The 60,992-nt window shown below is 41.7% G+C and overlaps 1 pseudogene; it reads right to left on the bottom strand.

Annotated features, from left to right (window-relative positions):
• Positions 1-5,370: 5,370 nt before the first annotated feature.
• Positions 5,371-53,215, bottom strand: LOC129200402 (NEDD8-conjugating enzyme UBE2F-like; annotated as a pseudogene).
• Between the last annotated feature and the right edge of the window lie 7,777 nt (positions 53,216-60,992).

The following is a 60,992-nucleotide window of genomic DNA, read 5'->3' as shown; positions in this document are numbered from 1 at the left end:
TCATTTCTGTGACAAGATGGGGTTTATGCAAATTCTGCGGCCCTTGAACAGCACTGTAAGTGTTCAAAACAAGAACGAATCTGAGGGCAGTCATTAACTCCTGAACGTAATTTTTAAAAAACACCACCAACACAATTCCTTCTCAGAGCAATATGAATTGCTATTTCCTGCAAACCAGCAGAAGGAATTTCATATTGTGTGGAAGATCCCAAGTCACCTGTTAGCAAAATATCCCCTAATAGATTTGTAACCAACAGTAAAAACAATGTATGAAAAAGCTGGCATTTCAGACCATCTGTATGAGTTTTGCAGTTACACAAACAAAAGCACAAACTGATTTCAGACTTGTACAACACCCACTGAAGCCAAAGGAAATAATGACCTTCAGTTTAAGAGGCAACATTAGGTGATGCTGAAATCAAATCAGGCAAGAAAAAAGGAAAGTGGATATGCAAAATATTCATTTACTTACAGTAAATAAAGAGTTTAACCCCCACACGACATCCTGCAAAGGAAAAGCACAGTCAGTTAGGCATGCATTTCAGGCGTTCTGAACATGTTCACGTATTTTATTTTTCTATTAATCCATGAAATTACTGGAAATCAAATCTAGATTAAGGGTAATGTTTACTAATTTAAGTCAAAATATTGAAAAAGCTCTCCCATTTCATGGATGGTTGATATTTAGAAGTCATAAAAAACCAAATACTGCATATTCTAATCCAAGTTCAGATCCTTCTATGCCTATAGAATCCTTATACCTGCTGCTTCGCTGCTCACGAGGAGGAATAATACCTTAGCATATGCCACCAACTGGCTGCACTGCTTACTTCAAAGGATGGGTATAAAGCTTAATTCAGCAATCCATTCTTAAAAAAATAAAACGGTGTCAGACAAATATTTCAAACTGTGTCAAAGTATCAGAGAAAAGAGATTTACGTGTAGTATGAGTACAGAGAAATACCATTCTTATACGAGCATATGTCTCAAATCATTTTACTGCTGTTAAGTATCTATTTAACCACAGCTGAATAGAGAGGGTTTGCAATTCCTGCCACAGGAAGCTTCAGGGGAATCTGCCTCCAAATGGTGTCATCAAACACAGCTTATTTTGGGGCAGGCATCTCCAAAAGGGTTCCACTAGCACTGACCTCAGAGTCCACATCCTCCATTTACAACCTTCAAAGACCAAGAAAATGCACGAGACCCAAACATTACAGAGACAGACCTAAAAGGATCACCTACCGCCAACTCAGTGGCTAAGTTTTTCTATCTAGAGGAAAGATTATTTTCTTTAGTGGCAACATAACTAAGCTACCCTACTGCAAAATCCCACTGAAGTCTGGGCACTGGAGCTCACACCTACCAGACACTTAAGCCTGCTAGCACTTGACTGCCTACCCATGAAAACCACACTGCCTGAGTTCCAGTAGTGGGACAAACACTGCCCATTAATTGTTTCATGGCTAAAATGTACCTTTCACACTAACAATAAAGCCTCAGAGTAAAAACTTCTATCCACAGCAAAGAACTTCAACAAGCGAGCGTATTTCAGTTTGTTTCCTGTTGCAGGTCCTCTGCTGAGGGTAGTGCACCACAGAAATCCATATCCCTTAAGAACATTATCCAGTTATGCCCTAATGAAAAAGACATGATGTCAGCATTATCCGGACAACAGCCTCTCACGATCCAATTTTCCTTTGATCTTGCACGAACAACCTACGCAGTTTATCTGCTTTTAATAACATGTATCTGTCCAGCAAAGCAGATACTGTCAGAGTTTTCAGTTTCAGCATCTTCTCCTAATGGAGCTTCTGAAATCATCAGGTGTGACAAAGACAGCAGTTCTTTCAAGTGTACTCATCACCTCCAGTGGCAGCACAGACACATGAACTGCAAAAAAGGACACACCTGAGACACCTAAGAATTACAGTTATGCAGACATTTTAAGACTACAGTGCTGAGCAGTCATCCCCACTCCCAAATGACCATGCTGTCAGCTCCTTGGCAAGTATGAGAAAATGGACTCTTTCAAACAGCAGATGAAAGTCAACGTTTTACCCTTAAGTTCTGTGCTTGTTCAGCTACTGACACAGAAACTGGGAACAGCAGAGGTTAGCAAAACATGGTATTAGGGAAACCTGTATTAAGCAACCCCAGGGATAAACTATTTGTACAGTGCAGTGGTGCTAGAGAAAAAATAAGCTAAAGTCACTGACTAAAGGAGGATTTCAGTGGTGTGAAGAGCCTGGAGAGCAGGAACAGGCATGAAGGTCTCAGCTTCCACTTCACTCTCTTGCATTCCAGCATGAGGTGGTGTGCAGCACAGGCTGTCACAGCGTCACCGCTCCCAGGCTCTGTTCTGCACCAGTGCCCCTACATACGCTGCCCCGGCACGGGTGCAGGGTGTGTAACCAGGGACGGCTGAGCGTGCCTCTGTCTCCAGCCAGCCACCCTGCCCCAGCAGATGCTCTGAGCCCTGAAGGTCAGAAGCCCCTTCCACTGCTGCCCTCAAAGGCTGCATTGTCCTTCAGGGAGGCAGAGTGAATGTCTTCGGGGTGTTAAGGATTTCTTGCGTCTGATTTTAACCCACTGTGTGTTTCCCACAACCTTGGATAATGGGACCTTACTAAAGCACGGTAATTTGCTTTCTTCCACTTGAAGAAGCAGGAATAAATTAACTTCGTAAGGGTCGTCTTCCATCAACGCCATGTGACAGCAGACTGCAGCTGGAGAACATGATGCAGAATTTACAATACTGAGTATTAAAAAACATCCTAAAGAAGCATGAGGAGTTCATGCTGTCCATTTCTAAATCCTGCCCAAACACCAAAATGGTGTTCACAGGGTTGCAAACTGTTCACAACTGTTCAACCATTTACCAGCATGGCTAAAAAGAAACAAATGCAAGAGCAACTCAGTCACGCCAATTCTGAAATCCCAAAGAGCTCACCTTCTCTTTATGTTTAACAGTGCTGAGGCCCCCAGCTTCCCAGAGCCTCCCCACCAGGACACTTGCAAATTGTCTCTCCAGACAAAGCAGCTTCTGCTCCAATACACGCAGCGAGGAGCCATACCTTACACAAATAAATGTTGCATCTCAAAACAGAAGTGTAAATTGTATCAAATTATTTTCCCATTCCATAAACACATGCTTTTGAAGTTTACCTAAATTGCTCCCAAATTCTCATTTGCTGAACCCTGGGTTTAAGTCTCTGGGACACTTGACTCATTCAGGCTGGCTTTGCACAGAGTTCAATGAAAAAAAAAAAAATCCCCAAAAAACCCCAGCAAAAACCTCTGTAAGGCTGTGAGTTTTCAGAGTGCTGTATATTTTCACAGTCATTCTAGCCACCAAAAAGCATAAAAGGATTATTATTATTACTGAATACCTTATGTGTGAAATTCTTAATATCGTTTCTGATGTTTCCACCTATTCAAGTTTTATGATTTGCTGGATTCATTTTATACCCTTGCATGGCTCCATAAAAAATAATGCTAAATTACTACTAGAGGGCAACACTTTTTGTAATGAGTTTGAGGCTAGCCTGGATTTAAATCTAGGATATTGAGAAAGGGAAGTGGGATGGAACAGATGATCAAGAGTGAAGCAAGTATTTCATATTTGAAAAACTCTGACACTGTTGCATTGCAAAAATAATCACTTTGCATTATTGACTTCAGCACAGTTGCTTGCTGCATGCAGATAAGCACTCGCCTGAATGCTTGCTTCACATTTTCCTGATGAACTAAAAGAATTTGCAAGCCACTGAAGAACCTGTCAGATTTAACAGTTCAAAAAGTTCTGTTTTCTTTTAATGAAATAAAGCATCATCCTTTGCTTCAAACATTTACTTAACTTCTGGGCTTAAATACTCTGAAAACAGAAAGTTAATCCTGTGTACAAGAATTTTTAAAGGTTATCTTCAGATGCAGGAGCAGGACAGATGTCACCTTAAAAGGTTAATAATGCACACCTTTATGCTGCTCCACTTCAACGAGAGAATCTACTTGCAAAAGGAGAATCAGACATAAGGATCTGCCTGTTGACATGGCGAATACCTGATACGGCTGTTTCCTTTACAATGCTTCTTTTCAGCTACTTTCTTCTACGTGCTTGACATCGAAGTTACAGAGCACAAGTACACCCACTACTGAGGGGTAACCTCAAAACCCAACACCTTTTGTGCTTTTTGTACCGAAGCGGTACAGTCTGCTCAGGATGGGCCCTGCAGAACAGGCTGCAGAATTCCCCAAACCGCTTTATCTGATTTCTGCCCCAGCTGTGCCCACACAGGCCCTCTCCCCATCCTCCTGGTCTCCCAGAGGCTTTGCATCAGCAGAGACATCACCCACAAGGTTAGACGCCTTTGTGAGCCAACCGCAGGTGTCTCAGGTAAGCAAGTGGATTTAGTTCCCCTCTACTATGTTAGTTCAGAAGATTCAAGTATCATACTTGAACTAAGGAGCAGTACCTGGTTAAATCCATAGTGGAAGCAGGGATAATGAAGGAAACACTCTCTGCTCCTTGGCACTGTCACTATTTTGAGCTCAAGCACAGGGAAGTCAAGACAAGCAAGTCAGAAGATCAACAGACTGTTATAAATAACCCTTTATCATCACCCCTTCTCATTCTTGAGTATTTTTGTGTTGCATTTGAGTGAAAAGTAACATTAAACCCCTGCCCACAGATTTATTTACGGCATGCCAATGAGGGGAAAAAAAAAATCTGCCACTACACCAATGTTTAAAGTTCAACAGCAATGAATCAAAATATTAAATACAGCTTTTGAAATAGCCTCTCCTGAGGCCAGAGAGTCTCAAAGCATTGCATTTGTAGGAGGTCCAAATTCAGTTAGTCACCAAACCTTCCCAAGTGGCAGTTCTCACAACCACTTCACAAAAGCAATGCCATTGAAACCATGTAGCAGACAAGTGTTTAGCTATGCCCGCCGATGTTTGGAAATACAACCACACAGCACTTCTTTTGAATAGAGAGTAAACACATAAATTGTAAATTAAGATTTTCCTTTAACAGGCAAAGTATATCTAATACATTAATTTAAGCAGAGAACAAGCCAGACAAAAGCAACTAATGAACTTCCAATCAAAGAAATTTCTTTAGAGATCCAAGGAGCCTTTCTGATCTAATAGACTGATTAAATTAAAGCTCGTTGCTAAACCATTTTTTATATACAAACAATTTAACCCATTCAGATCAGTGAAAGGAACAGCAGTCATTCATACAAGCAGATGTCTGAAGAGATTTTTCCTTTTTTTTTTAATTTTTTTTTTTTTTTTAAACAGAAGCACTAACTCCAGAAACGAGTGCCAAGCTTTGTACATTACCGTTTGGAAAAAGGCTTGAAATTACACCCAAAACCTCAGCATGCTGCACATCAGGCCTCTGCAGGGCTGTGTCCTGAGGCAGCTCTCTGCTGTCCTGTCTGCCTGCGCGCCAGCTCAGGGTGGGTTTCCACTTCCATCCACCTTCCTCCATCGCCTCTTACAAAGAAGCCCGGCTTCTTTCTCTCTTCACTGCAGCCTGGAAAACGAAGGGTCCTTCATCCCGACCAGCCCCATCTTCCCCAGGCCCTGCTGGACTTCTGTTTCTGCCTCCTCAAACACCTCTGATTTCTCCCTATGGACTAACAACTTATTTGCAGTCGCTACAATGGAACTGACTGCACAAAACTTATCGCTGGTCCAAGGGATTAAAAAAAAAAAAAAGTATGTTTTCATGCCAGAGATGGGAGACATTTCTTAGCTTACTAAAAAAAACCCACTTCCCTCCTAAACAGTCTTCTCCCAAATAAAATGTTCTTTTTACATTTCCTCTCCCTGTCCTGCACCCCTCTCATCTTGCATATAACACTGCTGCAAGTTCACGCAAAATTCCTCTAGCAGGTAAAACACAGTTTCCACCTGGAATAAGGCAATGAAGAGAACATCAGCTTTCTTTAATCAACCACAAAGGCCATCTCAATTCTCATATGCCTGCAATCCCAGCTCATGCTTCCCACCCAAACACAACAACAGTGGCTTACTTAGAGGGCTTTGGGTAATTTAAATGGCATGAACTGCTCCAGTTAGCAAACACAAAAAAAAGGAGGAAGGCTGGAAAACGATTTCTTCTGTGCTCAAACATACTAGAAGGAAGAAAACAGGAATAATTATAGTCTGTTCCTCTCCCAGACCAAGACAGTTGTGAATGCCAAGCAAGCAGGAGCACTCATCTAAAATCCCTTACTTTTGTTACTGACTCCTTGACGTTTGTCCCCAAGGTTACTTCAGAGCAAACAGATAATCTTTTATAAATTGTTCCCAGGGGAATTCCATCATAGCTTCTTAATGAACTACACTACAGTGATTACGAACACTAAAGCAATCGCCCTCCGGAGACCAGTCTTACTCAACTGATTAAAGTTGACACAAATTGCATATTCAGAAATCAACAATTTGGGGAAAACAAGCATGGTTTAATTAGACTTACTAATGCATTGCACTGTTTTACTGAATCACTCTTTAAAAGCATGCTAGTAATAACAGCTACTGTATTTAAAACTAAGATGTAGCTTTGCCAGAAGCCATTAAAGAAAGAAAAAGAAAATTTTTGCAAATCTCATGAAGCAAAGGTTTGTACAAGACATTGACTTGTGAAAGCATTTTCACCAGTCTAGGCACGTATGTGGGGGGAATAAAAATCCCTCCTTAGAAGATTGGTAAAGCCGATTTATAAAATCAAAATACAACACAATGTAGCACTGCAGAAAAAGTTCCTGAAGCTCATTTTAAGAAAAATAGAATAACGTCAGATCTACCCAGAAGACTGTATTCAGCGGCTTGTAACTTCTCTTTACCAAATACTGGGATGAAGCTTTTTTGTCTGCTGCTTATTCAATTTTTAGAGGTGGAGAAGAAAGAAATGAAAGCAGTAACAATGGACATTTTAAGAACTTTGGAGAGCAAAGTATTGAAGAAACACACATCTTTTGCACTGCACTTTTCTTTAGATGACTTCCTTCACAGAGGGAGACTTGAACCATTGAAAGGTACCTTGTGTTAAAGCCGTGCCTTTTGCAACAGCACTAAACATCTATCTAAATTGTCATCAACGAGGACAATCCAAACCCCCTTTGACTGCAACAACTAAACCTCCCTCACTTGGTTTTTGCGGAACACCCAAAGGCTCCCGCCAGTCCCCATGGGAGCCGCAAAGGATGGCCCAGCCCTCACGAGAGCCTCCCCAGCTCAGCGACCAGAATGCCAACGAGCAGGTTGGTTGTCGGGTCAGAGCAGCAGTGCCACCTCAAAGCGGAACCTCCATCTGTCCCCACCATCTGTGGGGTCAGAGCAGTTCTGGTGTGTGCAAAATAACCTTCTGGATAAAGTCCAGCCAGACATCCTGCTGCAGATGCACACCTTGTGGGCTCCAGCGCCAGGCAGGGACTTAAAGATCAAGATCAAAGTGGACACCACCCTCTAAACCACACCAAAAGGGTGGCTCTGAACTACTGGGAGCTCCTACAACACCCTGAAGTACTTCTTACATTATGGAAAGAGACAAGCGGTGCACGTCCTTTCAGATTTGCTGACAACCAACAGCCCTCAAATGGTTGCATCCCTTTTGTCCTTCCTCATCTACCCCTTTACTACTTCAAAACCTCTCTTTTCTGTACCTGCCTCTACCTTCTGCTGCCAATCCCTAAATTGATGTTTCTTCTGTATTTCTCCCCTTGTATTTCACTGCTTCCCTAGAGCTGTCTTCTGCAATGCTGATATCCCCTTCGGTATCCCAGGAAATACAAGGAGGTGCACAGTTTAGGCCCCGAGGAAGGGACACTGTAAACACACATTGCAAGAATGTCCAAAGCTTCTCAGGCACCAGGATCCAGTGGCAGAATCAGGCAGTGACTGATCAGCTAATTGCCAAGAAGAATCAGGAGAACCACAGGACATCACCACAGTAGATGAAAGAGGAAGCCTCTGCTCTCACACCTCAGGACACCTGCAGGTTGGAGAGGGTTTAGACACGAACCCACCTCATTACAGAGGATCTGAAACAGATGTTTAGGTGGGAGCACACGATAAAGCTCTTAGCTCATTAGTTATCCACACCCTAGGATCATTACACAGGAGAATTTGAAGAGGATACTTTAAGCATACTCCTATCCTGCACAAAATCACTTCAAGGCCACATCCAGGGACACCTTGTCAGCCTGCTCCTCATCCCAGCTAGCATCAGCAGCCCCCTTGCACTTTGTAAGTGCCAGGGAGTAAGGCTTGCAGTAGAATTGTTAGAAAGATTGTATATACATGTGTGTGTGTGTATATATATATGAGAGTGAACAGCCTTGCTCTCTTCAGCAGCACTGTGGGTTCTGCTCCTGCTGTGCTGACAAGAACAGAACATAGCTTTGAAGGGGTCCACATTATCTGCAACAGAGCAGTTTGCAGCAGATCAGTGCCCGTACCTTCAGGGACGTGCAATGGCCAACATGCTTACTTTTCTTTCCTTCACAGATTTCTCTGATCAAGACACACAGTGCTCACCTCACATCCTTTCAGCAAATAAAGAATAAGTCTACAGGGAGTAAAGGATAAGACAAAACACTGTTTCTGTTAAGCTACAGGTATAGCTCCCTGCTGCTGCAGTGGCCTTTCCCTAAACCTATTTGCTTGCAAGTATGCATTTTATTTTATTACTCACTTTGTTATACAGGGGAAAGAGTAAAGGTAGTGGCAGCAAGAGCCATCACGCTATGTGGTCCTAGGAGCCTCCCTGAGACCAAGACACAGAGCTGGACCTCCAAGTGCCCTCTGCATGCAAGGGGGGGAAGGCAGCTCTGCAAAGAGGGTGAGCTGGGTGTGAAACCAGAGGAAATACTGAGGTGAGCAGGCACAGTCCTTCTCTGAACAGCTTTTCAGGCAGAAGGTTACCCATAAAACCTACAGCCAGCCAAGCACAGCACAGCTGAGGAGGTAAGGACTCCCAGAAAGTTATTCCACATGTCTTGCTCCTCAGAGAAAAGAAAGCCCATGTGCCTGGGTGTCAGCTCCTTCAGGGTGTCCTTCTGGAACAGCTGCTGCAGGTACAAAATTAAGTCCACCTCTCCTCTCCTTCCCTCCCAATGTGCCAAACACTGCTCTGGGTAGGGAGCAGACTTGGGTGACAGGCACCTCCATGTCATCACTTGGAAACCACATAAGGAGAAATAAGGTCACATAAAAAGTCTGAAGTGGGCAACAATGCAGGAGGCAGAGACACGTTGCCTGGAACAACATCCAGTTCCTGTAGGAGACCAGAGAAGACATGTGTCCACCTTTTCAGGTGCTCAGTTTTGTAACCTCGGTGATAGTCACCAAGAAGATCCCAGGAGATGGATGTAAAATTCATAGTAGATCAAAAGTCTTCTTGCTAAGCTATGCTTGATTTCCCAGTAACTTCTCCTCCTGCACAGTAAGAGACAGCATTTGTGCTCTTTGCCACTGCTATGAAGCATTCCAGTTTCTTTTGATGACTTTTTCCTCCTTATTTTACCAATATGGACAATCAACATATGCCATCCAAGGAAGGCAGCTTTTACAAGCATATGCTTTGACACTTCTACATACAGTAAAAAGACCCATTCCAAAATGAGATTTGGATAAATCAATAGCAGAACAATGTTACTATAATGCTGGCTGAGAAAAAAATAGTATTAGCAGCAAGAATTAATGAGAATGAGACAGAACACATAGGTTTACTTTTCTCCCCCGTTCATCCTGAGGACAGTGACAGTCATTGTCTGTTTAAAACACTCCTCTACACTAATTATATGTAATTTTGACAGCAGACCACCTATTTTCATTAAGATGATGAATGAAAGTTTTGTGCTTATACTGAAGCTTTTAAAACTACTCAGTTTTATGCTTAAATGTTGAGGCAAAGGTAACTAGAAAAATTATGTCAAGACCCTCCGATTTATTTCTCTAAGAGATTATCTGGAATCATGCAAATGTCAAACTGTAAAGTAATTTTACTGCCTGAAGACAACAGCAGAACCAACACAACAAATAGGGCATGTTTTCCCATTCAGTATTAAACACTAATTAAATAAGCAAGCCTCTTAAGGATAAACTCCAAATAGCAATAGTTTTATTGTAAATGATTCTTAATTCCTTTTAGATTAAATTATCTAATAACAGAGATATTTCTTAACCTTGTATCTGAAGTTACAGAAAGTAATTCCTGAAAAAATATTGTTTTTTCTATAGGTGGGTATAAAAAGCTATCTGCATATCTACAGTTTAAGACTATCTTGACATTTTCTATTCCTATTCCTGCCTCTCGCAACTGCAGTAACACAAAAATGACAAAAAGCAGCTCTTCAAAATATCTCAATGAAGAACTGAAATGCATATACACCTTACCAGTAAACATGAAGATCCTACAGAAAATAGTTCTGTAATCATCTGAAACCCACTGTAGGTCCATCAGAGCAGGGTTACAAAAAAAGGACAAAATACTCCTTGTGAACATTCATCATACCTTTTAAAATACTGTTTTTAACATTACCACGCTCAGCCTTCCAAAGTTGCACAAGTGTGTTTTGATTATTTTTATGGTCCATAAATCAGTCACAAATTTCCAGTTGTAGTTTGTTAGAGATAATTGCAGAAGGAACAGCTTGACTTTTAGAACCAATTAGGCAATCACAATACACAGATCCACTTCTTCCTTTATTTTTTAAAATCAATCACCCGAGATAATTTCATAGCAAAGTGAAAACAAGCATTTCGGAAAACACTGATGAATGCTAGGGAGGCCTATCTTAACTAGGCAGATGATACTCATGGTGAATAAAGTACAAGGAAGTGCATGTTGAGGACTAACAGGAGCTACTGAAGTACTTTTGAGTTCTAAATTGGAATTATGGAGGGAGAAGCAGGGTATCAGAGCAACAGCAATAGCAAAAGTTCACACTACGTATTTAAAAGTTGCTATCTTCAGTGACATAAAAATCTGAGAACAGAGTGGAATTAAAACCAGATATTTGCTATCAGCCTGGAAAACTTCAATTTTGATCATCAGACCTAAAAGCAGGAGAAAAACAGAGGCTCGAAATAACTTCAGTCGTCCTTCACTTTACGAATACTCTGTTTTAGAGAGGAAAGTATGCAATAAAATGTGCAAAACATAATAGAATGGAGACAGAAAGGTAAATAAGCTCCTGTTGATAACTCATAGGTAGCTATAAAGAAGTGAAAGACTACACAAAAATCAGTTAGAAAGCATTGCATCAGGTTTTACACAATTCATAAGCAAACCGTTACCAGAAATTTAATTAAGAATTTAGGAATCAGGAATGTTTCTATGGATAAAGAAAACATTTACAATTGCAACAACAGTGATTAAAAATAGATATATAGTTTTAAAAGTAGAAAAAAGATAATGCAGAGAATTCAATCATGGATGAGATGACACTGAGTGCAAGAAAATGCTAGAAAATACAATTGAGCCAGCTTTTTTCCCCTTAAGAATTCTCTACACTGTTAAAACACATTTTATCAGGTAACTTTTAAAGAGTATTTAGGATATTTTATTTTTTATTTCAGAAAGTTAAAAGGCATAGTTTAAATGTCTCTTCAAGTTTCTACCCATTTGATACTACAGAAAGTGTTAAAAAGGTCACAGCAGTTTGTTTTGAAGGATTTTTCACGTAAGAGCTCTGCTGCCACCACAAGGATACAGAAGATGAGACAAACTCCTAAAACTTAAGCCTTCTAAAAGGTTAAGCACATAACATGAATGCATGCAGTAGCATACAGAACTCGTTTGTGCATGTGGCTTTCAAGGTTTTGTGTTATCTCTTTGAGTGGTTTTACTAATGCACTCAGAATGGCTGCCAATTTTTGTCACAGAAAAACAGTACATCCCCATTCCCAAATTAAATATTTTAGCAGTGTGGTTTAGAGTGCTTTATTGGAGAAATTTCGGTACTACTCCTCCAGAAGACCAGGCTGCCTTCATATTATTGATGAGCTGAATATGAAATACTGACTTTTGAGTCCATCATTGGCCAAGACAAGACACTATCTGTAGCACTAATGTGCAAATTCACACAATATTCCGCTTGTGGAGATGAGCAGGTTCTCTAAATCATGGTGTCCAAGTGTTGGAAACAAAGGATTCAGGAAGGCTGGATTAGTGGGTGCAAGTGGCATGTTAAGACATAAAAGTAACCTAGGTCACATCTCATGGCTCTGGCTTGCTACCACTCAGTTTCACATAATTCTGTGGTCTACAGCTAACACATACCAACCACAAGTTATTTGTCTGTGTGCATTAATATTTGCCTGTGTGGCCATACTGTTGATAAGCCAGCACAATTCTGTATCCTCCATCTCAGAAGCATGTGCAGCCTGCAATCTAAGCACTTGGACACTAATCAGGCTTCCAAACACACAGGAAGGCATGCATGAAGTTTCACAGGTGACAGCCAAAAATCTGAAAGAACACCTGATGGAGCAGCCATCAGGAACCCCAGCTGTGACCAAGACCCACCTTTCCCATGTTTATTAGTCCTTTCAAAGAATGCACTTGGAATGGATGAAGAATATCTTCGACAAAGAGACTCATTCCAGATGCTAGTTACCATCTAATTACAATCTGTATCCCAAGCAAAAACACTGTCCGGGAACAGTGCATGCAGCTTACCAACATCCCCAATGGCTATTTCTGCTCAGGTTTTTTTAAGCTCCTTTTGTACTCGAGGCACAGTGTAACACCATATTTTTAGAGAGGCACAACTTGGAAAGTTAGGGCCAACATGTGGTATTTATTTTTTGTGATGACACTTCAAATCACATGAAGTGACAACATGACAAGCAAGAGAACACTTACTGAATCTGCACATTTATTTAAAATGGAGACTAAAGACAAAAAGGAATGAAAACTTCACAATTTGGGGTGGGGGTTTTTTCAAGCTATAAAATGTGAGCTTGCAATAGCAGTGCTTCAATGTCCATGGGAGAAAAGAACAAAATCAAAGAGGGATGCTGGATTCTATTTTATTTTTTTCTTTTTGAAGTTAAACTACTTACTATCTCCTTTGCTCTTGCTGAATTTTTGTTTCAACACCCGTAGACAAAGTTTCTAGTTTTTTTTGTTTGGGGTTGTGGAGGTTTATTTTCTCTTTAACTTACTGAAGGTAAAACCACCCCAAAATGCTTCATAATATTCAATAATTTGAGTCTCTGAGTAGTTGAGATTCCAGGATGTTTAATCTATGAAACTAATTGCATGCAATTAGCAAACTGATACAAGAATGAAATGGAAAAAAGATTAATACACATCTGCCATCATCACTGAGGATAGGAAATTAAGTACAAGATGTCAACGGTTATTCCCACAGTCTTAACATGCAGCAGTATTTTAATCTCTAAGAAAAATACCATGAGCAAAGCTAGGGGAGCAGATAAAAATATATCTACATTCTTCTCCAGTTGCAATACTGGTGCACTAATTTTCTAATGGCTGAAACTTAAAACTTGTAGTCCAAAAGCTTTCTCTGGGAATCAAATACAGGGACAGGAACAGCAGCAGTTAACTTAATTACCCAGTCAGTGTCTTGATTTAACTTAATATGAAAACAGAAACACAAGGGCAAAACAAAATCATACTAGCTGATGAAAAAAAAATAGGGAAAGGGTTTTTAAGAAAACCCACAAAACACCACACACAATGATTCCACTTCACTTTCCAGCAAGTCAGGTGCTCATGCAGAGATTTTACAGATGAAGTTACAGATCTCATAGTACCAAAAAGGAAATCAAGTATTAGATGAAACTCATTTTCAATTTGCCTTTTGAAAAGAAACAAACACCTGACATGTGTACCCTTTATCTACCTAATGTAGCTAATGTTCTTTGAGGATCACTTCTGGCAGGGTTCCTGGTAAAAGCAAAAAGGAGATTATTGCACAGTGCTCTGCAAGACTTCTGGCAGCAAGTTCACATAACAGTAAATAGACATCCAACCACTTCCCGTAACAAGACAAGAACAGTCACTGCGCTGAAGTGCATGTCCTTTGTGACAATCTCCCTAAGACTATTTCATGTAAGAACCATGACTCCGAATTCGTTAACACTGCCCAGCTGTGGCAGAACCAACCTCTGAAGTCATTCTGCTATCGCAGTGGCACAACCACCAGAAGTTTTACAGGGGGCAGATTTCACTTACATTCACTTACAGTTTAGTGACTCAGATAAAATGACATTTGAGGCAAGCTTAAAGGGAGGAGGCAGTTAGTTCCCTACTGGAGTGACTGCAACAGCCAAGAGTGCCCTGCTTCATGCAATACCTACATGAAGATGTGCTGCTCCACCCTTGGAACACTGGGGATGAAACAGAATTCAAGACAGTGCAGTATCTACACCCCGATTCTATTCCACATAGTGTCTGTCCCAAGTGCATCTTGCCTTTCACTTTTCTAAGTTCCTCTACTCAGAGGAACTTGGAGGGAGACAACAGGGAACTGACTATTGATTTATCAGGAACGTCAATACAATGGAAATTACAAGGGCTATGGATTACTGTTAGTCCTGCTCTTGTATTTGTTGCCTGGGTAAAAAAAAGCAGACCAATCTTACTGAGCATGGTTTCTCAGGGTCACCTGTAGTCACACCATTCTAAAAAGCCTTTTATCAAAGCAGTATTTGTGCAGCTATGCTAAAACTAGCAAACATTTCTGTAATCAGTTAGCACTGTACTTGTTTCAGTATTGCCACCACTAACTGAAGAAAAAGCCTCAGTTGTTTCTAGAGCAAACCACATTATCTGTCTCTGTTTCCAAGTCCATGAAAGTATTTTAAAAGATATATCTAGTTCAATGTATGTATCTAAAAGGAAATAGTACCTTTAATGTTCTAGTTGGAGCCCAGCCAGTGCCATCAATTGAATGTTCTCTCAATAAACTGGAAAAAAGACACACATATTACACAGTGCAACTTCTGGTTAAACCACCTTTGACAGAAATCTTCTCAGAAAATATTAAGAGCTCAGGAAGTAATTGCAACGTAAGAATTACCTCTTGCACTATATCTAGTGCAAGGGATTTTAAAGCACAAGAATTGGTATGTCTTCCTAGAATCACATTCTAGTGTCATTACTGATCTCCCAAACTGAGCTCAACCTTTGTCAAAAAAATGGAATTATTTTCATCAAGCAAAATAAGTGTGACAGAAATCCTCATGACAGTCTCAACATTGAACCTTTATTTCCCCCTGAGCACACAGACACATGCGCTCCACTTTAGAACACGTTCATCTTTGCTAAAGAGGCAGGCTTGCAGAATGACCCATCTCTCACCAAATCGGCACAATTCAATCCAAAAAAAAGGTATTTTTGGTGGGATATCTAATTAGGAAGAAAGGATTATCATCCTCTCTTCTGTGAAAGGACTTCAGCTTCTTAGAGGCAGGGATAGGGAAGTGAAATAGGTTTGGTCTGTCTGCTCAGGAAGGTTCACCTCCAGGGACGCAGCACAGGAAAGCCTAGCAGCAGGATCTTACAGTCCTCTTCCAGCAGGTGAGCTATATTGCACACAGAGTATTTTAAGGCTTTACAGACAAGCTCAAGAACTATACAAACCCAACTGGAAATCACTATGAACACTACTCTGGGCAAGAGAGACTGCTTATAGGAGGAAAAAGTTCCTTATAAACTATAATACACACTCCTGAATTTTAATATTAACATATGTGAATATTAATATAAATAATTAAGATACAGACTTTCCTACATAAACACATACTGTATAGGAATTTTATGTGACCTGCATATTATGCTACATATTAAGTCCAGTGAAACTGCTGACTTATTAACAAGCTGAAAACATTAAGGTGTATTCAGTTGGTTAGGCAGTCCTAGACCTTTCAGGTCAAAACATCAGCTGTTACAAGAAGTAAAAATATAGGGGACCAGAGCATAACTGAGATGAGCTGAAGTCTTGCTCAGATTCATGAAAGCAAAAGTAATAATCTGAATGAGAAAGAAAGAGTCTGGAAAACTCCTTGAAGCATCATTTCACAACCACATCTTCCTCTTAAGAAGCAATCTAAAACTGAAAACTCAGAGCGAAGTAGCAAAGCACAAAAATTCATCACCGCCAGCAGCTGCTACGAGTGAAATGATAGGGTTAAAGTGAAATAGTCTTGAACTGTTAGGTTTTACCAACTTTCAGGATGACATGTATTAAGTAAATTTTAAGTTACAGTAAGTGACTGGACTACATAGGCTATCCATATAGTTATTTATTGAATGTGCCAAGTTTTTAATCCAAGGAAATATACTATGACTAGCGTTACTCCCTGTTCAACAGAGAGGTTAGGAATAGAATGATCATAATGGACAAGACTATTCAATCTTAATGGTGCTGCTAATCTCATTTCTGTGCCTTTAAAAAGATAAAATATGCCATTACCACTAGTGCAGCTCAAACCTAATTTCAAGAACATTAAAAATAGCATCTTGCGGCTGCGATTTTTGTTCATATTACAAAAGTAAAAGCAAAAATGCTGCTGAACAGGAAAGAGCCAGGATTTTCAGGTTTTGAGCAATTAACAGACTTTTTAGCTTGCTTTCTGTCTGCTCCTTATGAAATCATGCTACAGTACTCCCCTTTGCCTCTTCATATACCCCACTGTGAACTTAAGAGTGAGGAATAAGTTAACGCACACAAAAAAAGCATAAAAGCATCCACTGATATGCTCAGGCACTTTGAGCTCTATCAGCTAAGCCTCATTAACATCCTTCCAGCTTCCCAAAGCCTCAGAGCTCTCTCGGCACATCTCCAGCTGGGGACATGAGCAGCCAGGACTTGAGAGGAGACACTCATACCTCTCAGAGCTCTGGCAGAAAAGCAATGAAGATAGATAAATGTAACTTTGCCTCGTATTTCTCATTTGCTGATATAATTCATTTTTAGAGCAGCATCCTCTTTCTTCCTACAGATTGGGAATGATCATTAGGCCCCTAATCAATTTCCAGCACAGGGTGTCTAGAGAAACCACATCTCATTCTCAACGGGGATGACCTAGATATAGCTGCCAGACTGTTCAGAGGTCTACATGATGCTCTGAGAGCAGATAACCATTCACACAACCAACAGAATGAACACCTAAATGAGCAGAAATACACTAAACATCATGAACTAGTTTAGTGGATGAACAAGCATCTGCATCTAGCTTCTGTTCAAAGACCTGTCATCCATGGGTCCCACTGCCATAGAGGAGATGGGCTACTAAGTTCTCAAACGGCACACTCAGTTTTTCCTCGCCCACTCAATGCTTGAAGAGGCTGCCTTTGACCACCTGCCAGATACACCACAGAGGCCATCTGTTCTACCAGGGTTTCAGGACACCTGATGGGCAGAAAAACCCATAAAACCCATTTACTTGAGTGACTATTCTAAAATTGTCAAAAACAAACGAGCAGAAAGCTCCTCTAGTATTAGATTGAACAAACATTCAGAAGCTTCCCTTTGGGATGTTTGAGAATGAATTTTGAAGAGTAAAGAGAGGTAAACCAACTGTACAATTTCTGCAGCATTTCAGATTACTAAAGCTGGTGAGTGCTATGGCACAAGCAGGAGTGTGTCAGGCAGGGAACTTCACCAGGAAGGACAGTAAAACACTACTTCCATTTGCTTTGTCTTCAGCTGTAGCAGGATTTAAGAAACAGCAAGCATATCCTCAGTCACAGCAGGACTGGAACCAATAAACACACCTTAACATCTGGTGTTTCTATCTAGGGAGACCTCCCAGAACATGATTTCAAATCCTTATATCCAAGTTCCTATGGGAAGACTACAAAAATCACTATTTTTGAAGCTGTAGTAACCAAAACAGCCACTGATGTGACCAGCCAGCTGCTCAGCTTTTGTTTCCACAAATAACTTCTCATTCTGTGAGTAGTTTCTGCATGGAGAAAAGCTTTGAGGAATTATTTCTTTTGAAATACACAGCATCCTAAAGAGACCTTGCAAAAACCTCTCCTCAACTGGGAACTGCATGGCTCTAGCAAGCTTAAAACTTTCTGAAAGTCCAGCTGACATGATTTACAGCTTAAGTGACTAAGAATTATTGTAATGGGGAGATCAGTCCAGGATAAAGAAATCTGCTTTTTGTAAAGATCTCAGATGAACACATTTATCAACATAAAATGCCAACACCAAGCTGTGTGGTGTGATCAACACGCTAGAGGGAACGGATGCCATCCAGAAGGACCTTGACAGGCTGGAGAAGTGGGCCCATGCAAACCACATGAAGTTCAACAAGGCCAAGGGCAAGGTCCTGCACGTGGGTCGGCGCAATCCCAAGCATGACTGTAGGCTGGGCGAGGAATGGATTGAAAGCAGCCCCAAGGAGAATGACTCGGGGGGTATTGATTGATGAGAAGCTCAACATGAGCCAGCAGTGTGCGCCTGCAGCCCAGAAAGCCAACCGTGTCCTGGGCTGCATCAAAAGGCGTGACCAGCAGGTCGAGGGAGGGGATCCTGCCCCTCTACTCTGCTCTGGTGAGACCCCACCTGGAGTACTGCGTCCAGCTCTGGGGGCCCCAGTACAGGAGAGACATGGAGCTGTTGGAGCGAGTCCAGAGGAGGGCCACAAAGCTGATCAGAGGGCTGGAGCACCTCTCCTATGAGGACAGGCTGAGAGAGTTGGGATTGTTCAGCCTGGAGAAAAGGCGGCTCCGGGGAGATCTAATTGTGGCTTACCGGTTTCTGAAGGGCCTACAGGAAAGCTGGAGAGGGACTGTTTATCAGGGAGTGTGGTGACAGGACAAGGGGGAATGGGTTTAAGCTGAAGGAGGGTCGATTTAGATTAGATGTTAGAAAGAAATTCTTTCCTGTTAGAGTGGTGAGGCACTGGCACAGGTTGCCCAGAGAGGTTGTGGATGCCCCCTCCCTGGAAGTGTTTAAGACCAGGTTGGATGAGGCTTTGGGCAACGTGGTCTAGTGGAGGGTGTCCCTGCCCGCAGCAGGGGGGTTGGAACCAGATGATCTTTGAGGTCCCTTCCAACCCAGACCATTCTATGATTCTATGAAAATGTCAGTTCCAACAAAACTTTTGCCTGCCTTTTGCCAACGGAAAATATAATTCAAGGTACGTTTGAATTAAAAAGTTGTAAACCCACTTTAGAAATCTTCTGTTGGCAAGGACACATTATAAGGGTTATTCTCTTGCTCACTTCCTGCTGCCCACCTCCCTGTTCAACCCAGCACTGCCAGTGCAACCGTTCTGGAGGCCACACTATAGACTGGATAAGTGGAGCAATCGGTGTAGAAAATCCTTCTAAAAGGTGGTGTTTTTTTTTTTGTTTCCACATTGGCACAGATGAGGAGACTGGAAAGAGCACTGGGGAGTAGAAACAAGCAGTCAACTTAATCAGCTTTTATAACTGGAGAAATTGCAACACTGAGCTATACTAGATGATACAATTAATCAGTCTTCAAACACTTCTCCATTCAGCAGCCTTTAATATTGCATCGTGAAGTGACCAAAGCTTAGCAACACCTATTGAAGAAAAAGGACACATCCAACAACACTGGCCATCTCACCACGTAGCAGAAAAGCAGTGAAATTTGAGTGATTAAACTATTCTAAAAACATATGTAGTAAACAAATTCTCTCTAGGTATCTTGATGTTTTCTATCCACAAGTATGATCCAGATCTAATTAATATGGTCCATTATTAATAAGGTCCAGAGTAGCTGCAATCCATAAAGCACAGAGAAACAACACTTTTCCTGCCCAAAACTTGTGCCCACTTGACCACAAGTTTAATCATTTGTTATGTTTTATTTCAGTGATGATTATCAAATGAACACATACCACAGTGTGAGTTACGTTTAAGTACAGACAGTTGGGAAAAACCACTGATAAGGAATTTTCTTCTGCTTTTAAAAACTGAAGCTATTTTAATGTATAGATTGTATAAGTTGATTGCAGGGTGCTCTATGTAGAGTGCATTACCCATTATAACAGGCATAAAGCAATCCAAGTTATTTTAGTTTTTCCATCTAAATGATAAGACAGTTCAAAGGTTTGATATGTTAAAGCATCTGACAATCAAACAAAGGTGATGTTTCAGTGCAGATACTAAAAATTACTTCATTAAGTAGAATTATGATGTTCCAATACTACGTTCCTCTTTCATAATTAAAACCATTTAAAGACAAGAAACAGTGAAATATCCTCAAGAATGTGAGAAGGCTTTATTTACCCTCAGAAGATGTAGCACTGTAATCAGAGCTTAAACTTTTAGCTATTGTTTGGTGTCTAGCACTTCTTGTTCCCTGGTTCTGAACAGCTCGCTCACTCCTTTGCTTCATACTATTTGACTCAAAGTGTCTAAGCTTTCTCCAGTTGACTAAACCACAAGAAGTCTGAGGGAATTTCAACTGTAAAAATACAATCCTTAAATCTGTCTCCCTACTGCCAAGTGACAAATTCAGCTGTGTAAAATGGAACACACTCCTAGGAGGCACTGAACCAGATTTTTAGGTAGTCTCAGAAGATTCAGTACGTTTTTCCCACTGCTTTTAAATCCTCCAAACCCAAAGTGAAGTCTATGGACACTAACCCTTGCTCCTGTACCCCTGCTGCAGTCTGGCACCATCAAGCATCAGGAACACACTACAGTCTCCCCAGGTTGGTTTCTATCAACCTTTGATGATATGAGCTTCTCAGAAGCATGGAGCAGACCACTAGTGACTAAAAGCACTGGTATCAGCTCTTTAGTTACCAGCTGAGCCTGACCTGCCTGTGGAGTGTGACAGATAACCCTGGGAAAACTTTGTTTTCACCAGGACCTTGAACACAACATTAAAATTATTTTTAAATCTAGCAAAAAATTAGCTTTAAGTACTAATTTGCTACACATGGTGGCAATAGTTTTGGATTTTCACAACAGCTTTCAATCTCACTTATTTTCCTTTTCTGCTTCATCTAGTTTTTTCTTTTATGTCCCATTAACTTGAAAAAGGACAGTCATGCTTCTCATTTCTGCTTATGTTTGGTTTCTGGCCAATTTCATTATCAGGTACTCATCATGAAACACTGAAATTGCAACATTTCAGAAACTGATTTTGAAGAGGAAGCATTTGCCATCAAGCAAAACCACCCAACAAAAGCCCTTCACTGTGGTAAATTAAAGCTTTCGGCCTTCATATTTTGACTGATATTCCTGCAACTCTGTTTTGTTGTAACTGGCACATGTGTGGACATTATAGTGGATATTAAATGTTAGAACAAACAAACGGCAAATATAGAATCATCACTGTCAAAGTTTAAGGAACACTTTTTCCTTCCTTTTTGAAATACAGATGCATTTCAAGCACTTAACACATTCAGGCATTAGAACAAGTAAAGCCTTAAGCAGTCTCAGGCTCTCAGGGCCTGAGGACTATTCAACTATGGAAGGACAAGAAAACCCCACAATTAAGTTTAGTTTAGATTGGAGTTTACATTTTTTACCTTAAGTAGAACAAAACATTAAGTCTGAACCTAAAAAGCCAGGCTCTACATGGTCTCTAACACATGGCAAGAACAATACTTTCAGTAGATGTCTAAGTTCCTAAGGGTCACATGCCACTGATTTGAAGAATCTGTTAAAAAAATACTGGCATGAAAATTACATACAATGTTTCATCACACAGACAAACCTCCAAGGTTTAAAGAAAACAGAATGCTGTTGGTACCTTAGGCAGATTTCTCCCGTCTCTGTAATGTTTGGATGCCAGATTCTTGTCAAGCATTTTACCTTTGGAGGCTGCCAGGAGAGAAAACAAATTATGATGTTATCCTTTAAAATAAAACTGTATCACTGGTACAAGTCACAGAACTGAAAGAGGCAAATACATTTTATATTCACAGCCTAGGTTTGTACGTTAAAGACACCAAAAATAAAACCTACGTATTAGTGCTGGTATTAGGCTTTTTCTTAGAAAAACAAAACTTTATTTAAAGCTAAGAAAATTTACTCTCTTATCCTGTCTACTTCAGGGGAGAGAAAATATTCCATGTTATTCAGTTTCTTAACACTTAACCAGTAAGACAACAATTCAAACCGGAAAACTGCTAAGTGTTTTCCCCCAAGGCTTATCCAAGTCAGGGAGTTTGTTAAAAAACAGTAGAGGATGCAATGGTAATAACTACATCAAAAGAACAGCTTCTTTTAAACACAGGACCTTCCTGTTCACAACTGAATAGGAAGTATCACAAGAAGCATCACATCCGAACTTAAGACACTACCATAAAAAGCCACCAAACTTATTTTCAGGCAAGATCACCAGATTTCTGAATTCCATAGTGGGTTTTGAAATACAGGTTCTTAAAAATACAGCCTCATTAGCTCTAGTTTTGTGAAGTAAATAAAGAGTGGGTCATAAAAATTCCAGTAGCTTAGCAACAGCACGTCATTCCAGCCATGCTCTCCAAATTACAATTTGCAGCTTTCAATCAAGTAGATGATTTCTTATAGTAAGTGTACTGGAACACATCAGCACAGACCAGTACCTTTCATAACTTCAATTATATCACATACCATAGATGTGGAGCTATTTTCCTCCACTGCTTCCCATGAAGTCTTCAGTCAAGAGAGAAAATACCTTAAATAGCTGTATTTGCATAGCAGCATGATGTGTTTTGTCTCATTGCTTTGTTCTCAACTTCCCAATTATCTTTTTAGTAAAATCTATTTTTTTTTAACTGAGACTCCTTGGAGAAGAGGTAAGAAAATATGCATGGTACTGAGCTACCAGTTACATACCTGTCTGCACTAAAAGAACAACTATCACCACAGTAAATCTGCAATTTATAATATAGACATTGACTTTTCTTCACTCATTTCACAGAAGGACACTGACTGCCCTAGTGCTGGATCACAGCATTCCTGAAAATTAAATGGCATGCAGAAAACAGTCTCGCACTTTCTACCTTCAAAACAAATGTTCTCCTAAGAAGCTTTCTAACAGCACAGCTTTTCAGTAGCTACACCCTCATGTTGTTTTGAAAGATTATGTCTAGTTCTCAAGAAAGGGAAAGCAGCAGTATTTATTCCATGCTGGTTGATCAAGATAAAAAAGAGTAAATCTCTATCATATGCACCTTCAAACAGGGAATGCATTGATCAATAGAAAAAAGTAAGCTTTATACAAACTAAATCTTTAAAAAAAATCCCCAAATCCTCACAGCCTAAGTGAATTAACTGGCATCTCATTTTTTGTATCATGGAAACAAAAGAATTGCTTTATCCTTTCAAAGTGTTTTTCACCACTAAAAATTAGAAAAACCTACTCCTGACAGTAAGACAAAGATTTTCTCTTTCCCTTCCTTCCTCTGTTAGACAGACAGGACAAGTGCAGCACTATCATAAAATTTATCTTCAGACACAACTTCTCCTTTGAGCTTGTTCCAAGTCATTTTTGAGTCTTCCTTAGACCAACAAATCCACACAAGATTTCCTCGATGTTTCACTTGAATACCTCCAACCATCTCCAGGTGATGCATGTGACACTTTCCACAACAAGGCTTACAAAATCCATTTATTTCATTGCTCAAACTCATCCTTCACCTCAGATACTGAAAGCTGCTCAGGTAGATCAAACCTCTGTTGGGGGCCACAACAGTGAACAGATTGATTTTCTTCTCCATTTCTAAGCAGCCACTTCTCTTAAGATCTCATTAGTTTTGATAATGGAAAGAGTCTTTCACATCCATTCTCAGTCCACTTCATACTGGTGAATACATACAGATGGTACAAGACAGCATTGCAAGCATTTGAGAACTACACATACACTGACTTCAGTTTAGTAGAAGTCGTGCTGAACAAGCTTCGGATCAAGTTTGTCTCATTATTAGCTGCATTTTAAAAGAAATCTCTCCCCTCCATTATTCTGACCAAATGAGAGACTGAATATAAGTGCTAATCAATAAATGAACTTAATAGTTTCAGCTCTTGCTCAATTTGGCATTCTAACATGACAGATGTACTACTACAGGTATGGTTATGTGTCCTGTAACTGTAGTTTTTCACTTCACAACCATTTCCCTAGAGAAGGGATGGGGTTCCTAATATTGGTTCCAAATTTCTGCTTATTTGAAATGTTTTCCTAGACAGTCCCAAAGCATTCTTGTAAAACTGCCCTACAACTGCGACTCCAGCTTCTTATAGTTTCTACAAAACATAATTCCCCAGAAGAGGCAGTAACAGGAATACAGATTCCAGAGATCGAGCTAAAGCTAGCCCTAAGGTATTTCTTACCACTCTCCCCCACCAGTTCTTGAACTTCTTGAGATCAGCCAAAACTGGACACCAAACATAGCTAAGCACACAGTCCAGAGAAATGAGTCAAAGAAAACAAAGCCACACTGCCCTGTGCTTTCAGTGGAATGGATTACCCAGCTTGACACATGGAAGAGGAGTAGGCCTCGACAAGAACTGCCCAAGGCGTGCACACTTCCTTGCACCACCTCAACACTCCCATATGGAGGCATGAACCCAACTCCCATTTCATCAGTTCCAACCCAAGACCTGTATAAAGCAGGGTCACTAAAGAGGTAGATGGAAGCCCCTCATTTGGGCATCTGATCCTTCAGGAACCAAATCCCTTTCTGTTGTTTGCTGTTTCCACAACTAACATATTGGCCAGAAAAAGGACTAATAGCAGCTCTGCTGCTAAATTCCCAGCTTTCGACTACTGCCTAAGGCACCTGATGTCATAAAAACTTTGGTAAACCAGAGAGGCCCTAAGACTGTCTACTCTGACAACGTGATATGCCAGAACCATGGGAGCTGCAAACGAGGCCTGGCTTGTGGTGGCAGACAGTTTAGTTTTACATGGGTGTTAAACTAGATCTGTACTACTCATCAGGTTCAATTCCTTAAAGCACCAGGTCCCTTGTCTGTAGCACCCATTATTTCACCAGCTGCACCTCAAGGCAGAAAAGGAGAGTTTGTTTTTTCAAGCAATTCATCCCCCAGTCATCTCCCACTAACCTCTTTCTGGGCTACCAGTCAACCAAAAAAAGCAGTGCTTGGGGAAAAGCTGCTGCAGAGACAGAGGTCAGGCAGCAGCACTTGGCACTAAAGGTATTTGCTGTGTACACCATTAAATGTTTTGCTTGCTGTTTCACAGCTTCCTTTGATGCCTGTACGGACAGCAACATTCCCAGCAGGTTTTGTAAGCACAAACACTAACAAACTCCTCTTTGCTTTACACAAAAGCTCGTGAATATGCAGCCTGTTTCCTAACAGGAATAATATTTTTTAAATGCCAAGTGACAGGTTTACCAACAAATTTTAGTATTTCTAAAAGGAAACACTACAAAAATTAACTAACTCTGCTCCAGTTTCCTTCTCATGATCCCTCTGCAACATCCTTACCAGTACCAACTGCCTTCTGTTCTGACACAATATCCCATCACCAAAGGAAAAAGTCCACAGGTTGTCTGGTAAATAAGTTACCGTATTAAAGAAATCTTCCCTTCACTCTGTACATCTGCTATGGATATAAAGAACAGTACATTTGGAAAGGATGCAACGTATTATGGGCAGTTTCATGTACATATGGATACGCAAGCAGGGATCAGCCATTGGTCTTCCCAAATATCATGAAATATGAAGTGTTCTGAGCTGTGGAGCAGGTACATCCCACGCTCTTTGCCTGGGAAAGGAGGAAGCCCTCATATACTAGTAGAGACCAACATGTCTTTTAGCACTTCAGCAGTTATCTTTACAGAAGAATTGAGAAAGAAAATTTGAAACTTTTAAAAGCAATTCAGAACAGATAAAATTGAGTGTTGACCTTCCAAAGACTTTTAATGCCCTAAAAGTTAAATATCAATACCCTTACTTTTCTCACTGTAGTATCCTTCTGCACAGATTAGCTCCAACTTTAGAGGGAAGAGGTCACTCAGGATGAACTATTTTTTTCTTCTTTTTGTACTCAGAACATGGACAGTACATCAAGTCCAGAAAACATCAAAAGCTCAAGCCTACTAGCTCCATCTATGGCATGCCCCTAAAACAGTGCTATAAAAAAATCAAGGAAATCTTAGCTGTGAAAGAGTTTGGATCATAGCAGAAGATTCTGCAGATGCAATGCCAGGTTTTCCCAAGGCTCCAAAAGCAGCCAGCCTGAATCATATGCTTACAGAAGGAACAGATCCAAGCAGCACAAATTCATTTTGGAAAACATTTCTGAGGCATACATGGGATGAAATCCTCCTTTCAGGATGTTTTTTATTCCGACCATCCCTGGCAAGCAGAGGCCTTTCCATTCAGGATCATGTTTATATGCTTGGTCCTTGGGAGCATGACTACCTCCATTTCCTCCACTAGTGCTGCAGGAAGCATCACCTGACTGTTCGCTCAGAGGCATGAACAGAATTCCCCATTCTGGCCCCATTTCCAATATGGGAGTTTACAAGTGAACAATAACTTTTAATGCTAAGAGTTCTCCATAGCAGTTTCACTGAAAGAAAAAAAGATAGAGATCCCAGGTCTGCTTTAATCAGGCAGAAAGAAATTTAACTGAGAACACTAGAGATAGTACATATTAAAACATTAAGCCAACAGCAGGAAGTGCTCATTAGTGTACTAACCAAACAAACACAAAAAGACTACTCAGGCACATGACTTCTGGGGTGTTGTCTGCCTTCACAGAGCAACAGTGCAGGAGAAAGATCACTTAGGGACCACAGATACCATCAGGTCCATTTCATTCGATTATTGCTTGGTTCAGCACAATCAACACATACTTGCTCAATTAGGGTATTAAATCGGCAACAATGAACACATAATCATTGGGACTAGCCAACATGACAATGCCCAGCTGTAGTACTTGGAAGAGTTCCCCGCTTTGGGAAACACGCTGCTTTAGGAAAAGCCCATGGTGAGCTCTTACCTCTCCTCAGCCTTTCTGTAAAGCACAGAGTGAAACACAGCCCACAAGGCTGCAGAGTGGGGTGATGCAAATTACTGTAGCACAAATCCATCTGAACCATGCTCATGCCTCCAATAACCAATTAAAAATAGGAACCCTTTCCAGTTCTCAAGCTCAGATGCTTCTAAAATTATCCCCATCTCCAGTAGCTGAAATAGGTTCAGTTAATTACAGATACAGTGGAAGAACCCTTATAATATTTTATTGCCTTACAGATAATCATAATAAACATTTCTAATTCTCAGTACAGCAGTTCAATGGTACAGAAGGGTGATTAAACTCTAACCAGCTGTGTGCTCTGTTCACAAGCAAGAGGCAGCACTTCACAGTAGTGCTTGCTCCAAAGCATCCCTCCCACATTTCAGCCTCTTGAGTCTTCACACTAAGGAAGTTTATAGCCCAGGTATCAAAAATTGATGCACATCCTAGTCAGTCACACCTAAAGCACAAGGATACATTACTTCTCTGTATTCAGATTCTCTACTTTCCAAATCAGCCTTCAATGCTTCACTGCGCAGAGTAGTATGCCATGGCTGCAGTCCACAACACAAAATCTTTGAAGTTTTTCCTCTTCAGTTATATATTCTCATACTCTTGTACTACATCACCATTCAACACATCCACTTTTCCCACTGCAGAAGCTGAATGCTTGCTTATGAGGAATGAAGGGCAAAAAAAAGAAGAAATCCTCAGAGTAGCAGCAAACACACATGATTTTGACAACAGTATGCCACAGAAATTAAAGGATGCCGTTACAGAAAGTATACTACCAATCATGCGTTTTGTAGCTTTAAAAACAGATGTCCTTTTTTTCTGCAGGCTAAAAAGATTAGCTAGAAAGAGGATGCAGGCTCTGAAGCAGAGCTATGACAACTTGCCAGTCTTGTCCGGTATTTTTACTCCCAACACAAATGTGTTCAGCACTACTGCAAGGAGCTTGACACAGATGTGCGATATCCCAACCTTAATTATGGGCTGAAAGAGCACTGGCAGGTCTGAAGAGCTCTATTAAAAATACTGCCAACACTTGTTTCAGTCCTACTCTGCTGGGCAGAAAACAAACCATGGTCTCAGCATAATTATCTCAGTATTTGTGAACACACACATTTTCATTAATAACCTGACCATAATCCAACATTCAACCTATTGCTTTTTTTTTAAATTGCACAAAGGCAAACTTTTTTACTTTTGTATTGAATGAGAGATGCTCAGAATTTAAAAGTCTCTAACATTTGCTGTAGATTTTCTGGCAGTGCTGAGAGCAGGGAGCCATAACAAACCAGAAGAATTTTTAATTATAGAAATTAAGAATCAAAAAAACCAGATCAAAATTAACATTCATCCCTTCTGTTAACACATAGCAAATGCTTTCCTCCAGCAGTGGTTTTTTTAGGTGAAAACTCCAAACACAAATTTAAGAAATTAAAATCAGTAGATGTTGTGTATGTTCCCCTGGGCCCGGCATTACCACAGCCATTATTGAAGATGACTAAAAAATTAGACAGCAGAGAATGTGACAGAGTTTCCCCCTTTTTACTGAAGGCCATGTTTCTCAGGTATGCAATGGCACAATTTATTCAACTTAGAACAAGGATGCAGTCAACTTTAAATGACGACCTTCGTATTTATAATGTGTGCATAACCACACACAAGCTAGTAAGCCTGTACAAAATTCTTTGGTGAGGTTAAGGGGAACTTAAAAAAAACACAGTCAAAACCATACAACTGCAAACACTATTAGTACATGTAGGTGTTTTAGATAGAAGCAGATCAATAAAGACAGTCAGGATCCTAAACATGTAAAAAAAAGCAAGCTTAAGGAGATAATCCTTGACCAATATTACCATGAAAGAAGAGCACAGCTATCAAAAAAAGGAGGAGGAAAATTCAAATCTTTCAGAAGTGCTATGGTTCTCTACAAGCATGAACTTTTTATAAAATATAGTCTGTGAATACATGGGACATGCAGTATAAGTAAAGGAATATTAGGAAACTTGTGAAGGCATCTTCTGGGATGCAGACCCAACTCCTCCAATTTCAGAAACATAACCTTTCTACTCTACTAGCAGTGTTAATGCTCCATTCCCCAAGCTCAGTCTGGGAATTCAAGCTAGTACATTCCAGACCACTGCACCTCCTTCACATTTGTATGTAAACAATGCTGTGACTACAACCACTACATATATATAATACTGAATTTAGGCTTGCTGCATCTGAACACATACGCCAAAGGTCTTCCTGGAAACATTCCTCTAGTATCCTCTCCTATACATTCTTCAGCCTCTCTGAAAGAGCTCTGAGCTATCAAAACCACAAGAAAGAAAATAGAAAGTAGAATGATGGGAAAAAAGTTACAAAACCAAGCAAAATTATCACATCCGTTCAAAAAAAAAAGTGAGGTTTACTTCTTCCTGCAATTCATATACCTAAATGCAAATACTGCAACTCAAATGCTCAAATGAGTCTAGTTTCCTTACACAAGAAGCTATCAGAACACAGAATGGCAGGTGTAATTCCTGAGAACCAGACATGTGCCCCAACTGTTTTCCATTTTTGGAGTCAATCTTGTTCTTCTGACAGCTAAACTCTGAAAACAATGTCTGAAGTTATTTTTATTGTAATTGCATCTCCCCTCCCTTACAGTTCTGCAATTTTAGTAAAGTACAATAATGAAATACCAGCATTTCTCATGCTTGAAAAGACCAAGTTGTCTGGAGCTTTCTATTTATCTGCTATAAGATATTGCAATCATTTGTAGTTCCTCTAGAACGTTGTTTGCTTAATAACCATTGAAATTGTTATTTTTTTTTAAAGATACTTAACTAACCAGTCTGGGAGACAGGCAGTAGAACTGGCAGAGTGTGCAAAAGTAGGCTACTTGTCACCATGTCTGTGCTTTCCACATCTTCCACTGCATGCCCTCAAAAGGGATTAAGCGCCCAAGTCCAATATCACAACTATAAGCACCAGTTTGAAGGCCCCAGAGAAACAAAAAGAAAAATTTTTCCTTTCTGTTCATCTATTTCACTCTTTAGATATATTTTTTTTTTGTGAGAATAATCATTAAGTGCAGGTCTCAAGAATAACAGGAGAGAAAAGATGAGAGTGGAACCTCAGCCAGAAGGGAGACCCTCAGGTCTGACTCATCTGCAAATACTCACTTTTCCTTTAAGGAATAATATCATTGAGGCAGTAAAAGTCTCAAGGCTGTTTGGTTGCAAAAACTGCACTGCAAGAGAATAACCAGAGAAATGATTATTCGCACTCCCTGGGATTCATGACACTGTGTCTGGAACTATTGTGTCCCATTTTGAACTCCCCAGCAGCAGATAACAATGACAAACTGGAGGGAGCCCAGCAGCCAGCCACCAAGATGGTGATGAGCCCAGAGCACACACAGTACAAGGAGAGTTGAGGGATCTGGTTTTGTTCAGCCTGGAGAAGAAAAGGCTGAAGGTGGGGACCCTATTGCTGTCCACAGTTGCCTAATGGGAGGGGACAGAGGAGATGGAGTCGGGCCCTTAGAGGTGCACAGTGATAAAGCAAGAGGCAGCAGACAAGCTGTGAAGAGGGAAGTTCTGACCTGATATAGGAAAAAATTCACAAAGGTGATTAAACATTAGAACAGAGGCCCAGAGAGGCAGTGGAATCTCCACCCTAAGAAATTTTGAAATGCCAGCTGGCCCAGGCCTTGAACAACCAAATCCCACTTTTAACACTACCCCAACTTTGAGGAGTTCAGATGACCTCCAAAAACTCCAGACAACCAAAATTTTTCTACAAACTCATGATATTTTAGTAACAGACAGAAGATCCTTTCTTCATTTCAATGCCAAATTGCCTCTGAAGTCCTATTACCTGGAAAGGAAATCTAAAGTGATAACTACTAGATGAATGACAAATACTCACCACCATATTGTAGGCATCAGGAACTTCGATTTCAAACTGAAACTTTCCACCTTGGTAATAGCCCTCATCTAGCGAAGGAAAAAACAACAGAATAAATAAAATAACAGATGCCATATAATACAAAATATCTGTCATTACAAAGATTAAAATAACAGCACAGGGTTATCCATCAAATACTTGACCTAGTTACACCGTAATGCTAGCTGCATCCTAGTCCAAAGGGAGTGTGCACACAGCATCTTCCCTCACTCCCAAAACCTTTCCAGCAGAAATTAAGTCAGAGTCAACGGTCCCAAAGTGATCCTGGAAAAACCACCTTCCTGACCAGAGTTCCAGGCAACACCAAGCTAGATGAACCTTTGAATAAATTTCTTACGCCTGTGTAAACAAAATTCTGCCACACAGCAGCTATACGGCATGCGGTACCACAACACCAACCATTGGAATGAGCTGGACGCATACTAGGACACTTGCTGATGCATGCTAAATCCCACTCCAGGATTTAGCACATCTTCCCAGACTTGTGCTAGCAATCACATATCATAATGTGAATAATGGTGTGCAAGAGCATGCTTCAGAGTGTACTACAATAAAAGAGCAAGTGGCTCTTTTATAGTAATTATCTTCGGATGATATATCAGTTCAGAAAATCTGCCTGCCTGTCAACCTCACATTCAATACTGAATTTTTAAAACAGCTAAATTTTAAAATATGAAGTCTGAAAATACCTAGTTGCATTTAACCAAAGATAATATAATAGGATAATAGTCAGCCTGTAGGCTCTCGAGATGGCTGTGCTTGGAAGGTGAAATGCTTGCAAGTGATCTGAGATGTGTCTGTCTGACATTGCCATTATCAAGTTCTCATTCACAAAGTAGAACAGACAGGTACCCGGCCCACACTGGACTTTTGGGACTCCTGAGGAATGCTCCGACTTAAAACTACCTTGAGTACTCCAGCTCTCTGTATCACCTGGTACAGCCACGGTGAAGGTTTGAGGGTCAGGAAGGCTGGGTATTGTTGTATGGCAGTATTTTTAATACTATTTTCAAAACCAACATTGCAAAGGAAAGTTCTGTAAAGCCATCCATAGCTTACAGAAAGATTTAAAAAGTTTTCTTATTATCTAGCTTGTTCCAAAACACAAAAAAGTTCTAGCTCCTCTATTATGTCTCATCAAAATCCTCTTTCAGGATGGTGCCTTCTGGATCTGCCACTTTCCCAGTCCCTACACAGATCTAGCAAGACCTTCTATTTTCTCCTACCAACCAATGCACCACATCCACCTGCTCACGGTTCACTCCGCACTACAATCTCACCACTGTCAGCGCGTGTAGCTTCCACACTAAATGCCATAATCACAAGAGAGCAGTCAGCTCCTATCCTCCTCCTCTGCGATCTCTTACCAGTCGCCTTACTGAAGAGGCGAGGGCATCACCCTGTTAAATAACACAAACCCGCAGTTGTAGAGGGAACTGAGCCAGTAAAAGCTGATGCTGCCAAAAGATGACACTCAACTGCACACTACAGCCAGCATACCAGTCCAAGAGACCCGTGCCTGCAGAACAGTGAAAGAGTTGCTGGGAAGCACATCATGGTTGCTCCAAGGAGTCTTTGTGTAGACCACTGGCAGGTTCAACATGTGGACAGCATCAAAAATTTTGGACTGCAACAGCAGCATAGGCACAGAGCGTGAAAACAGGACATGGCTGGTCTTCCCCATCGCACACAGAAATGTTTACAGCTGCCTCCCCACTGAACTGTGCGGCACATCGCTGCAAGCCTTTAGCCACTGCAAATCTCACTTTAATAACCTGTCCAGAACATACACTTTTCAAATACATTCTCCATTTCCACTCCAATTCAGTTTTGAAGTGCGTTTGATTTATTAAGCAGTCTTCTCAGGCACCCTATGCTTTACCAGAAAGTAAATGCACATGCACTGATTTTTATGGAAAAAAGCAAGATAAAAACATTAATCTTTTGTTTTCAAATATACTGAGATAAAAATCCGTAAAGCGAGCCATTTTTAAAGACTGAGATGTAAAAGGGGAGTTATACCAATATCCCTTTAATGAAACTGCTCCCTGTCAAATGTGCAAAACACTCAAAGCAAGATTCTGACTGTTCCAGGAAGGAATAATTAGGAAAATGGTCCAATATCCCCTGGGGAGTTCAAACAGCTCAAGCACCACCGAGTTACCATACAGGACACAGCTAACTGCACTTTATCTGCCATCTAGCACATTATAATGTGCATCCTCACTATTTCCAAGTGTGATGCTGCTCCTTGTAAAAACCACAGTCAAAAGTATCTCAGGTCTTTCAGCGATCATATTAAAACAAACAAGCAACACCATACAGGAATTCAGCATTTGTCATAGTGCAAGCCACGTACCTCAAAGCCTTCCATGGGCCTCCTCACTGCCCATTAGCTCATAAGCACTTATCAAGCTATCACTTCCCAATACAAGCAATCACATGAAACACCCACACGTGTTTGCACAGGGAGAAGCTTGCTGACAGTACAGCAAGGCAAAGGAGAACCAGCACTGCTGTTAAGGTCGCTCAGGAAGTCCGGCAGCAGAAAGTTATTTTCCTTGGCTTAATTTCAGTAGTTCCTTGATTTTGTGGACTTGGAGCAAAGTGTGCAGCAGCTCATCGCATTCGACCCTGCTAATGTGAAATAGATGCCTGTTGATGGATGTACGTACATGTGCCTTATGTCAAAGAAAATCCTCACTGTAACACAATTGTCCAAAAGAAACATTCAAGAACAGCTCCAAGGGAGGAGAGCTTGCCAAACACTGCCAGATTCTTGCCAGTCAAGCAGCAAGAGAAAAGCCACACTCCATATCCCTCTGCACACTGAAAACATCACGCCTACAGCCCCTGCAGCTTACAGGAACATTAAGGTAGGTCTTTGACTCCAAGATCACTCACTCTGACCTTGCTCAAGAGATGCATGGGGGGGGAAGCTGTACAGTTGTTCATTTTCTCTGCTTTTCCCCACCACACAGACGTAGCTCAGGATAGCTCCACTTCCACACGGCCACAGAAGAAACTCCCAGGGTCCACGTGCAGGATGAAATCAGACAAGGCAAGTTCAGCTGGAGGGGACAAGCCCAGCTGAACCTCTCACTGTATAAAACCATCACTGCAAGAAGAGCCCAGTTTCCTGCAGAGGTTAAATTATCACCAGTGTCAGCAGAAGTAGCACCAGGACCAGGGAGTGAAAGAACACTCCTTTTTCTCTGCAAAAAGCATTTTAGATTAGCTCAAGCACTTTCTAACCACATATTAACATCTCCACAGGCCCTAAGAGATTCCTCATGTATTAGTTCCATTTTCTTTTATTTGCTTTTCTGTGTTCTACGTAAGGTTGAACGATCTCTGGAAGGCTTAGAGTACTTTAGATATTCTACCTCACATTGCAAGTCACTTCCACATACTTACATGATTGCTTCCCTCAATACTCACTGCCTTGCATTACAACTTCTCATTTTATGTTTCAGGTTTAGCTTGGCATCAGTCCACACTAGCACTAACCAAAAAGTGCACTACTGGTTCTGTTATAAACTAAGCAAGGACATATTTACCAAATCAGAAGAGTAAAGCATCTCTCCTCTTCCCCCCACTTTTTTTCTTTTTTACAATTCTCCTTGTATCTTTGTAAATCTTTTCACTAAACAACAATAAAGCATGCTACTTATTATCAATCCCTCAAAGATACAGTGAAAAATTCCTATCTCTGCAAAGCCTAAGTACCCAGTCAGAAAACTTGCAATGCATTAACAAGATAAGCCTTCATGAGGAAGTCATCTTACGGCACCTCAAGCAAGTAAATAGGTTCTCCCACATGGTAGTTTCCTTCCCCGTGTCCCATAACACCCATACAGACTGGGACAAAGACCCTCATTTTTTTAGACATGTTAACAGTGGGAAAAACTGAAGTTCTGGCAAAGTTAATAGTGAGGAAAGCGCTATAAATAAAACAGTCAAAATAGCTTTGGCACATAACGTAGGAAGCTGGCCACTGATGAGACTTTTGCAAAAAGGGAATATGTCTGAGCTCCAGTTTTACTCCTACTGAATTTATGTCTTCAAGCTGTATTAAAAGAGCAAGCATCCCTCCCACTTTAGTCTCCAGTTTCACTATTAGCAACCTGACTCTAAGATTAGTTTGCATTTGTGTTTTGATGGCTAAAAGTGCTGTGAAAATACCAAACTATTTTATCGCTTTAAAAGAAAATGCAAGATAATTAGGACAGGCCACAAAGGATGTGCTTTTGATAGTAGCTCCTTGAATCAGCAGCGTTGAAATGCTCAGCCATGCTCACCGAAATTTGTCATTTTATGGCATGCAAAACAGAAAACAGGCTCTTTATTAATTCCCTGAAGAATGGAACTCAAATAATCACACTAACCCCAAACTACCCTGGGAACTGCAGGAAAATTGCATTAACTCTACATATTCCTCTGGTTTTCTTCATGTGCAAGCTACCTAAACTCAGCTTCTTTTTTTTCCAGGTCATTATCATGTTTTAGCCCCAGCTTCCAATTTTGTGCTCCAAATATCAGTGCAGCAAGCAGGACTCTGCCTGCTTTATAAACATCTATCTCCTTATTTTTCCTAGCCTTTGATCCAATAAGGTACTGGCACAAAAGCTAGAATAGACGCAAGTGGTGGCATAAGGGCATTTTTCAATGACAGAACAATTGTTTCAGATGACAGAAGAAAAAAGAAGCTTCAGACAGCAGAGAAAGCCAGCAGCATCTGCCTTGGGAACACAGTTTGTCCATTGTGGCAGTAAAATCTGCGTCTTATCCATTTTCTAGCATGTACTACTCATATCCACTCATGATGCACTGCAGAAAGCTGTAACAAAGGAAGTGGAATTTCTTGAGGACAACTTTTTATAAGCAGTCACCCTCATCAACATTTTCTACAAATTCATTTTAATTTAAAACTCACTGTTACCAGAATAATTTTGTGACATTAAATACTTACTAAGAAAGGTTATTGTGAGAAGCGCAGAGCAAGGGAGATAAAGTATTTCTGCTTGCTGGTAAAGTATATTTTTTATTCAAATTAGTCTTTTTGTGAGAACCTAAAGAAGCTTCTTTCACTGTCCTTTCACCACTAGCCACATTCAAAATGACTGCATAAAACAAAGCACCCGAGAACAGGCTTTGTCAATAACGTAAGGCTAGAACACTGACCACAAAAGGCATTTCCAGAGTTAAACACATTTAGTCAGTAACTTCATGGTACCCTGACCCCTGGCTACTTTCAGAAACTGCCTCAGTGTAAGATTCCTTATAAAATGTGGTTACAGAATTCAAGTTCTAATGTGAATCAGAATAAGAACATAAACATAAAATATGAATATAAAATAATTAGCATGCCTTTAACAGATCTGTCATAGGAAGGTGCAATCTCTGTAACTGCAGATATGCAAACTGAGAACCCTAAGCAGCAAGCCAGCAAGAACCTCTTTGCTGTGCAGACTAGCAACCCTGGCTTACTATAAACACTTACTACACAAGTCCTAACAGTGAAAAATGCAAGGCAGTATTAGATATTCCCTGGCACTCACAGCCGCACTGAGCCCAGCTCTTGCTCCACAATTGGAAAGCTGCAGAGGTATTTGAAAATTGCTCCCTGAAGAGCCAGATATATGAGCAGGATTTTTAGAAGTAACTCAGCTCCTCAATGCAAGAGACAGTTCCAGGCAGGAGGAAGAAAACCAGCTCTTCCTCCTGACTGTCAAGATTCATGCAACATTGTTTAGACACTGCAAGAATAGTTGCCTCGAGAAAATATTTGGGTCTATTTGAGCCAGAAAAATTCTGTGACAGCCACTTAGCTGCCTCTCTGCTACCCCAGAGATAACTAAGATTTAGCATGCTCTAAAGAAAAACCTCACTAATGACGAGAATCAGAAAGCTACAAAGCTTTTCTTGGTATGTGTTATGTTCTGCCTTTAGAGAGCTGTGCTTAGCTGTAGCTGATCACAAGATTCTGTACCTGAATTATGCACAGCTGAAAATAGATGTTTACTTCGGTCAGACTGCAACTGCAGAGACTTCAGCTGTGCAGCTATATTTAGAGTAACAAAATGTTAATTAAGATCATCTCCTTCCCAAGATCATTTCAGCAACCAAGCAAGCGCAAAAACCATGCCCTGCATTCAACAACTGTCTTCCGACTGCAACATCTTGCTGCACAGCAGTTAACAGACAAAAAAATGACTATGTATTTAGACACCTCAGAATTAGTATGAAGAAGCTATGATTGCTTCACATTCAAGACATCCCTAACTTGCACAGTGATGATCTTGAAGTCAACTCATTTCCAAAATATAAGCAGCAAACTGAAGGACATCTGGTGCAAGCAGACTAACACTCACCAAGTAAACATGAATACATCTCCTACATAGATTAAGAGGTTAAAAGTTCTATAATAATACTTGTATTTATTTTTGATTACACTGACTAGGGCAGTCTCACTCATTTTTCCATCACAAAAAGGAGACACAAATGGACATGTTTAACAAAGACCACCCAAGATTTCTACAGCCGAAGAAACACTAGCTGATTTTGGCTAATAAGCACCAACAGTGACATCTAGCGCCCGTTTGACTCGAAGATACTGGATTATCAGAAACATTCCCATCGCCATTATTTCTACAGTAAGACATCACTATGATTGCCATACTGCATCCGAATTCTGTTGTCATTAAGCATCTACAGAAAACATGCATCTACAAGAATTAGTTGACAGGAAGATACTGATTCCAGAACATGTAACTCAATTCGGTACACTGAACACATCAATGTTCTCATTTAAATAGTTGCACAAAGGTAAGGCACTGCAAAATTAAGTGTATGTCATGTTTAAATAATCTTCCATGCAAATTCATCCATAAAACATACACAAGTTTCTCTTCTAAAATGGACAGCCATGTGAGCAAAGTTTATAATTTCAGATGGCTATTAAGAAATTTAAATAGAAATGATAAATTCCAAAAATGTAGTCCTGAGCTTTTCCTTTTACTGAAGAGCATGCCAGCAGAAGTTTTGCAGTATACTTAAGTTGCATTATTAATACAAGATCTAACTTCCACATACTTGAATATTCAAAGACTAAGAGACTCCTGCTTGTTAGGCACCTTCAGACATGCATGGATTTGAAGTTTTCCAGCAGTGTTGTATCTGTCATCTACCCTTTCAACACTACAGAACCAAGAAATCAGAAGAATAAATCTGCAACATGACAGGGCTGTAATACAACAATTTCTCTACACATAGTCCAAGCTTCTCAGCAAAAACAAGATGGTTTGAAATTGGCTAGGAGAAAAACTTTTCAAAGTGACCAAACAAGACCTGAACAATTCCTTAGCCTGCTCAGTTTTGATGGCATTTTTATTGGAATCTAGTTCGTTAAATCCAGCCCAGTTTCTCCATTCCATCTATAAAATAATCACTGTATTACAGCCAGTCTTTTGAGTAGAAAGTTTATTGGATTCTTGAGCAAACTCTTGAAATTACGTTTCGTAAACAGCAACACGCAAAAGTAACATGCTTAAAAAAACTAAACTTACCTGGGATTACAGTTAGCTGAAAGTAGTGAAGCTTGTTTGGGTCAGGAAAATTCACTTTACATGTACCTGTGAAGCAAAAGAATAATTTACATCAGACAATTGTTTTTCCACTGTTGGGAAAGCAAGTGTATCATCTTTCACACTCTCCAAATTCCCTCTCTGATTAATCCCTACCTTCCAGTCAAGTGATTCCCCCCTACACTTTGTCTCTAAGCACCTCTTACCTATACAGTCACAGGTCACCTGCAGTAATGGAACTTCATATCTTTGAGCTGTGAGGAAGAAGCTTATTTCCTTTCAGTAAACCATGCTGTCTCAAAGACCTTGAAATGCCAAAGGATTTGGTCTTTTGTATATATACTAGCTCCATGTTAAGATAGCAGCATAGATAACGAGCATCTCTTCCTTACAAGTTCTTTAATAGTAATGTGTATTTGACATTTGATCATACACTGCAGTCTGCAAAAAGTCATGCCACCACAGCCCTATGCCAACAAAGGATTATTTACACCTGTAAGACATAATGAGATACAAGCTTTACTGAAGGCCTCATCCACAAGCCAGTGAAGTCTCCATTTGGCTGTGTCATATTGAACAAGTGTCTTCTGCATAACCAGTTACACATATTAACAGCAAAGGTTATGGAGCATCATTACAAACCAAACACTATGGTCATACTCTCAGACTAGATGAATTTAAGGAGAATAGTGAAAATTAAGAACAAGTGTAAAAGATAAAACAATCTGATGCATCTGTTGTACTGAAACCACTGACTAGTTTCAAGTTCACAGTATAACAGCCTGTCGTTCACATTTGATGACACAAAGTTGCCTTCCCATGCACAAAACTAGCCTTTCTTGACTATGGCAGCAACGAGCTGCCAAGCTGGCACTAGAAGGTGTCTATATCCATGGATACATTATCATCTACATTATGCAGCCTTTAGCTTCTTAACCATCAAGCTGGCTGTTCTTTTTCCATAGTCAAGTAGCTAAAGAGTATCAGAGATATAGACCCTATTTGCCTGAAAAAAATAACTAGAACTGTACAGAAACCCTAGTAATGCATTTGCATTGTAGTAACCACGAACCCTGATACACATTTCTCAGGTGTTGGTTATCCTATAGAAGAGTCTACACAAAAAAGTTAAAATTACTGTGTAAAATCTCTATAATTGCCTTCCAGAAGAGCATATAGAAGAGACAAATAATGTCTCTTCCTGCCCTCCTTTTTTACTGCTTCTGTTCTGTGTATTTCCCCCTTGTAATTCCTCCCATCAGGCAGTCTGTACACTGAAAAGCTTGATTTTTGAGATGTGAGCACTGATCCAGATTTAAAATCATTAGCAAACCAAAGATGCTCATCAGAAGCAGAACTTAGAAATTTAACCTGGCAAGGAAAAAATATGGTCAAAGTTTCCCTTAGATGGAGAAAGACTAGAAACATCACAAGCTACCTGCCAGCATAATCAGAGAGAATATTCACTGCTTTTCTTTGTTAGATAAGCATATGGACAAGACAGTATGAATGCACAGCACGGTAATAACCTGCACATACACTCTCAGTCTGCTGCAACCAGCTCCTGCTTCTTTCCCTGCAGGGAAAACATCTTAGATTACTCCGAAACAGGAACGTGCACCACAGGAAGTTCTGTGGAGCAAGCGATGGACTCTGAATGTACCTCTGAGCTTAGCACGCAGTAACTTGTTGTGCTTGCGTGCACTCCAAGAACTCACGGCAGAATGATGCTGTTCTGGTCAATGCTTGAAGGGAAAGGGAGCTCAGCAACAACTCAACTTCACTGTCAACACCCACCCTCTGCAACAAATACACAGCAGTAGGAACTTCACTCCCCTTTATAAAAGGGCTTTGTGTTCTGCTGTCCATTACAGAATGAAGCTTTGTAAAGCTAAAGAGCAGAAAACATGTATTTGACTTTTAACTATCTGTCCTCAGCTTCAGAAGCAACAAGCCACTTACCCTGTGCTCTTAAAAGCCTATTTTAAAGTGGCCATTAATATTTTCAGCTTTTAGCATAACATACAGGACAGATTCCAGGGCAAAAACCGCATTATTTTGCCTTTTTTTTTTTTAAAGGAATATGGACTTTAAAAAAACCAAACAAATTTTCATTAGTATTTTCACTATTAACGAACACATCAGGTTACAGCTTGCATGTGAAATGAAAGAGCACTAGGTTGACTTAATACATTTCCAGAGAACTGAGCTATTTGCTCTGCCCCTAAAACACCATCTACTGTTTTGAAAATTAGAGAATGGAGAAAACGGGAGTGAGGCAGTAAATGTACTCTTCAGGTACCTTTTGCGTGGTTCATGAGGGGGAAGCTCCCAGTCCACCACCAATAAAATTCTAGAGGCAAATGATCAATACTGCTTCCAAAGGACCCTAATAAGCGATCCACCTCTCCACAACCCCTTAAGAGGGAGCAAAGAAAACCTGTCCAAGCCTGGGTGGCAGAGTTTTGCACAGCTTCCCCTACAGTTAACAAGTATCATTACTGTTCATACTTCAGTCGAAACATTCAGTTCAATGGTCCTTTTTCCCTTAAAAAGTGTACCATTAAATGTTATACTTACAAGGTAAATTAGCTTCAAGTTCTGCAACCTCTGTTGAAAGAAAAAAACAAAACTGTTATTTATGCAAGCATAAAGCCATTTTTGAAGTCGAAATTGGCAGATCTAATTTAAACCACCCTGTAAATTTTCACTTAAAAATATAATTAAGCACCACTGGAGGTTTACCTTGAAATTTCTCTTTATGTCATGCAATTCATTACTAAAAAGACTCAACTGCCCTCACAGATAATGCAAACATACCCCACTGTGATTTAGGAGGTTCAGCTCTGCCAAGACTGAAGCACCAGGGCTTCTAATACACAGAGTCCTGGCATTACCCAAACCTCCAAACTCGTCTACATAGGGCACTAAAATACAGAAGGCCAGAACTCCACAGCCTGCAAAACACAAGAGTAGAAAAACCTCGAGAATCAAGGTGCCAGTCCAACAATGAAAACACGCACAGGAGGCTCACAGCCTGCATAAGCATCACCACTCTCCAGCATCTAACTGAACTCCTACTGTCCTTCTACCATCAGCTACAGCCTGCCTCAGGTTACACGCTGCTTTTGCAGGGAAGCCTCCAAGCATGACATCATGTACTGCACACCGGAAAACAGCTATGGAAACCCTAATTCAAGGGCACTGTCATACTAGATGTGGTCTTGCCTGCAGAAACCAGCATGAAGAGCACCAAAAGAACAGAGAAAGACAAACCTTCACTTCAAGCACCTGACACAGCAACATGCACTGGTCGGTGATAAAAACTGCATCCATTGCACAACTCCCCCCAGACCTCTGCACTGTTGAACAAACTCAGGAGTCTTAAGATTTTTTTTTTTGCTCCTGCGACTGATGGATATTTCCCCTGGGAACACAGATTGCTATAGATATGCAGTCCCGTTGAATTAAGATTTTTATTTATTGTATTTCCCCACGCATAAAACTTAGAAGTTATTCATAAAAGAAAGTAAGTAACCCAGTTCAGTTGCATAGCTCCTAGGAAGGGAAGTTTATTCCTAAACCCCTTTTTTGCCATGCTACTTTCTCTGAAAGACTCCCTGCTTTCTCCCTCTTTTGTGTATTTTTTTTGTTGAAGTCTTACTCTCAACTACCTGTATTTCACGGAAATATGAGATGCATCAAGATACCTCCCCCCTTCTACTGCTAAAGTTCTAGGAAACCTAATCAAATACATTTTTACATTTCCTGTAGTCTTTTTTTCCACTTGATTTCTAACTTCACTTTCTGGTCTGCACAGACACAGCCCATTTATTTGAGCTAACAACAATGTGTAAGAAATTCCAACACCAATTCTCAAAAAGATACATCTTAAAACTGTAATTCAGTTTAACATACGGGGAGCAATTTCTTGGCACAGAATCCAAACTGATCTCATCACAATTAAGAGCTCACTAATTCCCCAGAACTTTTCCTGCATCCATGCTTACCAAACCTGGCTGGTCTGCAGCAAGCACAATGCTTAAATTTGAGTCCCACCTCCCACTTGCTTGGCACAGCCCTGGTATCCCTGCATCTGCAGCCTACTGTACCAAGAGAGAAAACCTCACCAAAACAGAAACACCGTGTTTCACACTTACCTAAAAAGTTCACAACTGCACTCTTTAAAATCTCACATTCTGCAGCACTTGAGCAGTCACAGCCAATTTAACCAAAGCTGTACACTGAAAGACACACTACACTGGGGACATACGGTTGGTAAAAGTTTTCAAGGAGTATTGTCTTTGCAACATACCAAAAATGTAATTCCAGCTATAGTCAAGGACTTGATTTTTACTTTCCCTTTCTGGTCAAAAAAAAAAAAAAAACAGACAAGACACAACCAACTACTGAAGGCTGCAGCTATCCAAACCCATCATAGGAATATTCCCCCATCCCTTTCTCTTTGAACTCACCAGCCTTTCACAGTGGGAGGCACTATCAATCTTCACTAGACAACAGATTTTAGGACCCGGCTCTTATTTTAAGGTGTTGACTGCTTTCCTTATTGCTTTCTGTGCTTGTGCACTGTTTGGCTTAATGAATCCTGCCTGCTCTTTGCTTCAATTCTGAGAAAAGGGCAGGCAGGGAAAGGGGAGAAACCAAAGGACAGAGTGTTGAAACCCAGCAATGGCCAGGCTGCAGCAGTTCTGCTGAGCTGGGGCCTCACTTCTGCCTCCTGCAAGGTTCAGTAAAGCTTACTGATCACCATAGCTCCTTTCAAGTGTGAAAAATTCCCTGTAATGCCTTCACACTTCTGTGTTTCCCTTTGTCTTGGCACAAGGATGAACGGGTTTTCATGTGAAAACATTAAAAGGAAGCTGCTCATACCCATGAGTACAGAACAGCACACTTGCTTTTTGAAGGTGTGCAAACACACGGGAAGGCCACAGTAACTAATCCACACAAGCTCTGGAAACAAAAGCAAGTTCCCCAAAATTAAGGTTTCTAATCAACTCTGCAACAAACCACTGAAACTAAGACCAAAAGAACTTTGTAAAGATAAAGTAGGTAAGGGCCTGCTTCAATAATCTAAACTTTTAAAGCAACATCAAGGAAGGAAACAGATGTTACTATCAACTGTGCCATATAAACATTGGTGATTAACAATAACTAGCAAACATAATGGGCCAAAGCTACAGTGTTTGTGAATTTTCCATATTCTATGACTCTTTAGTAGTGACAGTCTTGACATTGAAATAATTTTTATATTTTGCTGCTCAGAACAAAGATTTTGACCAACATTCAAGCTCCATAAGGATTCTGATGTTTCACATTATGTATTTTCTACATAAAGCAGTATCACTGACAAGAATATCCTCCATAAGAGAACATCCCTCATGCAGTCTGTCAACTTACTAGCATGGTTTAACAGATTTGTAAATAAGCAAAACGTAGAAGCAACAATTAGAGCTCTAACACTCTGAACTTCCAAGATGTCCGAAAGCCTCACTGAAGAACAAACTTACTCTCACAACCCTTCTGACCTTGTCTTTCAAAAAATTACTATCAGTATCTGTGTCTTAATTCAGAGCCAGACAACCTCACCATTTCTTAAGATGCTGAGAAACAACCGAATAAGCCAAGTCTCAGGAAATACTGTGTGTAAGCACTCCAGAACATCCACAGGAAAATGGTGCTCATCAATGCCCACTGAGTGCTCGCTTAGCAGAGGTGCAGGAACACAGCAGAGCATCTGAATTCCTCTCGCAGACAAGAGGGCTCATTGCCAAGAAGCCACAAACCCAGAAGCACTGCAAGGCCCTGCACCCACTCTGATAAGCTGCCCTGTGTAGGTCTGAAAGGCCATAAGTGCAGACACATGCCTGAGCTTCTGCAGGGGGGGAAAAAAAAAAAAAGCAAGTGCAGTCAGCCCAGAGCCAGACTAGCTCCTGAGCAGCCAGTCCAGTGTTCCTGAAACCTTACTTGATCTGGTGCAGTAGCACACCCAAGCAGCAAGTATATTTGCAGAGTCCTGCTCTTGACTCAGTATGCACTTGCTTCAACAGTTCCAAATGCTATTTTAAACCGTAAAAAGAGTTAAAAGGCAAGGGTTAAACTTAAACCTACGATAGACTTTGGAAGAGTTGAATGCAAACTGATTATGTCTCAGAAACAGCTTAGGAACTTTATAAAACAGGGGAAAGCTAAGCCTAACACAAGCAACCAGAGCTATTTATAAATGATTTCACAAACAATAATTCTCCCTACCCATGACAATTCTCAGGACAGAAATAGGAACACGCACTTTTGATGTGTGTACAGGCATATGGTTTATGAGAGACCCACGTGAATGTTATATTCAGTAACGCACAGACTATAATCACGTTGTTCTGCTCCCTCCCCTTCCCCCACCTCAACTCAACAAGTCAGAATATAGAAGTGCTTTGTTTACTAGCCTTGCCACAAGGTCTGGCCATATGCTTCTCACTGGAGTTTGTTTTTAAGTATACAAAATGAAAGCATTATTTCCTCAACTGAAATGAACATTCTCATCCACAGCAATACTTACTTCCCTCTGGTTTTGTCAAAGCGCCCCATCTCTTGTTTAGGTCCCTCTTTAATGTACATCTTTAAGACTGCTAGAGATGAAGATAAATACCTTGACACTAACAAAAAAATTCCATTTTGTAAGTATGAATTCTAGCAGTATAATGCTGTTTGCCTCCTAATTCTTATCTATCTTTATAGCTTTCCCTACTTAGCTCCTCAGAACTGTACAACCATACGGACCAGTATTAGAAGTCAAACAAGCCACCTAACACTGCCAGTTTTTCAATAAGAGTACAAGATGTGTATTTTCCTTCCACTTCCAAATGTCTAAAATAAACAAGATACTATCAAATTACATGCTTCAACTTCTATACACTATTACAAAAGTTATTATCCTGACATCAAAAAACTACAAAAACCACCCTGGTTGGAAATCTCTAACCCTGGCAATATATCATTTCATATTTCAGGTATGCTGAAAGTGACAGGCATAAGGAGTCAAGCAATACATTGAACCAGGCCTCCCTTTGTCAGCGAAGTTCTAGAAAAAGTCTCACTAACAATTTTTCAAATTAGCTTGAAATTTTTAGCTTTAAAATATCTATTAAAATTACACTGCAAGCATTTAGTGTAAACTACTGGTTTCCTCTAATAAATATGAAGCACTCACGTAACAAGCAGCTTTCCACTGTTTTCTTCCAAAATAAAGGACTTCATGGCAGGGGGGAACAACTAAGCAGCATCACAAAACGAAATGCTTTTGTGATTTATGTTGTGCAACATGCAGAAGTAAATGCAGCATTTTCAAAACAATGTCTCAAGTAATTTCAAGAGTGTTAATGAAGGAAGGTTTTTATAATTCTCAAAACACCCCTATTTTTTTTCCCCTCTCAATTTTCCGTGCCTGCTATTGTGAGGAGGAATATTACCATACCTGAAGGTTTGAGGAAAGCAAATACATGGATTCTCCTCATTTTTACTTACAATGTACATTTATCTCATTTTTATGATCAGTTTTCCACTTCCTTCTACAACTGCACACCTGATGCATTTTCTGGTTACATACAGCTGGTTGTAAAACCCACAAATGTTGCACATGACTGAGGAATAAGCCATGCTAACTCATTTTCTTAGACATTAAGTTATTTCAAGCTGTCACTTACAGTCAAACTAAGCAGCACTAGTAATATAAAACTGAATGATGTTTAGGTGCACTATAAAAAAAAACATTTCAAGGGACAACCTTTGTGATCAACAAGCATAAACATCACTGCTGCTACTGACATCCTGGCATGTTCTTCACCTCTAATTCAATTTAGTAGTCATGTTCATTATACAATATTAAACTTAATAGTACTTTAACACGTCCTCAGCTCCCTTCAAATTTTCAGAAAGGATCTACCTTTCAAGTTGAGCACTGCACAGCTCAGAGCATCCTGCAGGAGCAGTCATGCAGCCCTTATTCCTAACCTGAAGTTCTCTCTTGGAGATGAATTTGACATCGAAAATTGCCACAGCAGCACAGGAAAAAAAAAAAATGAAAGCTGCTAAAGTAAGTGTACTGCTTGCTCTATTTGAACTTGAGTACTAGGTCTACAGAATTAAGGCCTTACTCTCCAACAGAGCCTGTATTGGAAATCCAGTGAAAACAGGGATGCAAGAATAAGGCACACTGAACTTTTAACACAGTTGTGCTTTATTAGGGCCTCTCTGCTTGCCAGAGAGACAGCAGAGCCTCTTCAAGCACCATTTCTGTCTGCTACTTCTCCCCACATCAGCATTTCCTTTCTGCCTTCTCCAGTTGTTCACAGTTCCTCCACTTGATTTGTCTTGAAACATGGTAGTCACTGCTTGGTCCCTCCCCAGTCCAGAAAGCCTCTCTCCAAGAACTGTCAGCCTGAATTACTAGTCCTCAGTCTAGCACACCCCTCAGACAATTCTGCCCTCCGTTATTCCAAAGTGGTGGATGTTTTCCTGTGATTTCCCAGGGTTTCAGATCAGAACTGCCACCATGCCCCTCACCTCCCAAGTGCAGTCCATTAGCTGCTGAGATAATCAGCAGGGCACAGGCTGTTACCAAATCCTGTTTAGCAGCCATGACTAACACCTGAAAAGACAGCTGGAAGAGAATATCCAGCTGTCTCAGAATTACTTCCCTACACAAAATTTTAGATAGATTTTTCTTCCATTCATATGTCCATGAAATAATCCAACAAAACACTGCCCTGAGCCATGATTGATATTTGAATATATAACAATACTGGACATGTAAGCAAAGGCATAGCTTAGAAAAAATAACCAAGGGCACCAGTATTTTAAGAGTAACTTTTTCACAGAAGTGGGGAAAAAAGTCTGTTTGACTTGCATCCATCACTAGAGTCAAGGACAGCACCTGACAACACTCAACTGATAGCTCACACACTTCCAGTTTTACTAAAAGTATTTCATATGCTGATTGTGAATTTTCTTCTCATTCACATGGTGCAAATGCCCAGAGAGGTTGTGGAGTCTCCTTCTCTGGAGATATTTAAAACCCACCTGGACACGATCCTGTGCAACCTGCTCTAAGTGACCCTGCCCTAGCAGGGGGGGTTGGACTAGATGATCTCTAGAGGTCCCTTCCAACCCCAACCAATCTGTGAATCTGTAAATAGCTAGCATCATATCTAAATTATCACTTATTTTTCCTACTTAAAGGCAATATTGCTTAGCAGACATATGTAGTTGGTCTATGCCATTTTTTTGAAAAAGTTTGTAAGCATCGTCTGCACTTATCAGTGGCTGGGGTCACAGCCATCTACCCCATAATCAAAGTGACATTGATCCATTTACCAGTCAGTGTACAAAAAACATTTGAGGACTGCAGGGTTATCAGTGTGACAACACATCCTTCAAAGAGATCCTGTAATGCCTCCTTGGACTGGACTATCAACACAAGCAAGGCTGTCTTTAATTTACCTCCAGATAAAAACCAGACACTGTCTGTGTCTGGGTGATACCTCTAGTAAAACTGGCAGATATCTGTCTGCAGAATTTATTAGACTATCACCAAGTTACTGTGGATCAGGAACAGCGCATCATCATCACTCGAGCAAGCAAGGAGCTATCTGACTTTGGTTCACACACTATCACCAGCTCCCAGGGCCAACGTGTGCCAAAAAATCACCCTCAGCTAAGCTTCCAGGACAGCCCACCATGTGTGTAAGCTGCTGTGGAGGATGCTGCACAGACCAGCTGCCCACTGTTCCCCTATTGACTGAGAAGCTATGGACTTATTTGAGGCCAAAATGGATGCAGGTGTGCTACAGACAGAGCATAGCTATCACTGAGCTTTCTGTTGTATGTGACCACAGTCCCTCGTTCTTTCAACTCAGAGGCTTCGCACAGTAGAATAAAACCACCAACAACAACACCATTAAGAGGTACAACTAAACCAGCACTAACCTCAACATAACTGCTGGGGCAAACAAGGACAGAACATGCTGGGGCCTTCCTCATCTCCTCCTTCCTTACTTCTGGCCAGCATTTCTTTTCTTTTTTTGCAGAACAGATTATTTTTAATTCACAGGTGCCAGGACATTGACCTGATTGAGCCATTCACCCATTCTACAACTGTCACCTGTTTGTTTGCTAACTCCAGCCTAAACAAACATCAGTAACAACTTCTACTTACAACCACTCTCACAAGCTCCCACCAACTTTGTTTCAAATCTAATCCAACAGCCTGCAGTTGAGCACACACCAGACTATTACAGTTCCATACAATCAAGCAGCAAAAGGCACCGGCGCAGGCCCAGATGCAATAGCATCCTTGCTGTATGCACAGCTTTACAGGCAGCTCTTCACTCCCTATCAAACTCATTCCTGCAGATCTATACATGAGCTAAAAACACCACCAACATCAGAAGTCCATCTTCACTTAGGCTCTCAGCATTAAAGACAGGATCAGCTGCTGCAGCATCTACAAAGAGCTGGAGCAAGTTCTAGAAACTTTTATAAATGAATGGTCTACAATTAGCTTAAGAGTAGCTTAAAAAAGAATATCCCCAACAAGTCTTTTCCACACTAGCTACTAGATTTTCCTCTCACTTTCAGTGTGGTTATACTGAAGTGATCTACTGTCAGTTCCAATTTCAGTCTAGAAACCATTCTAACCAAACTGACAGTCACTCCTACAACTCTTTTTGAAGAGCCACGGGATACAACTTTTGCACACAACTGGATCATGATCTAGCACTCACGCTTGTCAGGATACCAGCAGTGACTTGACTTGCTTTTAATATTTGTCAGTTTGGAACTAAACTCATTCAAAACTTAGTTTGCGTTGGTTTGCCAATGGGTAGCCATAGCAATGACAACATCAATACTGATTTTCTATAGCTTCCAGTCTTTTCTTCCCCTACAGACTTAGGTAAGGGTTTAGTCATAAAAGTGAAATACATGATTGTTCTAAGGGTACAGTAAAATTTCTTATGGCACCTCATGCTATACCAGGCATTGTACTTGAAGTGTATTTATATTACATTGTTATTTTCCCCTCAAGTCTACACCTGTAGGTTAGTCAAAATCTCAGATTATATATATTTAGTAATTTGGCTTTGTAGCTTAGCTTGGTTAAAGAGCTTATTCCTCCTGCCTGATATCTTTCCCTCTCAGAACTGGAGTTACCTGAGGATTTCCAAATTGGAAGTCTAAAACAAGCTCTTTGCAACAGTTGTCACATCAGGGTTTAAAGTGTATTAAACCTCCCTGTCCTTAGAACAACGCAAAGAGAAAATTGTGAATATAACGTTCCCACAGTCTGGTTGAGGCAATCCCAGTACACTGAGATAGCAGCATTTGCAGTGAAATATTGCTCCAGTATACAGTTATATGGCAGAATCTACCCTAATTCAGAAGAGCTGTATGTAATGCTAGAGTTAGGCAATATCACCACTGTCAGTCTCAAGTCATTCTGAAATAAGACCAGGAAACACAAGTTTCCTTTGACTGGCATGAATCCTAATAGTGAAACTTACATATCAACAGTAGTATATTCATTATTGATCATTTTTAGCAGAAACATCAGCCTAAACAATATATTCCTTGCCACTAGATCAAGCTGCACAGTTCAAGCATAATACTTCCAGAAATAATTTTATACACAATTTATTATTGTTTACTGGCAACACACCTGCAAACTGTAAACCCCAAAATATTTAAATATAAGTTCCTTTCACCTTTAACAAGTAATTTATCTCGAACAGACACCCTCCGAGTTGAATCAGAAGCTGGATTGGATGCACGGGGTCCTCTGACACCATCATCCCGCTTCAACTTGCTTGCCAGAGTTAGCATTACTGCTGTCTTCAATCTGGAACACAAATATCAGAACAGAGTCAATTACCAGAGCTAAAGCACTAGGAGGGAGGAAAAAAAAACCATGTACAAAACTGAGTTATAGTTAGTCCCTTATTCAACAACTATCATCATACTGTTAGCACTCAAAGAAAATGATATATACAGTTAACATGACTGCAATTAAAGACAAGGATGGCCTAGAGTACTTGAAGAATGAGAGTTTGTTTCAGATGTGAATACTGAGACAGTTACAGTATGTTAGGCCAAGAGGAAGTGTAATTTTTCTGGAGAAAGGTCAGACTTTCATCACTGTTTACAATCCAATTTCACTGCACCATCTACCACAGTATACCACTGCTTGACATCACTCCTTCAAAAGAACTGCTGTGAAAATACCCCTGCCACAACCCTGGCCAGACAACCTTATACGACCATTCTCATCCATACTTCACATGACAATATTAGGTGCTACTTTTTGGCTGGCCAAACAAAAAAAAAAAAGACGGAAAGAGGAGGGGAAGGGTTACTGGAACAATTCTCTAACACTAGGAAGTGAGCTTTGAGTCAGCTAACAGGACACAGGAAACTGATTTAAGCTGCAAATAGTGCAATTATCTATGCAGCTGCACAAGAGTAACTCTTCACAATACACTCCTCACACTGCAGAGCAATGGTGGAGAAAATTAGATATGGAGATTTGGTAACTGAAATGAAGATATTTTTTGCTGTGTCAGTCCTCCACTATAGAAGATAACTGCACTGATAAATAAATTACAAGAAAAGGTGGACAGAAGGCCAAAGTCATAAAACCAAAACATTCAGTCATGGCTTAATACATTTTGACACTACTCCTAGTTGAAGGTAACTCATTCTTCTTAACAGTTTGGCCAAAAACAATGTAATGTTGACAAAATCCATACCCTTTAGGCCTCACTGCCACCAAAATGGTAGGAGAAACATTTATCCTTTAGTCATATGAATTAATCCAATGAAATAAAGGCAAAAAAACTTGTAAAAAGTCAGCATACAGTCTTTACATGAACCAGTTTGCATAGAAGACCAGACAGGTATGATGCAGCAGTTACCAAGAGATGAAACAGTTACTCCGGTAACATCAGCTCTGTTTAGTATAAAATGGAGAATCAGCCAAGATATTCACAAGGCAAATAATAAAGTCCAGTAAACCACTGAGATGAAGACAATCACACCATAAAGTGACAAGACTCAATACAAAATTTATCTTTGTCAGCTTCAGCTCTGTGTGTCTCGATGTTTCCTTCCTTCTTGTAAGCAAGCCCTGAAGTCAAGTTTAACAGGTCCACTGCAACAGTAGTTACTTTGCTTGTTCATTTTGTTTGTTCTTGCCCCAGAGAAAACAGGGGATAAAGCCTCTGACCTGCCAATCTAGTCACTACATCTGTAACAACAGCCCTACTGCTTTCCCAAGGTTGTGAGAAAGCTGACAGATTTATACCAAACATCAAGCCAACACCAAAAATACCAGTGAAGGGGCAAGAAGGAGAAATAAAACAACTGACATGACACTTGGATGTTGAGAAGAATATAAGAGATAAGTGAGTAACAAGGTTTTTTTTAAAAAAGGAAAGCATGTATTTCACAATAGTACCTAACAGTATGAAACTCTGGCAAAGAGCTACAAGAAGGTCAAGTTCTCTGAAGCTGACAAGTATGTTTATTAGCTTTGAGATCCAGATTTAAAACAAACAAAAAAAATTCAGGGTAAATGTAAATCTTGCTCGCCAAACCAAAACATTCAGTAGATTTTTTTTTCCCTTCCACTGCCCCAGAGAAAAAAAGAATAAGCAAACAAAATAGTCCTTTTTTACCTTGGAGAGGAGAAAGACAACAGTTGGTTTAAAAACAAAAACAAAATTAAAAAAGGAAGGGGGGAGTAGGGGAGTCTGGGAAGTAGCAACACAGGGTCTTAAAATAAAAAAAAGGAAAAGAAAAAGAAAAACTGTAAACTGCAGGCACCACTCCACCCCAAAAAACCACCTTTTAGGTGCCAAGTCCAAATGAAGTCAACTTCAATAGGAATTAAATGCCTGAACACATTTATAGATCTGTTTCCTCACTGCTTGTCCTAGAAAACTAGGAAATCGAAGAGAAGTGACCAGTGTGGAAAAGAGATGATTCGCTCCAGCTATACCCCAAATTTCATCACAGGAGCACAGCGAGGAAGCACCCAAAACTTGCTAACCGCAAAGTCAGGCTTTACCACTGCACACACCAGGCAGAGAGGGGAGGGAGGGCTGCTGCGCTTATTTATAGGCGGAGGCAAGAGAGCCCCAGGATTTCTCCAGCTCCCTGGGGAGCGGAGGGCCGCCCTGCCCCGCACCGCCGGTGCCTGCTCCTCGTCAGGGGGGGGGATGGCCGGGGCCGCCGCGGTGGGGACACGACCCTGTCGGGCCGGGGGGGGAAATAGTTCCGCGGAGCCAGCGGGGTCCCCCCACAGTGTCGCCGGGGCCCCGAGGCCTGGCGAGCCGGAGCGGCCCCGGGAGATGTGGGGGCCCCGGGTGGGAGAAGGGGCCGGGCCTGAGGCAGACGGAAGGTGCCAAGCCTGAGCTGCGGGGCCTAGCCCCGGCCTAGGAGAAGGGGGGCGGCCCGCACTTACCTGAGTGCGGCGTCAGGGTCCGGCTCCCGCGGCCAACACCATCCCCGGGGCTGGCCCGGGGCAGGGGGCGGCGGGGCGGCTCCTCCCTCCGCCCTTCCCTCCCTCAGCGGCGGCAGCGCCGGAAGCGGGCGGAGCCTGGGGCGGAGCCGCAATGCCGCGGGGCGCGTGCCCTCAGCAACAGCTTTATGGGCAGCGCGCAGGGATCTCGCGAGGGTTGAAGTGGGCGGGGTGGTACGCCCACCGCGGTCTCGCGAGAGTTGGGGCTGGCGGCGGGGGCCGGGGGGTTGTTGGCCGCCGGCAGGGCGGCGCCATTTTGGGGCGCAGCCTGAACGGGGCTGCGGCGGCGCGGCCGTGTCAGCCGGAGCGAGTGCTCGGCCTGAGGAAAAATCTGTCCCCTGCCAGCGGGAAGGGCCAAGCCCCGGCCCGGAGCACAGCCTTCCACCGGTACCGGTGTTGTCTTCTACCGGACCCTTGGCAGGCCCGTGGAAATGCGGGTTGATTCAGCTACAGTATTAATTATACTGAGAAACGAGGGAGATGTGATAAATGGCAACATCACGAGAAGGGGAAGAACAACAAGCGTCATCAGCATGATGTCAGAAGATGAGCTTAAATATCTGGCTTGCTAAAGCCTCTGCATTAGTGGGTGCTTAAATTAATTCACTTAATCTGTACATTCCAGTGCCAGATTAGAGGAAGCAATGGTGAATGAGATTAAATGGATGTAAAAAAACTATTCATAAGAACGCATTTAATATTGGAGAGTAAATGATACTGTTACCATTGTAGCCAAAAAGATAGGCCTGTAATGAAGGCCTACTTGTATTATAGGTGATAAGAAACTATTCATTACTACTTTAGGTGGAAGGCTAACAGTTCTTAGAATGAGCACCTGCTACACATCATGGTAAAAAGGAGGAGCTACAAGACACTTCAAGGTCTTTATGTACATACTTTTCAGAAAGGGAGGACACTAACTGCCTCCAGCAGCATCCTTATCTTCCTGAGGCATATAGCGAACAATTACCAACACCGAAGTATTGAGAAACTAGGGGAAAGGTACTTTGGGTCAGGGTCCCCAAGACCACTGACCCATAAGCCCCCTACCCAAATTATCGCACCTACTCAAAAGATAGAGGCTGAGAAAGGAACTGCGCATGCGTTGTAGTTTGCATGCTAGGTGAAGAAATATGAACCAATTATTGTAACGGGGAGTGTACCACTTTGTAATCTTTGTAACATTTGTGTATAAATATGACAAGAGAACCAGCATTAGGTGTGCCTGATTAGAGGAACTATCCTCCTGACACCCAGTGCTGCAATATAAGGAAATGCCTGCTTCTTAATGCTAAATTGGTGTTAAGGAGTTTTCTTTTATTCCCGAATTTTGGTGACACCATGACTCAAACCTGACCGGTTTAATCTTCAGAAATTTTCACAATCAGATTAGATCAGACCCTCACCCTGTAAAATATGTGCAAAACTTTAAAAATGTTACTGTCTAACGAATAAGAGAACTGAAATGGAAGCCATTAGAGAAGCATCCAGGTTGGAAAGCTGCAGACCAGACAGAAGGAAAGTTTGGCAGACAGCTATTAAAATACTTGCTGCATCCTAAACATTCACTGCAACAATATTGCTTACCCTTCCCTGAAAAAATTGGGATTTAGCTTAGTCAAACCCAGGTCCAACAGTGCAGAACCGCAACTCGGAGGCCTTGAATTGACCCTTTCACAAGTTCAGTGCAAAAGCAGAGCAGCGCGTTGAATTGGCTGTTCCACAGTTCTTAGGAACCAGCTTGTCCGCTTCCAATTGCTCACGCGTTAGTCTTCGGCTGGAAAAAACTAACTGAAAGATGGAGAAGGAAAGCACATGTTTGGAAAAACTTGCTCTCCCCTCATTGGCTTCAGCAGGGTAGAAGGCAAGAGGGGAATTAAAAAGTAAACTCAATGTGTGTGTATTTGCCGACAATGGCGAGAAACAGTGAACTTGGCGGTGCTCCTTTTGCCCTGGCTCCATGGCTGTGCCACACGGATATGCCAGCTGAGACGGAAAATAATCTCAAAAAGTATCCAAAACACTAAATCCTAGGGTGTTTTTTTTGTCTGATTACAGAATAATCCAAGCGCAAGTTGATCCAAAAGGAGCCCATCAGCTTGCTGCAGAGGTGCAGGAGACGGCTAGATCCCTGCCAGGGCACCTCACGCCAGAGTTACGTCTGTTTGGACCTCGCCGCCTGCCGCCTCCCTGGCTGTGCCACAGCAGCAGGTCCCTTTGCCGGGCGATGGGGACTGCGTTTGCGTCTTAGACAAGCCTCTGTGTGATTCTGCTTCCAGATTCTCATGCCGGCGCAGCTGGGAACCAAGAAGATGGCCTGAGGATAGCTGTACTTTCCACAGCAATAAGCTGAAGCCATTTCACGCTGTGTGGCAGACTATGGACCCTACAACACGACATCGTGATCCCGTCATAAAGACTGCTGGGGCAAACAAAGGTTGCCAAGCTAACCTCAGCACTAGTATTTCCTGGCTCGTTTGCCTTTTAATGGTGATGTCCTGGAATATACAAGTTTGAATATTCAAGATACTGATGTATCTTCTGGTTTTGCTGATACTTTTTATTTCCTGAAGGGCACTACCCGCTACCAAAGTCCAAAAATCAATGAGCAGGCCACAGTTGCAACAGCATTATTATTAGTTAGGCTTAAAATGCCCTTAACAGCTAAGCTGCTCTTTAGAAAACTCAAGAAATCTGCTTCTATTTTATCTCCAGGTATCACCAGCTGTCCTTCCTTTTTCTGTAGTGCAGCAGTGTGTTGGGTTTGCGTGGCAAGGTTTTGGCAGCGGGGGGGGCTACAGGGGTGGCTTCTGTGAGAAGCTGCTAGAAGCTCCCCCTGTGTCTGACAGAGCCAATGCCAGCCGGCTCTAAGACGGGCCCGCCGCTGGCCAAGGCCAAGCCAATCAGCGCCTCTGTGATAACATATTTAAGAAGTAGAAAAACACTGGGAGAGAGAACTTTTGCAGCCGGAGAGAGGAGTGAGAAGATGTAAGAAACTCTGCAGACACCAAGGTCAGTGCAGATGGAGGGGGAGGAGGAGCTCCAGGCGCCGGAGCAGAGATCCCCCTGCAGCCCGTGGTGAAGGCCATGGTGAAGCAGGCTGTCCCCCTGCAGCCCATGGAGGAAGGATGAGGGGGTGTAGCGATTCCACCTGCAGCCCGTGGAGGACCCCACGCTGGAGCAGGTGGAGGCACCTGAAGGAGGCTGTGGCCCGTGGGAAGCCCACGCTGGAGCAAGTTCCTGGCCGGACCGGTGGACCCGTGAAGAGGGGAGCCCACGCCAGGGCAGGTTTGCTGGCAGGACTTGTGACTCCGTGGGGGACCCCACGCTGGAGCAGTTTGCTCCTGAAGGTCTGCACCCCGTGAGAGGGACTCCATGCTGGAGCAGGGGAACGATGAGAGGAGTCCTCCCCCTGAGGATGAAGAAGCGGCAGAAACACCGTGAGATGAACTGACCGTAACCCCCACTCCCCGTCCCCCTGTGCCGCTGAGGTGGGGGAAGGTTGAAGCTGGGAGTGAAGTTGAGCCCGGGAAGATGGGAGGGGTGGGGGGAAGTGTTTTAAGAGTTGATTTTATTTTCTCATTCCTCTACTCTGTTTTTGCCTAGTAATAAATTAGATGAATTCCCTCTCTAAGTTTGGTCTGTTTTGCTCGTGACAACAATTAGTGAGTGATCTCTCCCTGTCCTTATCTCGACCTGCAAGCATTTCGTTATGCCTTTTCTCCCCTGTTTAGTGAATGAGGGGAGTGAGAGAGCGGCTCTGGTGGGCACCTGGCCCCAGTCAGGCTGAACCCACCACAGTCTTTTTGGCGCCCAACGTGGGGCGTGAGAAAATCGAGATAAGGACAGTAATTGGAGGAGGTAACGGGCAAAACATTGACTGAACGTAGATTGAGAGTGAAATAGCGGTGAAGGGACGAGAGGTGGATTCTGTGTGTATTGTCTACTCTTGTTTAGTGTTGTGATAGTGTTGCTTTGATTCTGGTGGGGGGAATTCTTTTTCTTTTTCCTTGTTGATGTGATTAGTGTGTGTGTAGTTTTTGTGTTGAATGTATGTTTTAATAATTCTTAAATATGTGATTCACAGAGGCGAGGGGTGGAATGTGTTGGGTTTGCGTGGCAGGGTTTTGGCAGCGGGGGGGCTACAGGGGTGGCTTCTGTGAGAAGCTGCTAGAAGCTCCCCCTGTGTCTGATAGAGCCAATGCCAGCCGGCTCTAAGACAGACCCGCTGCTGGCCAAGGCCAAGCCAATCAGCGCCTCTGTGATAACATATTTAAGAAGTAGAAAAACACTGGGAGAGAGAACTTTTGCAGCCGGAGAGAGGACTGAGAACATGTAAGAAACTCTGCAGACACCAAGGTCAGTGCAGAAGGAGGAGGAGGAGGAGCTCCAGGCGCCGGAGCGGAGATCCCCCTGCAGCCCGTGGTGAAGGCCATGGTGAAGCAGGCTGTCCCCCTGCAGCCCATGGAGGAAGGATGAGGGGGTGTAGCGATTCCACCTGCAGCCCGTGGAGGACCCCACACTGGAGCAGGTGGAGGCACCTGAAGGAGGCTGTGGCCCGTGGGAAGCCCACGCTGGAGCAAGTTCCAGGCCGGACCGGTGGACCCGTGAAGAGGGGAGCCCACGCCAGGGCAGGTTTGCTGGCAGGACTTGTGACTCCGTGGGGGACCCCACGCTGGAGCAGTTTGCTCCTGAAGGTCTGCACCCCGTGAGAGGGACTCCATGCTGGAGCAGGGGAACGATGAGAGGAGTCCTCCCCCTGAGGATGAAGAAGCGGCAGAAACACCATGAGATGAACTGACCGTAACCCCCACTCCCCGTCCCCCTGTGCCGCTGAGGGGGGGGAAGGTTGAAGCCGGGAGTGAAGTTGAGCCCGGGAAGATGGGAGGGGTGGGGGGAAGTGTTTTAAGAGTTGATTTTATTTTCTCATTCCTCTACTCTGTTTTTGCCTAGTAATAAATTAGATGAATTCCCTCTCTAAGTTTGGTCTGTTTTGCTCGTGACAACAATTAGTGAGTGATCTCTCCCTGTCCTTATCTCGACCTGCAAGCATTTCGTTATGCCTTTTCTCCCCTGTTTAGTGAATGAGGGGAGTGAGAGAGCGGCTCTGGTGGGCACCTGGCCCCAGTCAGGCTCAACCCACCACAAGCAGTTAATATCTGGTCACTGTGACCTGTATGGGGATTAATAAAATGTTTTTATGAGCCAATTCATAAAGGTGCTGTCAACAACCTGCTGCCTCCTCTAAGGACTAATTAAAGCCAAGCCAATACTGTGCGGCACAGGCTGTAACAATGTCAAGTCCCCTCACACCCTCTGCCAGTTCCTGTTATTAGTGATGAGAGAAATTCAGCACCCGATGTTCAGTGACCTTCTGCAACTACTTAACAATTTCAGTTTACAACGGTGTGAAGAAAAAAAATCTTTGAAAATCAGATTAATCTAAACCCATGGCCCGGTTATTCTTTTTCTTCAGACAGTGTTGGTGTAAGTCTAGACAGAGAGACGGCACTGCTGTTTACTGGAAGCAAGAGTCTCCTATTTTTACTGTGCTCCCTCTCTACCCACACACTTAGTCAGGGAAAAACTAAGTGAACGCAGTGTATATACACAAAATACGTATCACGAGGGATACATGGCGTGCGTGAACACTTCCCACTGCCGTGTTTCCTCAACTCATGTTTATTCATTCCTTTGTGTTTGACAAGATGTTTTTCTCATTCTCTCATCTCCTTTCATCACTTAGGCTTGAGGAGTGCAGTGTAAACTACTCCTGAAGCTGATCTCAGTCACCCAAGAGTGAGGAGACCAGGATCTTGAGAAATACTATACGCTTACAGAGAACTTTGATTTTCACAAGTACCAGCTGATCTGGGGCAAATTCAAACTTTGCTGACAGGTACTCCGAATCAGGCACTGCACTGCGTGTTTGAGGTATCAAAACAAGATATTTTTGAAGGTGCTGCCGAAGAGGCGAGAGTCGCAAAGGTTCAGCACCAAAGGAAATAACCACTGGCAAGAGCAGTTTATGAAGTAATTCTAACTGTATCAGAATTTAAAAATCACTAATGACTGGCTGAAAATTGTTAATAGTTAAAACCCACTTTCAGCTGATGCACATACGATGGAGTATTTTCCCATCACTGTGTCTGTGACCTGGCAAGTATTTCATGTTTCATATAGCAAGAATTTGAGCGGTTGCAGACATCACCTGGTGCAGCAAACAAACCCAAGATTTCTCCTCTGTTGGATTTCAGGCGATCACCAAACCATTTTCCATTACCCAACTGTGACTGTTTTTAAAGCTAGAAAAGATGAAACAAGCATCTTGCATTTAAACTATGCCACCATCTAAAGAGCATTTATGTCTTCTTGTGTCCTTTTCTCGTGCTTTTATTTAACAGGTACATCTCTTCTGGGCATGAAGCAGAGGAAGTCTGCTTTTTGTTAAAGTAGCAGCTCCTGCCTTAATGAGCAATTGTGGAAATTCTCATATTGTCAGGAACAAAGAGAACCATCCGTTATCCTAACTCCCTCATGGCTTTTCTAAACACAGCTTTTTTCGTACTTTAAAAACATTAGCTGTATATCCAGACATATTCCATGTGCTGAAAAATAGAGTAGAAGTCCCTGCTGCTCACGTTTCGGTCCCAGAGTTTGCAGTCTCCACAGAGATGCTAGTTCTGTGTTTGTACTCAAGCTAGGGCAGCTGGGATCACACATTTTGCCTAGAGAAAAGCAAGAGAGTAGACCTTAGTGGAGAAGGCCACGTGGGTTTAGGCCTTTATACAGGGGCAGGTTAAAAATATATCTCTTTAAGACTCTTTAGATAAGGGATCTGATTTTAAGTATGAAGATGAAAGCAATGACTCAATTTGCAGCATTTAAACAGCGAAGGAAGCCAGTGAGCGAGCAGGACTTTGTGGTGTGGCAGAAAATAGTCTCTGCATTCCACCACCTTGTTTGCTGCTTCGGGTCTAACCTGCGTTGGCTTTCCCCCCTCCCTCTCTCAAACAAGAGCATGCCTCTTTTAGCTTGAAATCATTAGAGACTGACCTGTCACACCAGACCCGAAACTGGCTTTGGAGTATCAGAAGGAAGAGGATGTTGTGCGACAGTAACTATGGCAATGGCACTCGCAGTAACAGTGCTGTTAGTTCATAGCCATACAGCCGTGAAAAAGTAAATATTGCCAATGTGAGACATGTGAGATCCTTGCCACGTGTAACACTTCGCGTCCCGCACGCTTTGCCTTGTGTCTGCTTGCAAGCCATTTGAAAGAGCAGATCGCTAATTTCATTGTGGTCACGATGGCAATAGCGGAGCATTTTTCCACACGCAGCTTTATTGAAAGTCATGCGAAAAAGGGGATCTCGAGAGTTCTTGCAGTAACAGCTGGCTTCCCATTAGTTGATAATTGTGCATCACTGCAGAGAGTTTGCGAGCAGAGCACTGAAGGAGAAACACGCCAAGACAACAGCAAAACAGCCCTATGGGCTCTGTCTGATGATGATTACCAAGCAGCTAAGATTCGATGTATACGTTATAACAAACAATCGTGCAACCCCCTGATTAAAATCAGTGTCAATGTTTGTCTGCGATACCTATCAGAGACTGCGTTGACCTGGAATTCAGCTGCTGCTTCCCCTGAGTGCTGCTAGAACCAAACACCAGAGCAAGGTTCAAAATCAGATCAGAAAGCCAGGCTTTGCCTGCAGGTCTAGGAAAAAAAACCCCAACAAATAGCACCGCAAAACACAAAGCCAAAAGCCCACACTTAGTTTGTTTTTTGAAGGTTTCTTGCCTAATCCTGACCTTTTTTTGCCTTTAACAGAGTAATGTTCCCTTTCCATCTCCTAAAGCCTAGTCTGCCTGCAGGGC

The sequence above is a fragment of the Grus americana genome, unplaced genomic scaffold (assembly GCF_028858705.1).
Source record: "Grus americana isolate bGruAme1 unplaced genomic scaffold, bGruAme1.mat H_9, whole genome shotgun sequence".
NCBI lineage: Eukaryota > Metazoa > Chordata > Aves > Gruiformes > Gruidae > Grus > Grus americana.
Note: the sequence above shows the minus strand (reverse complement) of the source record. Positions and strands in the feature narration are given on the sequence as shown.